The following is a 54891-nucleotide window of genomic DNA, read 5'->3' as shown; positions in this document are numbered from 1 at the left end:
ATATGTGTTTCGATTAAACTAAAAACCTAGTTATCATTTGAATGATCATCAGTTCTTCATAAATAATTGTTAGTTAACAGTAATCGACATTTATAAATGACCCGTTTTGCTTGACTCGACTCATAAGGGTCACTTAAATACATTAAAAGGCCAAGTGTGGCCCTCAGGTCACAACAATCAATGTACACAGTGGACGTTTTAAACGTGTAATGGCATTAAGATCACATGAGCAGCTTTCTGTTGTAATGTTTCTGGCATCATTGCTTTTTCTTTTGTCTGGTCGAAGTTATTTTTAGATTCATTCTTATCGTTCATGCGTGCGTTACCATTTAGAACACAGGGTAAGGGCGCCCCCTTTTGGCAACTTCTAGGTATGACAGCTATGAGAACAAGGAAGAAATAAAAAAGAAATTAAAGCGTTTACTCACAAATCACAAATAATTTCTTGGGCCAGGATTATCCAGATTACTTTCATACGTTGCTGACGTGTGTTGAACGACGTCTGTTTCACACATGTTTCCAGATGTTTATGGGTTCATGTTACCAGGAAGGAAGGTCAGAGGTCACGCTCATAAATTATAGCATGAAATAGCAGCGAAAATAAGCAAATATAATTCAACAGAGATTCAACTTTCTTGGTTTATGGTTAAATCCTGATTCAAGTTGTTTTCAACTGCTGGGTTAGACTTAGAATGACATGACACAGGTAGGAGGGGTTCATGGGTCCTGTGCAGGCTCAGAGCTGGACATGATGGATGCTTCACAGCAGTCAGAGGTCAACTGCAGTGACCCCCACTTATAAACTCTCTCATGACCCGGTGTTGTGAGACAAAACAGGAGCGGCTTGTGATGTTTGAACAAACCTCTTGAACTAAAGAAAACTTGTAGACATTCAGGAGTTGATGTCATGCGGATTATAGATTAAATATTGAGGTTGTTGCTTATAATAAAAGTTAATCTGCGAGCAAATATTTCAAGCACATGTTAAATAATTTAACATGTAGCATACAATAGATTTTTGGTATGTATATATATATTTATATAGATAACATTGTTATTAAAACTAATGTAAAAATGGCATGATGCATGAAAAATGGTAACATAAAGAAAAATATTAACGATGGGTTGCAATTATACAAATCTAATAATAATGAATACATTTTTTGTATGTTTGTTTTGCATTTCACAATAGTTTATACTTTGAGACTCACCTTGTTCCTATACATATAAATATTGGCATTTATTTTTGGGTGTATTTAAAGGTTGTTGATAATATTTAAATAGTGTGTACAAATTCTAATCATTTTTTTTACTGACAATACTGTCATTTTGTATTTATATTATCATGTATTTTAAAAAAAAATCTATTATGTTAAAATGGATATTGTTCATTAAGGAGCACTAGAGACAAATATATCTGCTCTTTAAAAAATATCGTATTTAGAAAAATATTCATAAGAAAGAAAAAATATAAATGAAACGGGAAAACAGTTTTCGAGGTATCACTGTCTCATTTAATAAGAACTTTTATTATTGGTTGTTCTAGACCGAACATGTGTTTATGTGGCCTTTGTGAGAATACATGTAGTCGAACTAACACTTATTTAAGTCTATTAATTATTTTGGATTGTACATATTATTTATTATTCGCCTTAAATATGCCTATAGGGTTTTTGATTTACTTTTTATACTCTGCCTTTGTAGGTAAGTAAGTACATTTTATGAGTATTTATTTCCCCTTAAAAATGATATGTAAATGACGTGAATGTCTAAAAAAGAAATTACAAACAATTTGCTTTTCTATTATTATTATTATTGTTATTTTTCTTTGATCTATGTTCTTTATCTTTAGACTTAGATTGTATCATCTTGTTCTTTCTCTTTGTTCTTGTTCTTATTTTTATTTTTATGAATAATTGCTGTATTGCTGTGTCTAATTAAGACCTCCTGAGGGATCAATAAAGTTCTACCTACCTATTCATCGCCCTAAATATACCTATAGAGTTTTTGTTTTACTTTCTATACTCTGCCTTTGTAAGTAAGTAAGTACATTTTATGACCATTTATGTCTCCTTATAAATAATATAAGTAAATGCTTAAAAATATATAAATAAATTGCTATTATTATTATTACTTAAATGTTTCAATAAAATACAATAAAATAATACTTTAAGGCGTATTTAGCTTGATTTTATACTTTTGGCTCCTTTTATTTCCGCTTGATGGCCCCTGTAGTAGTATTTTCTAGATGCTTTTTAAAAAATATATTTCATTTCTTACAGGACTGTTTGACAGATTGGCTGAGATGTCGTCACTGCCTGCAGCGGTGGGAAGTCGCCTCCTCCTCCTCCTCAGCGGGTGAAAGGTCCTGCGTCGTGCGTCACCTGCTACGTCGCGTCACGTGGTTTTGGAGGCCGGTCCTCCCCCCCCCCCCCGCCCCCCTCCTGCGCAGCTTCCTCCCGCTGCTGCTGCTGCTGCTCCTCTGAAGCACCGGCTCCTCATCCTGCTCCTCATCCTGCTCCTCATCCTGCTCCTCATCACCCCCCACAAGAACCATGAGTCTCTCCTCTTGACTTGCGCCCCTCTAAGCTCCCATGGAGGCCCCTGCGGTGGTGATGCGGGACCAGCGACCCCTTCCTCTGCCGACCCTCAGCCCGGCCGTGCCCCCCTACGTCACGCTGGGACTGACGGTGGTCTACACCGCCTTCTACTCGCTGCTGTTCGTGTTCGTGTACGTGCAGCTGTGGCTGGTGCTGCGGTACCGACACAAACGGCTGAGCTACCAGACGGTGTTCCTGTTCCTGTGCCTGCTGTGGTCCGCCCTGCGCACCGTGCTCTTCTCCTTCTACTTCAGGAGCTTCGTGGCGGCCAACACTCTGGGGCCCTTTCCCTTCTGGCTCCTCTACTGCTTCCCCGTGTGCCTGCAGTTCTTCACGCTCAGCCTCATGAACCTGTACCTGGCCCAGGTGAGTCTCTCTCTCGAGAAGGTTATGTAACGTCGCTTGATAGTTCCTAAAGGACAGCGCCACCTCCCGGCGGATCCCGACGTATGATTTTTTTTGACACGGATCACCTGTGCTGGCTTTTTTTTTTAGAACTTCTTCCAGGTCTGGGTTTAGTCCCGAGACCTTCTGTACACTTTCATTTATCGCTTTATTATTTTAAATTTTTGAAGTATATTTAGAATATACAGTAAGTAAGTAATTTGTATTTATATAGCGTTTTGTATATATATAGTGTGTATATTTTATTACCTCTGCCAAGGAGGTTAGTCTAATTTGCAGAATGACTTTTTAAATAATGTTGACCTTTTAAGTATATATTTTATTGTAAGTAAGTAAGTAAGTAAGTGAGTAATTTGTATTTATATAGCACTTTTCCATAAGTGTATATATTTCATTACCTCTGCCAAGGAGGTTAGTCCGTTTGCAGAACGACTTTTTAAATATATATTTTATTGTAAGTAAGTAAGTAATTTTTATTTATATAATAATAATAATAATCTCTATTTATATAGCGCCTATAGTGCTTTTCCATAAGTGTGTATATTTTATTACCTCTGCCAAGGAGGTTAGTCTAATTTGCAGAACGACTATATAAATAATCTTGACCTTTTAAGTATATATTTTATTGTAAGTAAGTAAGTAATTTGTATCCTTTAAGAAACATCTTAAGACGTTTCTATTTGTTCAGGCTTTTCTTTGATTTTCTGGAACTCCTGTTATGTTATCAGTTTTATCTTGATCTTTAAAATATATACTTACTCCCATCAGTATGTGTGAATGGCTGTCAAAAGCACTACCGAATTTCCCCTCGCGGGACTAATAAGGGATTCTAAAAAAAATAAGGGATTCTAATATTGTTTTGATTGTTTAAGCGCTTTGTGACCCTGGTCTGGAAAAGCGCTATACAAATAAAAATGACTTACTTACTTACTTACCTCTGCCAAGGAGGTTAGTCTGTTTGTAGAATGACTTTTTAAATAATCTTGACCTTTTTAAGTATATATTTTATTGTAAGTAAGTCATTTTTATTTATACAGCGCTTTTCCAGACCAGGGTCACAAAGCGCTTAAACAATCAAAACAATATTCAATAAAGTATATACTTTAAAGGTCAAGATAAAACTGAGAACACAACAGGAATTTTGAGTATTGTTTTGATTGTTTAAGCGCTTTGTGACCCTGGTCTGGAAAAGCGCTGTATAAATATTAACTTACTTACAGACGTGTAAATGCATGTTCAAGAGATATTGATTGACAAAGTAAAAGTGAATTACATTTTCGCGGTACTTAATAAGGCGGGGTGTGTCTGAAATGTAAGTAGGTGATGAGCTGCTTGGTGGAGGTCTGTGCTTTCTCGTGTACCTTTGTAGATACGCTGACATGTCGCAATCATGTCGGGGGAATTGTTTTTCTGGCAACAAAGACGGTAGATTCTTAAATCTAAAGATAAAGAACATAGATCATAGAAAAATAACAAAGAAAAAGGAAACAAAGATTAAAATAGAATAGAATCATCTTCTCACTCCGGCCCCCAAACTCAGAATTAAACAATGTAATAGCATGAGGGGTGAATGAGTCCCTGAGTCTATTATATGATTAGTTTTTATTAGTTTTAGTCTATTGGTTTTAGCTGTGTTTTTTAACGGTCGCCAAGCAACAAAAATTCATTGCCAGTTTCACTGCTGTGTTTTCTGTGCAATGACACTAAAAGAAAGTCTAAATTCTAGTGCAATGAATTCCCATGTGAGTCTGGTGATGACTCAGGACGAGAGGATACAGTTATTTTGGTGATATTTTAGTTTCAAAACAAATGAAGGTAGTTACGACAAGAGTCATGTGGTCTGTAAATTCAGCGACACCAGAGTCAAGTATTTGGACAATACTACAAATATATCCATGTTACTACAGTACTAGCAATATATCACAATATAACCATCGTTGTCCCCTGTATCGTGATACGTATCATATCGCCAGATACTTGCCAATGCACAATATATTTTTGTTTTGTTATTTGAAGTTTTTTATTTCCTGAATTTTTATATGTTAAAAAAGAAAAAAAACAAAAAACTGTTTCTCTTTCCATTCCATACTATTGTAAAAAGCGTTAAACAGTCTTCTTCTCTTGATGTTTAGCAAGATAGAAACGAGCACAGTGCCTCCTAGAGGTCTTGACTGGGTCAACTTGAGATTTTCTCGAGCGTCAACGTTTTTGCAGCAGGTTTTCGGAGGCGTTAAATCAGGGGTTCCACAGGGATGCGACTCGGGCCCGCTTTAACTACATAGTTTTTAGATATGAATCCAATCGATTGACTCTTCAACCCTTGCTAGCATGTCATGGGTCTCCACCTGGAAGCCAGGAACCCTTCGATAATCTCTAAAAGTCGAGGAGATGTTCTCTTTGAGTCTCCCTCGGATGCTGATTGAGCTTTGAAGGTCCTGGTCTGATGGAACCATCTGTAGATGGCAATGGTCTCACCTGAGCCATCATAGTTTGGTTTTCTGCTGCAACAGGACTGGTGTCACTGATGCTATATTTTGGTGCCGCTCACCAAAAGCCATTTTGATTCTAATCTTCTCATCATGTCTGCTGCTCGTCCTCCTCGAGCCGTGAATCATCCTCGACGAGCCGTTACATAATCCAGCGATGAAATAATCATTTCCTGATCGGTATTTTTAGCTTAATCCTGACGTTGATTGGAGTCGTGAGCTCGACGGTAGTTGTTCTTTTTTTTTTTTCGGAGCGCTCGCTTTAGGGCGAATCTGTCGTGCGGAATGTGAAATGAAAGTGACGTCGACTGTTTTTTTTTTTCTCCACGCAGGTTATTTTCAAGGCCAAGTCCAAATATGCACCTGAACTGTTGAGATACAGGTGAGACCTCCAGACTCTTCAGCTATTGATGAATCAATTCAGATAAATCATATTATATTATTTAATACATATCTAAATAATCCATTTAATTATATATTTATTTTTTTTATTTTTTTTCTTTGTTTTAAAGACTTTTGTTAATTATTGCATTTAATAAAATTTGAGATATTACATATTATATTTTTCTGTCAACCATAGGGTGTCCGAAAAAATTTTTTTTATAAGAATTAAAGGACATTATTATTTTTTAAATATCCAAGAAGTTAATTTGAATTTACATTTTTTATTTTTAATCAAAATGTACTGTTTTTTAATCAATAATCAATATTATATAAACTTTATTTCAACTACATTTTAAAATAAAATAAAAAACAAACGTTTTAATTAGTGTCTTAAAACCAATCAGTACTTTTAAATTTAAAAAATGTAGTCGTGTTTATAGTCGTACTGATGTTGATATATTTAATAATTGATTTATCTAAAAGTATTATTATTTTATAGTTGTTTGTTATTTTTATTTGTTATTGTCTTTGTTATTATCTTAAATACATGAACTATATTTCTAAATATATGTATGTTTAATCATTTTCTTGTGAACTGATGAAACAATAGAAATCTCCTCTATCTTGGGAAGGTGTATCAATCAATCAATCAATCAAATACTTTTCATCACGTCACAATCTGACCACTGTGCCCTATGCTGCCCCCTGCAGGCTGCCGCTCTACCTGCTCTTCCTCTTCATCAGCCTGCTCTTCCTCGTGGTCAACCTGGTGTGCGCCCTGCTGGTCCGGATGTCGTCGGCCGAGACCCACACGGTGGTTCTGGTCCGGGTGGCCATCAACGACACGCTCTTCGTGGTCTGCGCCGTCTCGCTGTCGCTGTGTCTCTACAAGATGGCCAAGATGTCGCTCGCCAACATCTACCTGGAGTCAAAGGTCAGAGCCGTCGGTTCGATTCCAGGGAATCGAGCGGTTGATGATGATTCCGGGAAGAAATTAATGTCTCACTTCCTAAAATGAAAGCTGACACGAGAGTTCTGGGAAACTTCTTCTATAATTATTACGACGCGTCGTTTCTACCAAATAAACAGGAAGTTATTTTTCATTTTTACTCAGTTTACGAGATGAATTTTTATTTTGGTACCTATTACTTGCAAAGAAAAATGTGTTATTTGAATCTTTAAATTAATACAATTATTTTAACAAAAATTAATGATCATTAAAAAAAAAAGGATATATCATATACTGTATTCATATTCAGTACTTTCTTACTGCTTATTTATTATTATATAAGCCATATTTACACACTGTCTTTTACATTATTTAATAGGTTTTTCTTTTTTTTTTTAAATCAATGTCTGTTTGTTTTTAAAGGTGCAAAAAGTATTTCAATAATAGGAATAAAAAGGTGACGCACAGTTATTAAAAAGTATTTAATTAAAAAAAAAATATATATATATATATACTGTATATATTCTGTATATATTACAACTATATTTTTCCACATTTATTTTTAATTTTAAAATATGGATTTTACACTCTGATGGTCATGACCATACAACTAAAAAAAGATACATTATTATTGTTGTATTTCCTTTTTTATGTAATGTTATTTATATCATAATCAGTATTATAATTGAAAAACAACTAGATGTTTATTTGAACTTTCTTTTGATTATTATGACTTTTGTTTTAAGGTGAATTTCAAACCATTAAAGTACATAAACATAACTATGACAACAACAATAACTAGTGTATATTCATTTATTCATATCATTATTCGTATTAGACTGAAAATACTACTTAATTATATTATTAATACTTATATAAAATAGTAATTTTTAATACCTATAATAAATTATATAAATACATTTCTTTAAGGGTTCATTTGAGGTGAAAAGACCTGATGACAAAAAACATGTGTTTGTTTCGCTTCCTCTTTTTGTGTTTGTTTTTTTCTGAAGGAGCTTCTTTCGTTTCCTTCTGACTCCTGAACCAAAAACAAACTAATATTAAAAGTTGAACCCTCTGTGTTCAGGGGACGTCGGTGTGTCAGGTGACCGTGGTGGGCGCCATCGTCATCCTGCTGTACGCGTCCAGGGCCTGCTACAACCTGGTGGTCCTGGGTCTGTCCAACAAGAGCATCAACTCCTTCGACTACGACTGGTACAACGTGTCTGACCAGGTGAGGGGGGGAGCCGCCAGGGGGCGCTGCTGCCGCGTCTATGGTTTTTTAACGTGTGATTGTTTTTCAGGCGGATCTACAGTCCACTCTGGGGGACACTGGCTACGTGGTGTTCGGGGTGATCCTGTTCGTGTGGGAGCTGCTGCCCACCTCGCTGGTGGTCTTCTTCTTCAGGGTCCGACAGCCCGTCTTAGACCGGGTGAGTCGGACCTGACTTTTCCCTCGGAACCGCTTGATGGATCCAAATCTAATATATTATCTGTGAAGACAAACGACTTGTTAAATCAACCCTGACTTTATTTTTGAATAAAATGTGAAATTAATAACAAATAATTAATAATAACATTTAATAAATTTAAAAAAATGTATTAAGTCAAAATAAAATCGTCAATTTAGAACACACAATATTTATAAATAAACTTACAATAAGAATAGAAACATACCTTTTGATATTGTTCTTATATCTTTTATTAATTATTGATATTTAGCCCTTTTTTTCACGTTATCCAACTTTATTTATTTATATGTTTGTGTATAAATATCAAACATTTATATAATATGTAAATACTAAAGAAATACAATTTGGTAATAATGTTAAAAAGCTGCATCCAATACTTTTTTTTAAAATTTCATTGGTATTTGCCTTTTTTAAATACACACACATAGTAATAAATTTCATCTTTAAGGATCAATACATTCGTTATTTTGTATTTGTTTTATAAAAATATGAAAGATAATAGCAGGCATTTTTATTTAAAAAAAAAAGAAGAGGAAAATAATCAATTTAAACAGGAGAAAATGTGCTTTTAGCAATAATATATATTATATAGTGCAACAAAATTTAAGTTTAATGTACATTTCTGTATTAAATTTACTCCAATATCCAGATTTAATTTATTCATAATCCTAATTGAAACAGTGGTTTGAATATTTATTTTTTAATTTGCAATGTCTAAAACGTAGTTTAACTTTACTGATTTTTTTTTCTTTCTGTTTAAATATAAATTTGGCGAATATTTGTCGTATTAAAATGTCTTTATCCATAATTTTATCATCCAATAATTGTAACTTTTTGAAGTCAAATGAACTTAAAGATATTTTTTTCGTGTCCCAGACCGGCTCGGGTCTGCCGGGTCACGTCTTCTCCTCGCGGGCGTACTTCTTCGACAACCCTCGACGGTACGACAGCGACGACGACCTGGCGTGGAGCGTCATGCCTCAGAACATCCAGGCCAGGTGACGACACGTCCATGTAAACGTCGCTCGGACACTGATGTGTTTTCCCTCCGCAGCCTGGTGGCCGACAGCTACGAGTGGGGGAGTCAGAGCAGCGCCGGCGGCTGCACGGGGGAGGACTGCTACCGCCTCCCGCCTCCTCCTGGAGAACTCAGCCACTACTGACTTGTATTTTTTTTGCACTTGAGAAAAAAAGAAGCACACGACCCTCGACAGGTTTGCACAGTCGGCTCCTTCGTGTTTTCCTCTGTATAGTTTCTATTAAATTCTGCATTAAACGACCATTTTGTACTACGTGCTGTTTTAAGTGTGTTAGTCACATAGAGATGAGACTTCAGCTCATTAAACGTTTCAATGACGACCGTCTCGTGCTTCTGTCCTGAACCTGATACACAAACGTTGTGTTACTTTTAAACAACTCGTGTCAGAGGTGTGAGTAACTATAGATGCACGGGTACTAGTGATGAAGCTTCATGAAGCAGTGTCATGTTGTTTAGAGGTCAGTAGGTGGCGCCATCAAATTTCATTAGAACAGTTGTTCAATGCAAAGGAAAATAGTACAGAGACCGCCATCTAGTGGACTCTGAAAATAATGACACTGCTTCATGAAGCTTCATCAGACCATCACTAACGTACATCACTGGGTTTAAAAAATATATATATTGTTTCTATGTTCAACAACACTACATACATTTATTTTTAATTCCCCCCCTAAATTAAACTTTTGTCTTTCAACTTATAGTACATAGTAGTTCATAGTACTTTCAGAGTTCATATCGCAAAATTTTATTTTTCATTTCTTTAGAATTAACATACAAATGGATGTTGAAGCTTCATGAAGCAGTGTCGTGTTGTTTAGAGGTCAGTAGGTGGCGCCATCAGTTTAAAAATGATGTGATGTTTCATCAGAACAGTTGTTCAAAACAAAGGAAAACAGTGCAGAGACCGCCATCTAGTGGACTCTGAAAATAATGACACTGCTTCATGAAGCTTCATCAGACCATCACTAACGTATATCACTGGGTTTTTTAACGATACGGTTTCTATTTTCAACAACACTGCATACATTTATTTTTAATTCCCCCAAAAATTCAACTTTTGTCTTTCACCTTATATTTCATAGTTTTATGGTTCTTATCGCAAAACGGTTTTTTTTCCCCATTTCTTTCCCATTAACATACAAATATTTAGTGATGGGCTGATGAAGCTTCATGAAACAGTGTCATGTTGTTTAGAGGTCAGTAGGTGGCGCCATCAGTTTAAAAATGATGTGATGTTTCATTAGAACGGTTGTTAAAAACAAAGGAAAACACTACAGACACCGCCATCTAGTGGACTCCGAAGATAATGACACTGCGTCATGAAGCTCCATCAAACCGTCACTACAAAACTTCACGGCATTTTGTCTCGCAATTAAATATCCGGCCACTAGATGGCAGGAATCATCACATACTACGCAGCTAAAGTAATAAAGCATAGTAATGCAGTGTTTAAGCTTCATGAAGCAGTGTCATGTTTAGAGGTCAGTAGGTGGCGCCATTTGTTTAAAAATGTTTCATGAGAACGGTTGTTCAAAACAAAGAAAAATAGTGCAGAGACCGCCATCTAGTGGACTCTGAAAATAATGACACTGCTTCATGAAGCTTCATCAGACCATCACTAACGTATATCACTGGGTTCTTTAACGATACCGTTTCTATATTCAACAACACTGCATACATTTATTTTTAATTCCCCCCCCAAAAAATCAACTTTTGTTTTTCAACTTATATTTCATAGTTTTTATGGTTCTTATCTCAAAACTTTTTTTTTTCATTTCTTTACCATTAACATACAAATATTTAGTGATGGGCTGATGAAGCTTCATGAAGCAGTGTCATGTTGTTTAGAGGTCAGTAGGTGGTGCCATCAGTTTAAAAATGATGTGACATTTCATTAGAACAGTTGTTCAAAACAAAGGGAAATGGTGCAGAGACCGCCATCTAGTGGACTCTGAAAATAATGACACTGCTTCATGAAACTGCATCAGATGATCACTACAAATCTTCACTGCATTTTGTCTCGCAATTAAACATCTGGCCACTAGATGGCAGGATCATCACATCCTACGCAGCTAAAGAAATAAAGCATAGTAATGCGGTGTTGAAGCTTCATGAAGCAGTGTCATGTTGTTTAGAGGTCAGTAGGTGGTGCCATCATTTAAAAAAAGAAAAAAACGGTTGTTCAAAACAAAAGGAAAACAGTGCAGATACAGCCATCTAGTGGACTCTGATAATAATGACACTGCGTCATGAAGCTTCATCAAACCATCACTAATAAAGCATCCCAGAGATGACTGAGGACAAGATGATACAGTCTACTCCAGCAGTTTTTAAAGCTAATGTTTGGACACATTTAAGTTTCAAAACAAATTAAATAAGTTACGACTTCACTAGGAGTCATGTGGTCTGTAAATTCTGTAACGCCAGAGTCAAGTACTCGGACAATACTACAAATATATTGTCGTTACTACAGTATCACTATATATTGTATCGCCAGATTCTATACAATACTTAGTGGAAGTTAAACTGTGGCACTAAGGAAATATTAGTGACACACAATAAAAACAAAAAACAAGGATGTGAACAACTTCCCATTTTATTGACAAAAGCTGTGTTTCAAATGCTGCATCTAAATGACTGTACACATCATGTACCCTGAAGATGTCATCGAACTCAGCAGGAAATAAATTACAAGACGGGAACATTCGGCGGATTCTCCATTAGAAACTGACGTCCAGTAGGAACTGAGGCAACTCTGGTGTTTTTTTATTCAGCTGATTATTACTCATCGAAAGGTGACAAAGCAAACCATGCCTTGAGAATTAGCTAAACGGCTAAAGCAACGCTGGTCAGTCTGACTCGAGATTGTCATGTCCTCTCTGTAGTGCTTTGGCGCCCCCTCGAGGCGGGGAGGGACACTGCAAATGGCCCAACAAAAAAAAGAAAAGGGCAACGACATCTCTTTGTTCTGTTTACACGGACAACACTGCAAAAATTACAGTTTACATTCATTTATGCCTCAAAATAACAATGAAAAACAGATGTATTGAGTTGTTTACACACGTTTTGTACTTTTTATTAAATAATGCGTTTAATTTTTGTGTGCATTTTAAATTTACTGTACTTGTAGAATTGTAAGATTTACACTTTGTGACAGTTTAAATTCCTTTAAATCATTTATGAATATCTTCTCCACAAAGTTATGAATCAAATATTTACATATAATTATCGATTTTTAATTAAAATTGATTTTGCTGTCAGCAAAAGCCCCCCCCCCCCTCCCCCGATATTTCGCTAGAATCAACAAAAATGATTCATTGTAATTCTATTAATGATCCTCCTCAAAATAAACTTGAAGAAACAAGCTTGAAGATGTGGAATTTGTCTTTCACGGTCGTGGATTTGACCAAATTGACTTTAAATCTCGGTGTGATTCGTCAAATATCCCAAAGATATTCACTCAGATCATCAGAAGAGGCAACTTTGTGGACAGAAAGGAAGATTTTTAACAGTCAGATTTGGACGAGACAGCAGTTCAACACATGTGTTGTTGCAGGTCATTACATTCTTTAGCATTTCAAAATGTCCAAAACTGTCAACAACAATAAAGCAAATGCAAATTTGTATGAAAAATCATTTGAAACTGATAATTAAATCTTATTTTATCAGCATCTTTAGCAACATTCAATCGGTTTGAACAAGTTAGAGCTGAAGAAAAAAGCCTGCAGACTAACTGGATGAAGGGAGAGGAGGATGTTGTCGTCCATGTAAACAGATCAGGACTGATGATTTAAAGTCTGCAGTAGCTGAGAACAGCCGATTCTGTGTGAAAAGCATAAAACGTCGAGCGTATGCAGAACACTGTACCTTGTTCAAGGGAATTATCTGCAAGAGATGAGTTTAATTCCGGGTCTTATTTCTCTGAAAATGTCCTCCAAGTTGTCTCAACCTTGGAAAAAAACCAAAACAATCCGATCCCTTTCAGCGCAGCGCTTGGACATTTGGATCCGCTGGTGCCGTCCGGAGCTGGCTGAAGCGAGGATCTTCCATGGACCGGAGCAGAAGTTCTCCCTCGTAGAAACGCACATGCTCTCGCACTTTAAGGCCGTTTGACTGGAGCGCCGTCGCCCCACTAGCTGGCGTCGGAGGGTTTTCCAAGTTCAACTTTTACTCCCTTCTCTCCGGCTCCTGCAGGGGGCGATGTGCAGTTTAGAAGACGAACGATCACAGACGCAGAGGTCAAAGAACCAACCTGTTAAATACTTTTCTTTAGCTCTGGCTCGTTCGTTTGCATCAAAATACCAGACGGTAATAGCGTATCTGTGGAAACAGGAGTGAAATTAAATGACTTCCGGGGCCAATATATGCAAGTGACACTGTATAGCTGTTGACCAATGAGGTCTGTGTGTTTTGGTCATGTGATGTGGGACTCAGATGGGAAACTGTGGTGTCAATAAAGTTTTTTTGATAGCAACGACTATTTTGTGAATGAATGTTGAACGTAAACACATCTTTACTGTAATAAAACATTGAAAAATTTCATAAATTACAAAATATATCGTGGCATCATAGTTTTACTCCACAAGACCAATCACTACTTAAAGCATCGCCTCAGGTATAGAGAAATACTACAGTGACTTGCAGGGGTAATACTACAGTGACTCGCAGAGTAATACTACGTTGACTTGCAGAGTTACACTATAGTGACCTGCAGAGTAATAATATGGGGGTACTATACTACCGCCACTTGCAAAGTAATACTACAGTTACTTGCAGAGTAATACTACCGTTACTTGAAAAGTAATACTACCGTTACTTGCAAAGTAATACTATGGTAACTTGCAGAGTAACACTACAATGACTTGCAGAGTAATCCTACGAGGACTTGCAAAGTAATACTATGATGAATTACAAAGTAATACTACAATGACTTGCAAAGTAATACTTCGATGACTTGCAGAGTAATACTTCAATGACCTGCAGAGGAATACTACAGTGAACTGCAGAGTAATACTACGATGACTTGCAGAGTAATACTATGGTGACTTGCAAAGTAATACTACGGTGACTTGCAGAGTAATACTATGGTGACTTGCAGAGTAATACTATGGTGACTTGCAGAGTAATACTACGATGACTCGCAGAGTAATACTACGATGACTCACAGAGTAATACTACGTTGACTTGCAGAGTTACACTATAGTGACCTGCAGAGTAATAATATGGGGGCTGGCAGAGTATTACTACGATGACTTGCAGAGCAAAACTACAGTTACTCGCAAAGCAATACTATGGTAACTTGCAGAGCAAAACTACAGTTACTCGCAAAGCAATACTATGGTAACTTGCACAGTAATACTACCGTTACTTGCAGAGTAATACTATCGTTACTTGCAAAGTAATACTACCGCTACTTGCAAAGTAATACTACAGTTACTTGCAAAGTCATACTACAGTTACTTGCAAAGTAATACTACAGTTACTTGCAGAGTAATACTACAGTTACTTGCAGAGTAATACTACAGTTACTTGCAGAGTAATACTACCATTACTTGCAGAGTAATACTACCATTACTTGAAAAGTAATACTACCATTACTTGAAAAGTAATACTACCGTTACTTGCAAAGTAATACTACAGTTACTTGCAAAGTAATACTATGGTAACTTGCAGAGTAAAACTACAGTTACTTGCAAAGCAATACTATGGTAACTTGCAAAGCAATACTATGGTAACTTGCAAAGCAATACTATGGTAACTTGCACAGTAATACTACCGTTACTTGCAGAGTAATACTACAGTTACTTGCAAAGCAATACTATGGTAACTTGCAAAGCAATACTATGGTAACTTGCACAGTAATACTACCGTTACTTGCAGAGTAATACTATCGTTACTTGCAAAGTAATACTACCGCTACTTGCAAAGTAATACTACAGTTACTTGCAGAGTAATACTACCATTACTTGAAAAGTAATACTACCGTTACTTGCAAAGTAATACTACAGTTACTTGCAAAGTAATACTATGGTAACTTGCAGAGTAATACTACGATGACTTGCAGAGTAATACTTCAATGACCTGCAGAGGAATACTACAGTGAACTGCAGAGTAATACTACGATGACTTGCAGAGTAATACTACTGTGACCTGCAGAGTTATACTACGATGACTTGCAGAGTAACACTTCGATGACTTGCAGAGTAATACTTCAATGACTTGCAGAGTAATACTTCAATGACCTGCAGAGGACTACTACTGTGACCTGCAGAGTAATAATATGGGGACTGGCAGAGTATTACTATAGTGACCTGCAGAGTAATACTTCGATGACTTGCAGAGTAATACTACGGTAACTTGCAAAGTAATACTATGGTGACTTGCAAAGTAATACTACGGTGACTTGCAGAGTAATACTATGGTGACTTGCAGAGTAATACTAGGATGACTTGCAGAGTAATACTATGGTGACTTGCAGAGTAATACTACGATGACTTGCAGAGTAATACTACGATGACTTGCAGAGTAATAATATGGTGACTTGCAGAGTAATACTACGATGACTTGCAGAGTAATACTACGATGACTTGCACAGTAATACTATGATGACTTGCAGAGTAATACTAAGATGACTTGCAGAGTAATAATGTGGTGACTTGCAGAGTTATACTACGATGACTTGCAGAGTAATAATGTGGTAACTTGCAAAGTAATACTATGGTGACTTGCAAAGTAATACTACGGTGACTTGCAGAGTAATACTATGGTGACTTGCAGAGTAATACTTCAATGACCTGCAGAGGACTACTACTGTGACCTGCAGAGTAATAATATGGGGACTGGCAGAGTATTACTATAGTGACCTGCAGAGTTATACTTCGATGACTTGCAGAGTAATACTACGGTAACTTGCAAAGTAATACTATGGTGACTTGCAAAGTAATACTACGGTGACTTGCAGAGTAATACTATGGTGACTTGCAGAGTAATACTAGGATGACTTGCCGAGTAATACTAGGATGACTTGCAGAGTAATACTATGGTGACTTGCAGAGTAATACTACGATGACTTGCAGCAGAGTAATAATATGGTGACTTGCAGAGTAATACTACGATGACTTGCAGAGTAATACTACGATGACTTGCACAGTAATACTACGATGACTTGCAGAGTAATACTAAGATGACTTGCAGAGTAATAATGTGGTGACTTGCAGAGTAATACTACGATGACTTGCAGAGTAATAATGTGGTGACTTGCAGAGTAATACTGTGGTGACTTGCAGAGTAATAATATGGTGACTTGCAGAGTAATACTACGATGACTTGCAGAGTAATAATGTGGTGACTTGCAGAGTAATACTGTGGTGACTTGCAGAGTAATAATATGGTGACTTGCAGAGTAATACTAAGATGACTTGCAGAGTAATAATGTGGTGACTTGCAGAGTAATACTACGATGACTTGCAGAGTAATACTACGATGACTTGCAGAGTAATACTACGATGACTTGCAGAGTAATACTATGGTGACTTGCAGAGTAATACTATGGTGACTTGCAGAGTAATAATATGGTGACTTGCAGAGTAATACTACGATGACTTGCAGAGTAATACTATGGTGACATGCAGAGTAATAATATGGTGACTTGCAGAGTAATATTAGGATGACTTGCAGAGTAATACTATGGTGACTTGCAGAGTAATACTATGGTGATTTGCAAAGTTATACTATGGTGACCTGCAGAGTAATACTATGGTGATTTGCAGAGTAATACTAGGATGACTTGCAGAGTAATACTAAGATGACTTGCAGAGTAATAATGTGGTGACTTGCAGAGTAATACTATGGTGACTTGCAGAGTAATACTATGGTGACATGCAGAGTAATACTACGATGACTTGCAGAGTAATAATGTGGTGACTTGCAGAGTAATACTACGATGACTTGCAGAGTAATACTACAATGACTTGCAGAGTAATACTAAGATGACTTGCAGAGTAATAATGTGGTGACTTGCAGAGTAATACTATGGTGACTTGCAGAGTAATAATATGGTGACTTGCAGAGTAATACTATGGTGACTTGCAGAGTAATAATATGGTGACTTGCAGAGTAATATTACGATGACTTGCACAGTAATACTACGATGACTTGCACAGTAATACTAAGATGACTTGCAGAGTAATAATGTGGTGAATTGCAGAGTAATACTACGATGACTTGCAGAGTAATACTACGATGACTTGCAGAGTAATACTATGGTGACTTGCAGAGTAATAATGTGGTGACTTGCAGAGTAATACTGTGGTGACTTGCAGAGTAATACTACGATGACTTGCAGAGTAATACTACGATGACTTGAAGAGTAATACTACGATGACTTGAAGAGTAATACTACGATGACTTGCAGAGTAATACTATGGTGACTTGCAGAGTAATACTACGATGACTTGAAGAGTAATACTACGATGACTTGAAGAGTAATACTACGATGACTTGCAGAGTAATACTATGGTGACTTGCAGAGTAATACTACGATGACTTGCAGAGTAATACTATGGTGACTTGCAGAGTAATACTATGGTGACTTGCAGAGTAATAATATGGTGACTTGCAGAGTAATATTAGGATGACTTGCAGAGTAATACTATGGTGACTTGCAGAGTAATACTATGGTGATTTGCAGAGTAATACTAGGATGACTTGCAGAGTAATACTATGGTGACTTGCAGAGTAATACTATGGTGATTTGCAGAGTAATACTAGGATGACTTGCAGAGTAATACTATGGTGACTTGCAGAGTAATACTAGGATAACTTGCAGAGTAATACTAGGATAACTTGCAGAGTAATACTATGGTGACTTGCAGAGTAATACTATGGTGACTTGCAGAGTAATACTATGGTGACTTGCAGAGTAATACCACAGGGACCACAGTTTTAAAATGGTGAGAACTACTGGAGAACTACTAAGATTCTTGCTATAATGTGATTAGGAGCTGCTTGAATAGTCACAGAACTGTCAACATTAAATCTAAAATCATTTGTATTGAGAATCTATCCATAAAAAGTATATATTTGAGACCTTGGCCCCTGCAAGGGTTTGAATGATGTCAGTGGTTTCACGTCTGATGTTTAAAAAATAAAAACTGTCCAATTCCAGACCATGTACTGTCAGCATTATGGGGTTTTAGGTAAAGTTAATTTTTTTGTTGTAAAGATGACAGAAAATGGAAGATTTGTACTCTATCTACAGCGACATGGAAACATTTAATTCACAACTATTTTTGTTTTATTCTGACACATTTTTATGAACTGGAAAAGAAAGGTTTGAGATTAAACCAGTCGTGTAATTTGTGCATCAGACAACTTGTGGAGGCCCTGGGTCGGACCCAGGATAACATGCAGAAGGATATATTCCTCCATAAAAAGCTGCTCAGGGGTAAAGAACGGACGGATGAACAAGGATGACATCTTGCAGCAGGTTTACCTGGTGGCGTAGGCGGGCTGCACCTCGTGCGGGTTCCTTCTGTCCGACCAGAACAGCAGCAATCGGTCAAAAATAGGTTCTATGTCGGCAAACGGTCCCTTTTCCGGGCAAATTCGGAGGAGGCCGCCGTGTTCCTGCGAAGAAGAGGAAGAGTTGTGTTTACGGACTCGGCGACAGCAGGAAGGTCGTGGCGTAGGAAGCAAACACTTGAACCTCCCGCATCCATCACCTTCTCACTCCCTAGCATTTTATGGGCCCAACGTTTTTGACACAACAATGGTCGCCGTATATCACTCATTAAGATCCTCTCTCGTAGGTGGGACTGGCTTAAATTATGGGGCCACGCTGCGAGGGGAAAGGGCCGTCCTCGGAAGAAAAAGCTCAGGATAGGAAGCGGCAGAGGGGGGGGGGGCTTTCCTGTGGAGGGATAGGAAGAATAACCCACAGGAAAACTGCAGCGGCTGGATAAAGGACCTGGAGAGTGAAAAAGCAGATTGCGTGGCGACTCACAATCTCGCACGACTGATATGATAGGCCTCTCTCTTCACACGCAAACCTGCGCCGCCAACAAAGGTTCTGTTATGACCTTTTCCTCGTCGGGGGTCCCAGCTAAATGAGGGGGAATGCCGGGGAGTGACAACGATGAATGGAGCACAATGGAGACGCGAGTGGCAGGAGACGCCTTTTTACCAGATTATTAATGCAGATTCGAGCGACCGCACGATAAGACATCCACGTGGACGGCTGTGGTTCTGATACATATGTCATGTTGGCACCAGAGACGCCAGGAGACGCGAAAACACGACGTCAAAAGAAAACATCTTAATAAATCATAGACTTATATTGAATTAGTCTCAAGTTATCCAGAATTTTTAAACAATCTTTCTGTCCCTCCAAAATTTTCTGTGACAAAGTGAGACTCACTCACTCATGGCTCTGGGGCCAAATTGGCCCCGCCATGACATTCAATGGAGCCCGACGACAAGTTGTAGCAAAACTAAAACTGATGTTGATGGAAGAGTATTTGATGAAGACCAAACAAAGAGATAAGCAACTCCAGACTGCTTGATAAATAGTTATTTTGGAGCGGAACTGAGTGCGAGGAACCATCAGTAGATTCTGATCCACAGACCTCAGAGCCTGAGCTGGGGTGTAAGGCTGGATCAGATCACTGATGTAATGAAGAGTCTGACCATGAATAGATCTGAAAGTAAGAACCAGTATATAAAAATTGATCCTGAAAGAAACTGGCAGCCAGTGAAGAGTTTTAGGGATCGGAGAAATGTGAGTTCTTCTACTAGAGCGGGTCAGAATTCTCGATGCAGAGTTCAGTATCAACAGCATTTAAGCCAGCAAAACAAATTGAGGAATATGGATAAGAAGATATCTTGGTAGTATTTTATAACAATTTAATCTTTGGAGCTAACATTTTCATTTCATTTCTGTAAAAAAATATATATATATAATAATTAAAACTGTTGCCAGGATGGTGGATTTATAGGATTTATACTTTTTATAAATTGAAAGGAAAATGAAAAAAGTCACACCTTTAATTTAATTTATTCAAACACCTCTTTCTAAAACATCTTTCCTGGATCCGAGTGGTGAATTTCACAACAGTTCCAGTATACGGTATAATGTGGTCGTGCGGGAATCAAACTCTCGTCGGCGAGTCTCTCAACTCCCGTACATCCAAAGACGAATTCACACGCTTGTACCGGCTGATCCCGACACTATTCGCAGAACAGCAGACGTGTGAACACCTGCCACTTCCACACTTGCCGAGTCTAAAAACGACGGGTTGAGTCACTGCTGCGCAACCATCGGCAGAGACGTTTCCACGAAGACGAGCTGAAGAGCCGACCCGCCCCTCGACTCTCTTACAATTCTTGTGTATAAGTGAGTCACCGGGGTGTGACAGTATAAACTTTATGACACGATATCGCCCTTGAGCAAGACACGATCCGTCACGTTTGAGTTTATAAAGCAGCTTTTTGAACACGACTACCTTAACTGAAATGATCCTTATCATCACGTACACACACACATAGATGCACACGTACACTCAAACGTAGACAACACACCTAGGCACACAAGTAGATGCACACGTAGACAACCCACACACATCCAAAGGTCCACTGCACTAAAGCTATTGACTGAATCTAGTTAGCAAGTAAGTCAGTAAAGCTTATAATTATATATTAAGGTAAGTTTGGAGCTTATAATCCATGCTTTTGTTTCTTCTCGTTTGGACTATTCTAACAGTTTATTTTTGTGTCTTAACAAGTAGGAGCTGTCTCGCCTCCAGTTAAGACAAAACTCTGCAGCGAGAATTCTGACATGCTCTAGTAGGAGAACTCACATCTCCCCAATCCTTAAAACTCCTCACTGGCTGCCAGTTTCTTTCAGGATCAACTTTAAAATTCTAACTTTCAGATCTATTCATGGTCAGGCTCCTCCTTACATCAGTGATCTATTGATGGTTCCTGAACACGGTTCAGGACCAGAGGAGAGAAATCCTTCCAGGCTGTTGCTCCTAAGCTTTGGAACGATCTTCTCTCTGTGTTGATGATCTACTGACTCCTTCAAGAAACATCTTAAGACATTTTTATTTGTTCAGGCTTTTCCCTGATTTTGTGGAACTCCTGTGTTTGTCTCCATGTTATCTTGGCCTTTTAAAGCATGTATTTTAACTGTGTATTGTTTTGATTATTAAAGCACGTTCTGACCCCGGTCTAGAAAGGCACTTTACAAATAACATTTACTTACATGTGTACAAAGACAAACATGCACACATTAAAGAACTAATGAGCACGTGAAGGTTGAAGGCAAGTAGGAGTACAGGGTTAAATCCAATGAAGTCTATAAACAAATGTGGATTTGTCGGTGTGTGGGTTTGTGTGCTGCAATGTTTGACTACAAGAGTGTGTGTTAGGTTTGCTTATGTGCATCTGTGTCAGAACGAGTGTGGCAATGTGCTCACGTTGGTGTGTTAAGAGTCTGTGGGTTCAACTTTGTACGCACAGATTTGTGTGCGGCCATGTGTGTAGTATGGGCGTCTGCATGCGATTTCTTAGTGCGTGTGTCGACAGTACACCAATGTCGGAAAAAAAAGGTAGTTCAATTTACTTTTATTGCCAAGTAGTTTTACACAGGGCACTCTACTTTAGGTATTTTTATTGGTTTGTGATGCGAGTTGACAAGATAACGCAACAGCGACAATAAAAAGCAACAACGATGTTAAGGACAATTTACCTTTTTTTTCTTCACAATCACAAGTAAAGTTCCAGGCGCTAAATGGCAGCAGTCATTTCCTTTTTCTCAGCTAAAGGAACAATTAATTTACCAGATCCAGGATAGCTGAGTACGAGAGGATGCACTCAACTCCAGCAGCTCTTAAAGCTGGTGTTTTTTTTAGTTTCAAATCAAATGAAAGCAGTTACAACTTCGTCAAGTGGTCTGTAAATTCTACAACACCAGAGTCAAGTTCTTTGGCTACACTACAAATGTATCCTTGTTACAGTATCGCATAATAAGGCAATGTATTCTACGTTGCCCGTGCATTGTGATACGTTTGGTATCGTCATTCATTTTTGGGACATTCTTTTTGCAATGATTGGGGTAATGTAGTTGTATTAATATGCAGTTATATCACCTAGTTTGGTCTGAATGTCGATGCTTCAACTAAACATGACGGCCAACTATTTTGTAGACGTACAAAAAATGTTGAAAATCAGTTTTTATTTAATAATCCACACGATGACGCACATGAACGACGATATTATAAAACCTTGGTAGATTGAATTTCCCCCCTTGCTGGCCAATCATTGTTACGCAACGATAGCGATACACCTTCAAATATGTGCGACGTGTCCAAGTGAACACAACAACATTGAAATCAGCCGCACATTCCATTATTGACACAAAAAAAACAAAAACGGTACAATCCAGAGCTGCAACAAATAAACCTTGACGCTCGTGGAGCCCCAGTATCCTGGCAACCACATTCTACAAAAGGCCGCTCATCAGGCGCCAAACGAAAAACCACCAATCAGAACGCAGATAGCGCCCGAATCGCACACCCTACCAGATTCTCAGATCATGGTTGGTTTACATAATTCGCCCGAGTACCAAGACGTGGACGTCAAGGTTGTGTAGCGGTCGACTAGAGGTGCTGGTTCTACACTTGGCAACGACGCAGCTTCTCTGGGAATGCGTTGGATGTACAGGCGAGCCGCTCCGCCGAAAGTGGGTCATTGAATCACATGAATGGCGAGTGCAGAGGAGGTACAGCTTTTTTTTTTTATATAACTTCCCGGAGCGGCTTAAATAGCAGGCGCTCCGAACGGCTCAGGTCGGAGATGATAAGAGGCTTCAAACGCACCGCCCGGGTCAGAGATAAGGTCACATGATTCGAGGGGGTGCGATGACATCAGCGCGAGCTGCGTCGCCGCCGTGTTTAAAAGGACTATCAACACCACGGCGGAGGATGAGTTTGAGGAGTGAAAGGAACCAGGCTAAACTAATTATCACGAGGACAAAGGGAACAATGGGAGCGGAGCCGAATATTGGGTGTGAACCGTGATTATTGAGCTGCACCGAGAAGAAACCAGAGCGTCTCCTGAGTTTGGAGGTTTCGTTGGATGAGTTTGTTAACGCCTGGTAAGTGATGATGAGACAAGACTCATCGAGCTAGACCCGGGGATGAAGATCAAGGTGGGACGCATTCATTTAAAGAGCTCATCACATTGTGGACAGTCCACTTCCTGCTCAGGTCAGCAAGGAAGGGCAATAAAATGTCACTAAATCCCACATCGTATTCTTTTTTACTGAAGTGAAAGACGGTCAATAAAGTGAAAAAAAAAGCTGTAATGTGATTAAATAACTTTAAAATAAAAAAATATTCCAAAATATATAAGAAAGAAACAAGCTTAAGTTGTAATTGACAAAATATATTTTTAGATTTATGTTATTTAAATATACTTAATCAAGAAACATCTTAAGACATTTTTATTCAGGCTTTTCCTTGATTTTCTGAGACTCCTGTGTTGTTCTCGGTGTTATCTTGATCTTTTAAGTATATACTTTATTGAGTTTTGTTTTGATTGTTTAAGTACTTTGTGACCCTGGTCTGGAAAAGCACTCTTCAAATATAATTTACTTACTTACCTAAAATATACCATCAAAACTGTGGACAAAATATATAAGTAACTTCTATTCAAAATAATGGTCATTTACTTAGATCTATATTTGAAACAAACACAGTCACGTTCCACCTCGTCAAGGATTTAATTCCTGGATACAAGTTCCACATGGTTTATATTATTAAACATTCGTTTTAATTAAATGTAGCCGTTATGTTTATTTCTTTGTGGTTTTCATATAATATAGATTATGCTTGGAGTGATAAATGTTTAATAAAAAAATGTGACCGAACCTTATCAATGCGATTCTTAATCGTTTACGGCGGCCATGAGGCAAAACATGATTTAAAAAAAAAAAACGAGTTGCTTCAAGAAAATCAACAAGAACAAGAACATAAAAATGTTGCCACACTGGAGTCCGGCTCAACCTAGAAGCGTAGATCGAGACGTGGCTTTTCAATTTGTTTTGAGAATTTTAGCTTTGAAATCGGATGGTAAGGTTTTCTTTCAGGTATCATTCACATACCTTGACATTCCAATCTTCATTAAGATAATATATGCATGTCACACACCGTCCATCGCCGTTGGGGTTATCCACGTGGCGCACATAGCCTGTCCCGTTTCCAGGGTAACAGGCAACCATTGCCTAAAGACAGGAAGATGAAGAGAACAAGATTAGTGTATATGATCGGACGCACACATGTAAGCAATATAAAAACTTGTGGGGGAATTTTTTTACGCACTTCTGGAGAGTTAAATTTGGATTATGGTCACAAGGTTCTAACCACAATGAATTGCAACACAGCAATGTTTGTTAGGGTTACACCAGCAACCCACGCCAGGTTAGCCTGGTCAGTGTGCAGAATGTTTTTGGAAAAACATCAACAAGATTATAGCTTATCAAGTTTATTGCGTCTTTTGAACACTAGAAAACGTTGGTTCGATTTAGGAAAATGATGTCACAACACGATCTGGAGCTTATAATCCATGCGTTTGTATCTTCTCGTTTAGACTATTGTAACAGTTTATTTTTGTGTCTAAACAAGAAGGAGCTGCCTCGCCTGCAGTTAATACAAAACTCTGAAGCGAGAATTCTGACCAGCTCTAATAGAAGAACTCCCATTTCCCAGATTCTTCAAACTCTTCACTGGCTTCCCGTTTCTATCAGGATCAATTTTAAAATCTGGAACGATCTTCCTCTCTCTGTGTTTGATGGGGTCCACTGACTTTTTCAAGAAACATCTTAAGACATTTTTATTTGTGCAGGCTTTTTCCTGATTAATTTAAAGTATATATTTTAACTGTGTATGGTTTATGATTGTTAAAACGCTTTGTCACCCTGGTCTAGAAAGACACTTTACAAATAACCTTAACTTTACTTACTTGGTTCACTTAAGATTCTTCAGAAGTGTAACAAAGTATTGCAATATTTCTACCCAGATTTTAATGAGATTTAATACTTTTTTTTCAACAGTGCTATATTTAACTTGCTTTTGTTTACATTACAAATGCAAAAACTAAAAAAATAATAACTTTAAAAAAATACATGCAGAGAGGTATGGCATGTTCAGATGAATGTCATACGCATAGATTAATAGTGAATATAATTAAAATAAGGCAGCCAATCAGCATCCAATCATGGGTTATTATCTACATTTCTTGGAAGTTGTATGGGGTTACAAATGGCAGGTTGATACCCTATTTTCAGTTAAATAGAGATTTAGAAGATTGTAAAACAGAAAAAAAAAAAGAGTAAAAATAGAACCACTGCTAGTTGAGATGAGGTTTAGGATTTTGTCAAGATTCTAACTGGATGCCTTCCTAGTGTTCTGGACGTGTCCAGAGAAAAGCCAAACCCAACAGTAAGTTTCTGTGAGAACTCTGTACTTTATATTGGTTATTGACATTGACATGTGAAAGCAAATATATGGACGGTTGCTTGCAAAAAGTTATCCACTAAAATGTTGCCATTTTGTTTCAATTAAGCCTGTGGAAACATAAAGGTTCGCAATAAAATACAAACATAGATAGCATCCAATGACATTTAAAGTATTTTTTAGACAATAATAAGCTGTGATTTCATGAAAATAATAATTTTGTAACATGCATTTCCCTTTTCAGTAAATGAAAAACGTGACGATGGTTCAGTTGGTTTACATTTCATGTGGTTTGTCCAAACAATTGTAGACACAAGATGTTTTTCACCACGACAACGATCGCAAGTTGTCTGATAGCGAGAGAAAAATGAAAGACAAATGAGTTTAAATTACAACCTTATCTTTAATATCTTGACTTTTATTATCATATCCATGGCATCTTGAGAAGTCAAACAAAAAAAAAACGATCAAGGGTCCGATAATAAGCTCATTAAACCCAGATAATGAGTCCTTTGTTTTGCCATTGTTGGCCCCTCATGTGGCGCTACAACAAATGGCTTTGGCACGACCAGATCTCATTGTCTCCAGCGCACTTGCCTCCGGACTGACATGACCAGGGGAGAGCACAACACAGCTGCCTCATCACAAACTTGAAACCAGAAAGAAAATAAACCGGAGATATCGTGCCGCAAGTCAACTTCCCCTCTCTTCTTCCTGCTCTACTTAGACTCGTATGATCTGCTCGGGAGTTGGCAAAGGATCCGTCCTACGGGCTCTTGTAAACCTCTCAGGAGAAGCAACGAGAAAACAGACCTTGAGAATACAACAAGATATTAAATCAATATATCCATGTGTTGTTTTTTTTAGAATGCACAATACAGGTCACATGACTTACCCCTGGGGAGCATGTTGAGCATATAGTGGAATTATTTTAAAGACAGACATTCTGTGACTTATCGTTTTGCTAAAAGAATAGTCACATATTTTTGTGTCTAATGATGCCCCAGTTAGAAGACCATAGTAACCGAAGAGATGACTTCAACTTTAACAAGTACTCCGTGTTCAAATCAATGCTAAAGTCTTACTTAAGGAACGTGTCACAAAACACATTTTGGTTTACAGCTATGCAGCCTTGACTATATCCGATCGAGTGGTTGCTCCGACACCTTCCTATCAGTGACCAGTGTAAAACAACTTGGCAAATAGAGCTTCGACTTGCTGGTCTGTTGGTCACGAACACAAGTGTTAGTCCTCGATCGTAGAGTGCATGACTGAGCTCGAGGTGCTTATGACACGCCATTTGTCCGTCCCTTATTTTGCCTATCGCCCACCTGGACGGGCACCAGAGTGTCGGTTAGTGGGTCACACACAGACAGAGACCTTTTGTGACCCTTTCAGTTATGTTGGCGCCATATTTATGTTTTTGTCTGCAGCTTATATTGGGGCCCAAATATCACTTTGGTAAATACTAGTGATGGTCGGATTACACTTCATGAAGCAGTGTCATGTTGTTTAGAGGCCAGTAGGTGGCGATATCAGTTTAAAAAGTATGCGATCTTCCATCAAAACAGTTGTTCAAAACGAGGTAAAAATAGTGCAGGGACCGCCACCTAGTGGACTCTGAAAATAATAGGTCATCAGACCATCACTAGTAAATACTGGTCAATTTGAAAACCTCATGCCGTCTTGCAAAATTGCAGATTTTTCTTTGGCAATATAACTTTTTATATTGTAGTAAACTGCAGTCAGGAAGGGCCACGCTCTTGTCATGGTTTACAGTGTAACAAGTTATTAACAGAAGATACACTTCGACACAACCAAAGATCTTGGAGGCACCAATTAATGCTTCCGAAATTACAGTGCCAATAAGTGACTGTTCTCTATTCAGTGATATCAGATTGGTCGCTACAATACTGTGTCAATTCTATGTCTATCTGGCCATGTCAACCGTGATCCACAGCTGTTATTAGTAGGCTGGGCGGCAAAGCAATATGGGAGCTATTCCGTTCACATGCAGTGTTCAGTTTGTCAGTTTCAATAAATGTTGTTAAATATTGTTAATTTAAAACACACAAAAGAAAAGTGTTACCTCCTTACAGATTTCGTTAAATGCAGGAGTATTTTTTTTTATTAAACCACTGCAATAAACAAGGGATGTAATGGAACTTTTATTTAAATTTGTGTCATCTTCTAAAATAATCTAATCTTCCAATATAATCTAGGTTACCATGCTCCACTATTGGACCAAAAAAAAAAAAAGGATTACAAGGAAACCTAGGTGAGGGAGCAGACGTGCACCTACACAGAAACAGATTCTGCCCTCATGCGCAGGCTAAGCCTTGATATGACAAACAAAAGGGGAAGGTCGTCCGCATTTTTTCTCGCAGTCTTGAATCAACAAAAGCTATGGCAACATTATTATAAACACTTTTACCCTGAATAATCTATTACCACCGCCAGGCGGAACGGAGTCGGTTTCTGGTTCCTTTCAACGAAGCACGAAAGTTTATACAAGTGTGTATTGAAGTTGGCAGAGTGGAAGGTTCGCATTTGAACTATAATGATCATTTATTTAAATATTAACTTTGAAAGAGAGCAAACCCACGAAGAAAGATGAAATATAGCTAAAATAAAAGATCAGTGAATAAATCAACGTGATAACAGGATACAGTTAAGCTTTTGAATGTATCATAAAACTAAAAAAAAATACTTCCTGCAGCTATTTTAAGACCATGCTTAAGCGTTTTATCAGATTTACCTGGTGATCATAAACACTAGTCACCGCTTCTCAGGACAGAGTTCGCACTATTCCCATATCAGGGAGCGAGGAGAATGCAGGTTTTACGAGTCTCGGCGTACGTGTGGACGAGTCGTCCTGCGATCGTTTCCTACGGTTGTGCACGTCACCACATCAATCAACCTCGTGCTCGGCGAGTCGGTTGAATGCAGGTTGCCGCTGGAATGCACGGGATCAGGGCCCGCAGAGCCCAGAACAACAACGACGACACAAAGATGGTGCAGGAAGTACCGCCGCAGAAATACACTCATGCATTTGTTGATTTTCGAAAAAAAAAAGCGAATGGAGAACCTCTGGACAGAAATGTTGACACTGATTGACAAAAGCTTTCCTGCCCGGAAGATGGAACACGCGTGTACGTGTCAGGAGCTCGGAGAGAATTTTGGGAGTGGGGGGGTAGGGGGAGGGTCTGCTGCTGCCGTAGTCGACTGAACTGCTGTAAACTTTGACTTCTGGCCCGACTCCAGAGGGAGCAGTGTTTTAATGGTTGTGCTACGTGCAGATCGTGAGGAAGGTTGGCTGATCCTCCGCTATGTCACTTCCCCCCTCCCTTTCTCTGCTTAACTCGCACGGCGAGGCGGAAGATGGTGAACAGCCGCCGCCTGCAAAGTGTCTGCGAGGGTTCAAATGGACGTGGGCAGGAGGGGTTAACATAACAACAATGACTTGGCAGGATTCGGCAGATGCCGGAAACGCAGCATAGATCTGTCGTGAGAGGTAAAACCCGAGGTTCAAATGACTGATTTATTTGACCATTACAACCATTACTTTTGCTTCTCATTTCCTTGAACTAGGTTACAGGGAGGTGCATCTTTTTTTAGCTGCTTGGGCAGGACTTAGTGACATCCCTGACCACCACAACATCAACTGCAAGATCACAATGAGAATGAAAACAGGCCAGAAGGTTTAATTAAGTACAATATGCATTCCCTTGAAGTCCACATGGTATCAGTGATGTGTATTGTCAAGTATTTGGTAACACAATAATATCACAATACAGAGGCAACAACACAATATATTACAATACTGTACGATACATTATATTTTTTAGTATTGCCCAAGTACTTGACGTTACAGAATCTGCAGACCGCACCGTTTTTGAGTGGTAACTGAATCGACTGTATCCTCTCATCCCCAGTTATCCCTGGATTTCATGGTTCCTTTAAACGCAACAACTAAAAGAACTGGAAGTTTAATTCCAAATATATATATATATATATAAACAATTTCTCGAAGGAGACCTTCAATGATATTGGGGTATTTAAGTTTATGGATATGTCAATACAACCCTTGCTATTATGCACTTGAAATGCAGAAAAAGGTGTCACAAGTTGTATAGTCACATGTTTTATGGTCAACTACAGGCAACTAAAGAGGAAGAGTGATGGTTTTAACAAAGAAAATTGCCTCATCAGTTCAAAATCTGTCTTTTAAATTTCTCTCAGTCAGACTTGGACATCCAAATAATCCACTTATCAGATTGTTGTAGCATTGCTACAACTAATAGCTTGATCTCCACCTGCAAAGCTACTGTGTCCCAGATTAAATACATGTGTTAAGAAACTCAAAAGGGAGGTCAAGTATGGTACTCTGGTGTTTGTAGTTAAAAAAAACAAACAAATCCAACATGTCAAAAATTGTGACAATGTCACTATGTTGAAGTCACTCTGTTTAAGTTGGTTCCCAAAATGCATTGGTTTGCAGAAATATATTAACACTGACAACAATCTGAATATGTTCCCAGAGGATAGATTTATAAAAACGCTAATGAGAGCCACAATGCTATCAACTAACCACCTTTACAAAAGGTTTGCAATACAATTGAGTCACTCCACAAAACAAAGTAATAACAAGATGCCAGAGGGTTTTTTGTTAACACCTCAGTAGAGCAGCTCCTTATGTTCAGATCAGCGCGTCACTGTCGGCTGTGACCTTTATCACTTCCTCTTCCGCATTCTCCGGTCGTCCTCATTAGGAGCTTGACCTTGTTCGCCATTTGTTTACATTCCACAGCCTAGGCTTCTCAGGCCAACTGGCATTCGTGGGCAGGGCCGACGAAACAGAAGCATCCGACTGGTTTGTAGGAGTGTTTTTTTGACCGGACGGCTCATGCTCATCCAGGCCCACTGACGCGAGGAGTTGGACCGAAGCGCCGATCTGCCACCAGGAAGTTATTAATCAGCAATGTTTGCAGAAAAAGGTTCGATATCTCTTATCCAATTAACACGGACCTTTCTATCGGTCCACGTTGTGCACCGATCTAAGATTGCAGGGTGGATTCGCGTGCACACGAGAGCGCTGCACAAGTCGCGAGGAATTGTTTATTTTGGTTTTTCCAATCTCATTATCCAGAAACTTCAAATAAACAAAGATCACGAGGGATGACAAGCCCAAGCGGAGCTTCCTTGTCATGTTGACACTTGAAAATCATTAATAAACCTTACGAAAAGCGATATCGTTTATTTTTTATTTTTTAACAAACTGTTTTGACTTTTGTGTCAAACTCAAACAACCAATGATGTTACATTAGATGAAAAGTTACTAATTTTGGAAAGTGTGGCAGATTAGTAAATAAAGTATAAAATACGACCACTTTTTTTCTAAATAAAACGCATAAAGCTGGAGCCCTGTGCATAGATAAAAAAGTTTATCTATCCATCTATATTTCTCTGTGCCAGGACGGCTCCATCCAGTGTTTTTCTTGAACAGATTTTCACCAGTTTATAGTGTTTTTCCTTTAAAAACAAGCCTACAATTTGACTAAAACAAGCATATTGACGAGTCCAGGCACAGGCTAATGTTACATTGGCACAAATTGGGTAATTTTGCATTACAAAAACGTATTTCTATGATTTTAAATATATTCTACACAATCGAAAGAAGAAATGCTTTACAGTATGAATTGCATCAGTACAACTCACTGACCCGTACTTGACCGGTGGTTAGGGACCGTTGCTATAGATAACAAGAGACACAATCACATTATTAAAATTAGATTTCCAATCAAATAATTAGAAAGTAGGAACAACAATTTATTTTTCAGCAAAACAATGCCACCAACTAGTCTCGCATGTCGACGTGAGCCGACATCCAGCCGACTCTTAGCTGACGCTTTGTACAAGCGGTGAGAGTCGACTACCGGGATCTTCATTACGTGTGCACTGCTCTACATATTAATATTCAAGCAGCGTCCTCCGTGATCATACACACTCCATTTACCCGGCCGATCCTCAATTTGCCTAAGCCTCGGCACAGTTTAGTGCTACTTTGGTGGAGATTTGATTAAACATTGCATTTCCAATCATTTATGCTAGGATTCTAATGGAACATACAATTTCATACATTTGTTTTGGCTTTTACCAAAATAAAGCAACAACACAAAATCATTGCGAAAGGGTAAAATGCATCTTAACATAAGCAGTACTTTTGTACGATTGCGATGTGTATCGTTGAATACACCAGGCATGTCCTCTGTCAGACCCAGGGGCCACTTGCCATATTCCATTATCCTCAACAACCATGAAAATACACTCCTGGTATTTATTTCCGACACTGACATCTACCTTGTTTAAAAATGTTTGAAATCCCAGCAGTATTGGGACGGAGTATGATTAAAAATTAAATTAAATTACAGATTTACAGGTGAGTATTACTCAGTAAATCAGATGCTGTGATAGGTTAGGTAGAACTTTATTGATCCCTCAGGACGTCTGATGATGGACCCGATAATAAAAATGGGAGTTTGGAAAAGGAACTGAATCCACATTACAGATGATTGATGATGAAAATAGCTCGGCTTTAAGTAAAAAAAATAAAATTAACGGCACCTTAAGAAAACAGTGAGGTCACTCCAAGCCTGTGGGGTAGAAAAGTGAATCGGTGCATTTTACTCCTGTAGACCAATATTGGCAAAACAATCTGAACAAATATTTATCACAAAGTGTTATTACAATAATGACTTTTAAAGTGAACAATACATTTTTTTTGTTTATATTATATGTATACATTTTATTCGGGCTAGTCACTTTTGCATATAATTTATATGGGAAGCAGCGAGACCAGGATACCATTTATCTATAATTAGCATCTTATCAATTGTGTGTCGTGTTGGTTGTGCATCTAATCCAACACACAATTTCCGCTCTTCCTGGTTCCACTACTCAACACCATTTATCATCCAACACAGGAAACCTAATGGGTTTGGATTTAAGTTGATGAAGGGAGTGGAAAAAGAAACTTTCTTCTGAGCAAACTTTTTATTAAACCTTGGCTTACACTCCGTTTCCATTCTGGTATGAGAGCCAAGCGAGCTGATTTCTGTAATTGGATCAGTCACTGATACTTTTTCATTGGCAAACTAACAGTACCGCGCTCTGAGGAAAAGAAAACGGCATCGCCAGAGAATTTAGGCGATAGTTTTGGTGAACAAATGTTTTCACTTTGAAACAACAGGTGAGGGGGAAAAAAGGCCAATAATGTTCAAGAAAGAAGGAACAAGCTTCTATGCTAAAACTTCCAATTGGCTTTAAAGCTTGGAGACCACTAGCACATGACTTCCTCTCGTCTGCTTAAGATTTAGGTCAACGGCCAACTTCCTCATTCTAGTGGTAGACCGTCACTGTATGATGTTGGTTGGGCATCCAGCTAGCCTACATGTGATGTTTCAATAGGTAATTTGATGCTGCTAATGTTTTATAATGCCAACAGTAACAGTGCACAATGTATCCGTCATTAAAAACTATAGTAGATTTTAAAAAATTGGCTTTGCTGCATAAGAAAACTGTCGAGTTTAACATTCCTATTAGTGCACAGTACAAAGAAACTTTCCATAAATTTTGGTTCCATTTCGCAATGCACAACTTTGGTCTTCAACATTTTTAGCTCTGAATTTTAATGTTTAAAATTCATCGATTCATTTTCCGTGCTGCTTATTCCTTTATGGATTGTGGGGCGGCTGGAGCCTATCCCAGCTTTTTCGGGCGAAAAGGCGGGGCACACCCAGGGCACACAAAGACACACAATCCTTAACACACACACACACACAAACACTCATACCTACAATAAAACTATTATACATTTCACAAATGCTGCACCACACAACCAAGTTGACATTAAATGCACCATCATGCTAATTTTTTCCATTTTTTGGCGAGCACCTACCTTAAACTAGACAGTACCTGAAACTGTCAAACCCAATAACACAGGACAGCAGAATCTTTCAGCACATCAAGTAACGGGCCAAACTAAATGTTCATTTACCAAAGTGTCTTAAACAGGATTTTCATTCTCACACCATATTTATCTTAATCGTTACCGTGTTTGCCCTCCTTCACCAAACATCTCATATCCCTTTCCTTTAAAAGGGCAACTAATGTGTTGATTTATGAGTCTTCGAAATTGATCTTAAACCTTTATTGTACTGTGTATAAGCCTCACCCACTAAAAAAGCTCAGTTTTTCTGGAGATATAATCTTGCCTACCATAACTACACCCACTCTGCTCTTGCTGGTCAAGCACTGAGGTCATCAATCCTGGAAGTCTCCACCTCCAAGTGACTCATTGTATAAACAAAGTGGGGCAGGATTCCAATCTCTACTAGTACAGATTGGAATCCTGCTACTGAACTTGGATCTTAATTTTGATATGTAAATCAGACACATTTCCATACGACCATTATGAGTTAGTGACTCGATATGCTCAACCGTTTCTTCCAGTAAGTGACTCGGCATAAAAGAGCCAATTTCCCCCTCCCAAGCCAGTTCCAAAGTTGATGTCAAAGCAACAGCATAAAGTAGTTTCATCAAGTGATGGCGGCGGATGAGCAGCAGCAGAATTCTACAGATTGCTTGAAGAACGATCAGCATCCTTGGGCAGAGAAAGAAGGAAAGCTACTGCATCACACAAGAAAGATATGACAAAGCTCTACAAGCATTACAACTAGACAAGTGGGAGAAGTGCAAAGATGGGAGAAAATTTAAGTTCCGAGTAACCCAGCACTTCAAGCTCCAAGAAAATTCTCTACTGCAAGAAGACTTCATGTCCCCAAGGACGATATATTTGACACAATAAAATGGCGAGTGGATATTGTGTTTAATTACATTTCACTCCGTACAGGTATAGAAGTGAAAAGCATTGGTGTAGCCGTTTTCAATATTTCACTCCTACACTACTTGAGAATAACTATAGAATTTCAGACTCCAAGTCTGTATGTGTAGATTCCGAATATAATCTTGGTCGATAAGAATATTGTCGTTTACTTTACATTAACACCATACCATGGAAATAGATTTGAGTTTATCCTAGGACAGATTGCGATTGACGGTATTTAAGTTGCGAAATGTCCTATGACAAATTTTGATTCCAATCTATGGCACAATCCACAATGGTCCAAATGAATAAGGTCTATGACCTGGACCTGTCCCCATGGTTACAATGTGTATTGACAGAAGTGTTATCAGATGTATAAAATATGAAGTAATAAACCAAGAATAGTAATGGTGAATGTAGGCTTACCTATGCTGAATTGCTCCTATTAGAATTGAAGATTGTCCTGGTAGAATTCCCATTTGTCCTAGGACAGATTGGAATTCCAATATTCAGATCCCAATACAGAAGTAGGATTCCAATCTCTACTAGGAGAGATTGGAATTTACTTGTAGAATCTAGAATCCTTCTAGGACAGATTGGAATTCCAATATTCAGATCCCAATACAGAAGTAGGATTCCAATCTCTCCTAGTAGAGATTGGAATTTACTTGTAGAATCTAGAATCCTCCTAGGACAGATTGGAATTCTAATATTCAGATCCCAATACAGGAGTAGGATTCCAATCTCTCATAGTAGAGATTGGAATTTACTAGTAAAATCTAGAATCCTCCTAGGACAGATTGGAATTCCAATATTCAGATCCCAGTAGGATCCTACTGTACTAGTACAGCTTAGAATGTAGGATTCCAGATCCTACTGGATTCCAATCTGCACTGTGGCATATATATATATATATATATATATATATATATATATATATATATATATGCGCCGACGAAAAGCTGCTGCTGCTAACAACAACGCTAACCGCTGCAGTGTTGCTGCTTGCAGATGTTTGGAGGAGAAATCCCTATATGAGGAGATCGAAGAAACAAGAAATACTAAACAAAATGAAGCAGTTACCTTTGCTGTTCTTTAAAGACGAGAGAAACTTTCAGACGCCTTAAAGTCAACAACAACTTTTCTTGTTAGTGTTAATGTTGACTTAATCATTGGAATCTGCCTCAATCCTTTAAATAGAGTTTGTGTTTGATAACTGGTTGAATTAAGGCCGACAGCGCAGAGTTCCATGTGTGTGACGTCCACTCGCTAAATTTGTATTTCACAAACTTCAGGACGATCGATGATGACACAAAAATACATTTAACAAGTTTAATTAAGTCATATTCATTTAATTTTTAATTTTTTTACAAAAACATAAGTAAAATTACTTTGAATCAAAGTAAAATGTTATTTCAAAAGTTAAATATATACTTAACCTCAGATTTTAAAGCTGATGTTTGGACTCATTTTGGCTTTAAAACAGAGTTTAGAGTTAAAAAAGGAAACAGACAGATACTGGATATTTCATGTTGCTCCACTAATTGTTAATTCACTTTATTTTTTATGCTGCCGTTATTACTGTTCATAGATGACAGTATAATGTAATGCGAGTGTAAAATTATACATATTTTCTATTCAGAATATGTTTCACATGCTACCAAAATGTTATTCCCTCATGTGAGCCCAGAACAAATCTTTGATTATGTAATTATGATTTGCATTTTTTCTTTATAGCATAACGATTTATATCATAAGATAGCATGTTAAGTCACATATACAGTAGATAGAACATATTCAGAGGGAAATTCAGGTTCTCAGAAAAATTGCCGCTTATCAATAAATTAACATTAAATTCATGAATTGCATCCCTAATCTAAACACATCAAACTGGAAGCTTATTATTTTTATTAAAGAGCAGACACATGCTAATGCTAGTATAAGTTTGATCCCATTAATGATCCCAAAATGATTGAAGACTAGTCGATTGTGAATTTAACCATCCGAGGTTACCCAGAAGAGAGTGATGATCTGCACAGATAAACAAAGATGCCACACAAATGGCTTAAATGGAAAGTTTCACAAGCAAAGTGGTCTGGAATGACTTGGTTGAAGCGGCTACTTTGGCGAGCTGGAAAGTAACACTTACATCCCGACCGTCGGACGAGAGTCGGCATCGTTCAAGTTGGCAACAACAACTGATTTTATGTTTTTAATTGATTTCCATCCATCCACGGGAATGAATAACATCGCCCCGCCGCAAACGCTCCCACTAGACTTACTCGTGTTCATGGTACAACATAACTCAGACAACTAATGATATAGTTTTTCGACAGCTCCGTGAACGCTAATGGACTCTCCTGACCCCGGACAGCAAATGCTGCTATACTAACAGCCACCGGAGAGAAGCCACGCCGTCACATGCCCACACTGTTATAATGGCCATAACATGCCCGGGCTGCCGAGAAACAAACATGTCCGGCTTTAGACTTTGTTATCAAGCAGCAATAGAAACCACCACATGCAATAAAGCTCTCTCTCAGAAATAAAACTCTTTCTAAATGTGAATTCTGCTTACATTGTTCCGTTCCTCTTTGAGCCATTGATACTGGACGGCCTTGATTTGTGCAAGTCATGCTAACGTTTCCTGATCACAGTCCACGTCGGTGTTTGCCCACGCAAGTAGGGCAGTAGGTAAAGAAGTCAAGCATCCGCACACGCCTCCGCTTTCCACAAACCGTTTACAAAAAAAGAAACATTTCATGGTTTCCAAGAATGCTAGAGAGACGGCGACGACCAACCTCGGTACAGACTAAAACGTTAAATTTGTTCACTGTAGAATCTTTAAAAGTTTCCATTTCTACCAAACAACAAACTATGCTAATTTGCAATACATGCAAATGAATAATGTTAATAAGCTTTTTGAACGAAAAGTATTATGAGGAGAAGAAAACTTTAATATGGTCACTAGGATCCAAATATGAACTAGGCTTTTAATGCAACAAGTAACACACACACTCAATCAAATCAGTAAAAAAAAAAGTTGGTAAAACAAAAACTGGGACCACCGTGTCAAAGTACTTCTAAATGCATTCCTGTTTTTGCACTGGTGACACTTGCAGAGACGGGATCACCTGACAAACTACTGTCCATCATGGATGATGACAGTCATCCTCTGAACACTGTCATCAGTGAGCAGAGAAGCAGATGGAGTGCACTCCTCCCATGATGCAACTCTAATAGACTCAGGGACTCATTCCTTCCTCGTGCTATTAGACTGTTTAATTCCGAGTTTGGGGGCAGGAGTGGAGTGAAAAGGTGTTATTCCATGTTAATCTTTGTTTCCTTTGTCTTTGGAATTTTTCTTTAATCCATGTTCTTTATCTTTATATTTAATTGTGTGATCTTGCACTTATTTTATTGATCTTTGTTCTTGTTTTATGAATCATCGTCTGTGTTGCTCTATGCTGGAAAACAATTTCCTGAAGAGCTCTTCAGAGGGATCAATAAAGTTTATCTATCTACAGGGTTCGAATTTAACCACGGCAACCACGTAACCGCCCTCCACACTTGCCGTAATGCCCGTTTTTATGGCAACAACTTGCCGTGACTGCCTTTGGCTTTTAATTTGTTCATAAATACTGGTAGCGTAACGGTTTCTTCGAATTAACCTAGTAAAATCGTCCCGACTTGACTGTTATTTATAATTTTGAATTGTTCAATATACAACATTTTGGAAGCTTGTGTCAAAGGTTAACTGACGACGGAAACAGCCGAGCACTTTGTGATACACTCGTTACATCAGCGTCTCGAAGGGACATAAGGTGTCCCATGAATTTTGGTCAGGCGGTGAACTTTAAAAATGCCGAGCAAGGAAAGGGTGAAAAAGGGAACGATGAGGAATTGTTGGAAAAACTGTGGGAAAAACTGTAGCAAAATACACAACTTTATTAGGCAAGTTTATTTCATTGTTTAAATGCAGTGCTACAAGTATTTAGTGGTTTGTTTGCCTTCGAAACTCACCAGTTCCTAAACCTGTCAATGTTGTTTATGTGTGTGTTTATTTTGATTCGTGGGGGTCAGCGACCAAGTGTGTAATATGCGTGGATTTGTATACTTTCTGTAAACATTGAATACAAGCCGCTAATGAAAATGATAATATTAATGGAACGATACATGGCATATATTAGTTCATAATTTCCTCTAGAATATATATATACGGATAGATATATTGAGGGAAAGGGGCCTTTTATTTAAGTTTGTGAATATTGGTTATAATAAATATTGGTTATTAATGAATAATCACTAGCAGTAGAAGCACAATATGTTAATGCATAGCTGATATTTTAAAATGACATGTCAAACCCCAGTGTATTATTTAAAAATGTTTTTGCATTATTTGTGTTAAGGGTTGGGTGGTTCCTGATCGTAAACCATCCATAGTTGTGAGTTGTTGTCTATTTACATGTATAGAGAATAGAGGGTAATTTATTTTATAATATTTAGGTAATATTTAATTCACAATTCATTCTTCAGAAGCAGAATCAAGATTCATAAATAAAACCCATTCTACAAAAAGTATAGCCAGTGAATCGATGGCAAATAGAAAAGAAAATTGGAACATCATAGTAAAGTGTGCGAAAAATTCTACTTAACCAATTAACTTTGAAAATTATTCAGGTAAAAAGCAAACAAGCAGCGGGTACTCGCTGTTCAAACTCACTTCTCGAATCAACTACTTTTAAAAAGGTAGGGAAACAGATACGTTTAAAAATACTACACCGTCCACATTTAGGCTTTCATAACACCGATTAAGAATTTGCTGGAAGAAAAATATCGAGACGCTACTCAACAGTCGAATGTGATAAAGTTTTTAACAGGAAAAAGTGAGTGTTTTGTCTCTTTCGGGTTGTATTTATCAGACAAAACCTGGCACGGGTTGGAACTTCATCTGTAACATTTTCCTATCAAGCGTCTCCAAAGTTGAAACATTAGAACGCTATCTCGAGCTGCGAGCTGGCGCTGGCACGCATGAAGCCGGATTTATCACCGGAGCAAAGTGGTCTGCTCTTTTTCCACAGGGTCAACTATGATTCAGCTGTTCCACCTCATACGCTCATGTCCTGGCATTTATTAACATTGATCAAATAGACTGCCGCCATCAGCTGCAGGGAAACGACCGCAACCTCACGGTGCACCGGTGACAGTAATTCTGCGGCACCGATGATATGAACCTGTGAAAATGCTTTCAATGGAGAGATGATTTTTTTTTTTTACTATAAACGGGTTCACAGCCTCACTTATCAACTGCACTTCATCTCACTAAGAACCTCCGTGACCTTCCTCTTATCCAGAGACTTGACAGATTCATCCTAATGGTCGGACCCATCCCACTTCCTGAGCCCGTCCGATCCCAAATCAATCATGCGATCAACTCCTGATTCGATGAGTTTCCTGTCCCGTTTGATTCACGTGCTTCACTTTTGAACGTTATAATCCACAGTAACTTCCCGTCTTCCTGCATCAGTAACTGCTTCACAAAAACCAACGTATTATATAAAAAGACTTGAACTCAAATCTTAAGAGTAAATTATTAAGTGGACCCCGACTGAAGCCGCTGCTGCAATCTTCTGGTGATGTATTATTAAATGTACGCCTTGGTCCTGCTTTCAAGTGACATTGAAAAGCTGGTATCAATCGTCGCGCCGACAAAGAGCAGCATGTCGGCCCAGAATCATAGATCTTTAAAAGACATGTGAGAACATTGAACACTTTCTCTTTCACGGAGATGCCACAAACTTGTCAAATAAATCAACCTAATGAAGAAAGTGTATTATTTATAGTATAATATATGTAATATTTGCTCAATCATAAAGCCAGTTGTAGCAAACATTAATGGTTTCACAAAGAAAGCTGTTGTTGTTGTAGGCGCAAAAAACAATTACAAAGAAACATTTTTTGAATAAAATAAATGAGTGCTAAATGGGAACATACACGGCAAGAATAGGATTCGAGTCAAGCAGCATCCTTGTGATTGGATAAGAGATTACACAATCTGTGGTATAAGATGTCGTTAAACAAATTGATGAATAGTAATACAAAACGTTAATATTTAAACTATAATGCATTGTTTAATAGCATATGTGCAGATAAAAATGCGATCAATAACCAGTGTTTTGTTTTTCATTTAATAATTAACTTTGCCTTGATTCACAAATTAGATCAGTTGATACTAGAGATGCAAACAATGGTCGATAAGAGATAACTCGATGCAATTAATTGCAATTAATTGCGTTTTGAATCAGTAATTCCTGGCGAATCTAACACGCACACAGGAACACAAGCGAAGCAGAGATCTGACGACAACAAGGCAAACGAGAAACGTTACACTGGACAGGATGAAGAGGGCAAGGCGTAGTAGTGTAGTTTGGAGTCACTATAAGTTGGTTTATGATGACAAAGACGCCAAAATCACAACATGTGGAAGTATTTTAAAGTAAGAAGATCAGTAGATCCATCAAGTGCAGAGGGAGAGTAATATCGTTCCAAAGCTTAGGAGCAACAGCCTAGAAGGGTTACAATCAAATCTGCAGCTAGAATTCTGACCTGGTCTAGTAGAAGAACTTACATTTCTTGGAATTTCCTTAAAACTCCTCACTAGCTGCCAGTTTCTTTCATGATCAACTTTAAAATTCTGGTCATTACTTTCAGATCTATTCATGGTCAGGCTCCTCCTTACATCATTGATCTGATCCAGCCTTACACCCCAGTTCGGGCTCTGAGGTCTGTGGATCAGAATCTATTGACGGTTCCTCGCACACACTACCGGTCCAACAACTCCAAAACTTTCTGAATATAAATAATTTATTTTCATGTTAAAGTAGTAAATATAGTATACTTATGGTCAGGAATGCATTTTTTATGCTGCCGCTTTTAATGTTTCCAATGTCGCAGATGAGTGTAATATTTAGATATATTTTCTATTAAGAATATGTTTAATTTGCTACCAAAATGTAATTCCCTGCCCTCAAGTGAGCCCAGAATAAAAATTTGATTATGGAATTATGATTTGCATTTTTTTTTCTTTAAAGCATAAGGATTTATATCACAAGATAGCATTTTATGATACATATACAGTAGATAAAACTTGTTCAGAGGGAAATTCAGGTTCTCAGAAAAGTTTCCGCTTATCAATTAATCGATGACCGATTGATAAAACAACTTTTGTTTTATGAATTACTAGATAATTTGCATCCCTAGTTTATACTATACTCCTCAACCCAAGGTACTTTTTAAAAATGTTTTCCCGTCATATTTAAACATAACTTATGTCAATTCTTGCTATATACAGTGTGTATAAGTGTGTGGCTCTTTCATGCCAATTTTATAGCATTCATTGACCTCATTATACAGTTTTTGATGTGAACAGAAAAGCACTGAGACTCTGCATACCTCCACCAAGGAGCAAAAATCGTATAAAGGAACAGCATACAAGAATATTAACCGAAAAATAAACCTTATGATTCAAGCATTAGTTCACTATAAAAAAAAATAGCTTCCAGGATCAAGGGGTAAAAGAAGTATTATATATATAAGTCCTAAGGGATCAATAAAGTTTATCTATCCATCCATCCATCTATCAAGTTTGTACGTCATCTTGAATATGGAGTTTTATATTGCAGTAATTCAAAAATAAATTACATATAAATGACTACAGAGAACATATTAGAACAACAATTTTTCTCCCCTTATTTATATAAAAAATAAAGATATTTTTTGTTGTCGACATATTTAGGTACTAGTGCAGACCTGGGCTAAAGTGCGGCCCGGGGGCCCCATTCAGCCTTTTGACTGTATTTATGCGGCCCTCGTAATGATATGATCATGTATAAATAGTTCTAATGCATTAACAAATGTATTATTTGTTTACTATTCATTTACATTTCAACATAAAACTCATTTACCTTTGTGTGTGTAATTCTTCGAGTATATATTAATCCCTTAAAACTTTTTTTATAAGTTAGTTGCAGACTTAAAACTCATATCAGGAATACAATTGCAGCTTATTTAGCTTTATAAAAGTCACATCCTAGTGACGAATGTCACTTTTTTTTTTTCGTCTTCCTCTTTGGCTTGACGGCCCCTAACAACTTTCACATAATTGAATGTGGCCCTTGAACAATTATAGACTCTGGTCTAGTGTGATCAGAGTAGAATCGATTAATAATCCTTGACCACAGAAGATGTCACCAGGAGATGCTTTTACACCTCAAATCGGTCCTGAAACTTCTTCAACTTTTCACAAACTCACGGTCACCTCTCGAGAATAACTTACTTTCGTTCTGCCGTTGATCTTGTAGTTGCCCAGGTTGCCGTTACAGTGTCTGATCAGGTCGTCCATGCGGTTCATCAGAAAGCGGATGTTCTCACAGCCGGGCTCCTTCCCCTCCACCCACGTGATCTTGTCCCCCCTGATGTCCCGGGTGGAGTCGCTCTTCTGACTCACCACCTGGCCGTCCGTGAACTGGCCGCTGTTGTGCAGCGCGCGGACGTTCTCCAGGATGCCCAGCCCCATGTCCAGCCCCAGAAAGTTGTCCACCACGCAGTGGCCGCTCTTGTCCATGCTGGGCACGATCAGCTCCAGGGCCAGCTTGTGGGGCGGCGCGGGACCACCACCCGCCTGTTGTCCGTTAGGTGTGGCGGAACTGTCGGACTCCGACGACTTGTCCTCGTCGTCGTCGTCGCTGGTCGTCGTCTTCGAGCGGTCTGGACTCTTCTTCTGCGTGAGTTTGTCCGGCGTCTTCTCCCGGTGCGTCTTCTTCTCCGGCTTCTTCTGGTCCTTCTGGACCCGGTGGTCCGCCTCCTTACAGATGAGCCTGTGCTTCTTCCAGTGCTGCCTCTGGTGCTCCTTGCTGCAGTAAGAGGAGTTCCGACAGCGAGCGCACTTCAGGAGGTTCTCCATTTTCCCGCAAAGTTCGCAGTACTGTCGCTCCAGGTCGCTGTCCTGCTGCTTCTCCATGTTTTTTTTTGGCGGTTGCTGCGCCTTTAAGGGGATCAACCGCCCGCTGCTAACCGACAAGTTGTCGAGCAGCGAACCGCCGCCTGTGCCACGCTACACGGCCGAGCCGAACGGGAAAGTAGCTTCGAAAGCGGACAATTTCATCACCGTTACTCCCTCTTCACATTGTCTAGCAGAGAAATAAGTTGTTGCGGTTGTGTTTCCCCGGGCGGGTTTTCCGGGTCGTTCAGGCAGCATTGGTGCCCCGGGAGTGATGCATGGCGACGGCTCGGTGTGAGTGTGTGCTGCTCTCGCTCTGACTGTGGAGCGCCGTCCCGCTCTGACGTCAACGCGGAAGTCCTGCCCGCCTTTACGTGCGCGTTCAAGGGTGTCGGGAAAAAAGGAGCTTTCCGTGAACACGTGGAAGCGTTGATGCGTGTCGACGTTAGATTTAATTAATTATTTTGAATCTGTACAAGTAAAGATACACAAATGATGGAGGATGACACTCAAATATAGATTGTTCAATATTTATTTTTTATATTTTTCCCCCAGGCAGATTAACCAAAATATAATAATATATAATATAATATAAAAGTTAAATGTTCCAATTCCTTTTTATTTCCCCAGGGCTCCACCTCCAGAGCTGCTGCTGATCCAGGATCTTCACCACGTCATCAGATCCCGAGTTCTCTCCAGCACCTCCATGGACTCTCCTACTCTCTCACTATAAGGCGCTATATAAATAGAGATTATTATTATTATTATTATATCCTCCCTCACTCGTCTCCTTATCCATCTGTCTACCCCCCGCCATCCTTCCTCCCAGCCGGTCAAAGCAGGAGGCCGTCAACAATGAGTCAGGTTCTGCTCGAGGTTTCTGCCTTCTAAAAGGAATGTTTTTCCTCACCATAGTTCACTGTACAGTGTTTCGCTTATCACTCATTGTTGAATTGCTGGGATCTCTTTTTTCCTTAATCAACTATATTCTTACTTCAACTGTAAAGTGTCTTGAGATAACTTTGTTATGATAAGACACTTTAAATAAAATTGAATTGAATTGAATTCAAGTTTTTTGTTTATATTCTGTTTATTAGTTGTTGTTATGATTATTTCTTTTTGTTGATTATTTCTTTCTTTTTGTAGGTTATTTATTATTATTTATTATTTAATGTCTTAACCAATGTCTGTTTAAGTCTTTAATTGTTTTAAGTATTTAATGTATGTTGTTAAGTCCTTTCAACCGTATTCATGTTTTTCATGTGTTGCATCGTGGGTCATAGAGGACCACAATTTCATTTATGCTGTATGTCTTAATACATGCATATTTGACAATAAAAGGAACTTGATCTTGAACTTTATTTCTTTGTTTATATTATGTTTATTAGTTGTTATGATTATTTCTTTTTGTTGATTATTTCTTTCTTTTTGTAGGTTATTTATTATTATTTATTATTTAATGTCTTAACCAATGTCTGTTTAAGTCTTTAATTGTTTTAAGTATTTAATGTATGTTGTTAAGTCCTTTCAACCGTATTCATGTTCTTCATGTGTTGCATCGTGGGTCAGAGAGGACCACAATTTCATTTATGCTGTATGTCTTAATATCAAATCAAAGTTGAGTGAGTCACCGTGTGACAGACACGAGGAAAAAACATCCTCTTAGGAGGCAGAAACCTCGAGCAGAACCTGACTCGGCGTTGACGGCTTCCTGCTGCGAGTGAGGGAGGATACAGGAAGAAGTTCAGAGACTTTATACTCAAGTATAAAGCTCGTACTTTCAACAAAATGGCTTACATCTTAATCTTTTTTTAGTGTAGTCTTATTGTGGGACGTTATGGGACGTTTTGGACATGGTACAATTGTCTTTGGCAAAATGGCTTAAAAATGTAGGATTTATGATTAAAATTACACTGAAACATGATTTATGTATCGACACTGAAGACCGGTTTAGTTATTGGTTTTCCAAATTTTCCATCCGAATGCAGCAAAAGGTGGACAATTATTGTTTTTGCGTGGGAGGAAACCAGTGTAGTATGAAACCTCGTTTGTCTGGCTCCAAACAGTACTTCGTTTTTAAACTTCAAACGATTAACAACGGGCTGTCAGTTTTAAAAAAATGGTATTTTGAATTCACGAGCAGTACCTGAACGCATCATCAGCCAACGTCATCTTCAGCGTTCGTCCTCATTCCTGACTCGCGTTCGTGAAATTCTTTGTGGCACAACAATGTATATTTAAATCAAGTACAAATAAAAACTTCAAAATTTGTAATTCAACACAACTTTGATCACTGTATGGTGACTTGTAGGGATAATCATAACAATAATGTGATTTTATATATTCTAATTGTTTAATTCAATTTAATTCGTTTTTATATATACATTAATAAGAAATGTGTTGATAAATAAATTAAATAATTGAGTATGGAAACACTGCGAATCCATTTGTGTATTAGATTCATTACCTTTTAAAAGGCCAAATATGTTAGTGGATTCAAGTTTTTAAACTGATCCATTCAAAGTCATGTCACTCTCTCGGTAAAACCTGAATTATACCATATAATGGTAACACAAGTTTGAAGTTGTGAGTACTAAAGTCTCAGATAGTTAATTACAGTTTGAGGCAACTCTACTGCATTAGATTCCTCCAAAAATACAGAGGGTTAATTGAGTGAATTATGATTTATTGTTTTTTGTTGTTGTAAATAATATATATTTTTTTAAAAAAAAATGATACTGTTACTATTAACACATTAAAAATACAATATATATAACAATCAAATAAAACCATAATAATAATAATAAATAACCGAGCTATATTTACAAGACTACATTTCCCAGAATGCCCCACGCGGTTATTTTGTCCACGTGAATGCCTGCATGAATATTATAAAATAACGTGTATAACTCCCTAATTGACCCTTGCTTAACTTCACTGTTGAATAATTCTATTTCTTCCAAAAATAATCTTGCTTTGAGTCAAAACTAGACGGTTCAATTTTTACGGGACAGTTTTTTTCTTCAGGTAGTTGTTTTCGATGCTATCCACTCCTGCAGGCAACGTGCAGTTCGCATCTTTACTTGAGAAATAGAAATCTTGACTTCGTTCGACATTTTATCAAAAATAAAAAGACGAGATAACGGCAAGATATGAGTAAACGTGAAGGTAGGTTCATGGTTTTGTGCTTAAAATGATACAGTAGAGGAGCTGCCGTGCGACTGTTTTGTTGTTAGCATCTCTTAGCTTCATGCTGCTGACAGCAGTTGCATTTACCTTGTTATTATTGTATATACCATAGTTCTTATTGGTCTCTTACTGTCATGTCGAATTTGCTTCGGTCATTACACCTGGTTGGTGTTTGTCTTTGGGAAGTTCTGTCAACGTAATCCCTCATTTGTCACGTATTCATCATATACGAATCAGCATAACGCTTTTTAACTTGTTTATTGTTGCAAGATTTAAAAAACAAATGTATAAACCATGGTGTTATGCTAACCTGCTTCATGATTTTAAAGCTACTTTTGTTTGCATTGTGCAGTGGTCAGTACCTAGTAGTTGTAAGGGGGGAAAGGCTTTATAATCAAAATAATTATGGCAGTTTCTTCCAAGTTTGCTCAGCATGTTCAACTTGTCAATATCTTATTTGCTGTTTAGAAATGTTTTAATGTAGCAAACTTTATTCATAAAACCATAGTATTAATTAACAACGTCTGGACACCCGGCTAAATTATTCACGTTTAAGTATCCTGTGGTTAGATTCTGACTTTCTGTGTGTCTTGTTAGCCGAGGGATGTCCACGGAAAAATGCTGATGCTTCAAGTGGTCAGGATTCGAATGCCAGCTCGTCCATCAGCGCGTCCTTCAAAGGTATAGATCAGCAGATATATCCTCCAAGTTTGTGTGGTCAGATAATCTAATATACTTCCTTTTTAAGTTTTCCAGCAGGAGCTCGAAACCAAACACGACAAACATGAGCGTCTCGTCAAGATCAGCCGTGACATCACCATAGAAAGCAAGAGGACCATCTTTCTCCTCCATAGAGTGACCAGGTGATGAATGACACTAATACTGAAGCAATATCAAAGTTCTACTTCTAATGAGTTTCGTTTTTGGTAACTGGTAGCGTCCCTAACGTGGAAGACATCCTGAAGGAGGCAGATCTGAAGCTGGATGGAGTCAGACAGAAGATTGGTCAGATAGCAGAGGAGCTAACAGGAGAAGACCTCCATCAGTTTCATAGAGCTTTCACTCCAGGTGAGCCGTGCACAGGTCATGCACATGACACCCACAAATAGCTGCCTGTGAAATTAGCACCTTCTGTTCAGACCATTCTGTTCAGGATTATAGTTACAAGATCCTTTGAAATGATTGCTTCAGGTTAAACGAGAAGTTGTTTTGACCAGTTATATTGTGTTTAGCTTGGTGAGCAAACATTGTTAGACATGACTGATTAAAGATGTTAGATTATGGTAAAGATGGACTTTCTGGATAAAGTGAGATACGTGTTGATCAGTGAGAGTTTTGGAGTAGAACTGCTGTACTTTTGTAAAGAGAAAGGACAGAAAGCCTCTCTAAGGTGTTCTGGGAAACTGGGAGGAGGCCCCGGGGCAGATCTAGAACACACTAAAGATACCTTCCAGTTGACTTGGAGATCTCTTACCTGAGCTGCTGCCACTGTCACCCAACGTTGGCTAAGTAAAGTCAAAGATAATAAATTACAACTAAAAAGTTGATGCAAAGAGCTGCAGTTGACGTTACATCTTTAGTGCCATCACAGATTTAGTGAACAACAATTTCATTGTGACTTTAAGTAAGTAAGTATGTAATAGTTATTTGCAAAGCGCCTTTCTAGACCTGGGTCACACAGTTAAAATACATACAAATTAAAAAACTCTTAAAGGTCAAGACAACATAGGACAAACACAAGAGTTCCAGAAAATTAAGAAAAAACCTGAACAAATAAAGGTGTCTTAAGATGTTTCTTGAAGGAGTCAGTAGATCATCAAACACAGAGAGAGAGGAAGATGGTTCCAAAGCTTAGGAGCAACAGTCTGGAAGGATTTCTCTCCTCTGGTCCTGAACCGTGTTCAGGAACCATCAGTAGATTCTGATCCACAGACCTCAGAGGTGGGGTGTAAGTCTGGATCAGATCAGTGATATAAGAAGGAGCCTGACAATGAATAGCTCAGAATGTAAGAACCAGATGTGAGTTCTTCTACTAGAGCATGTCAGAATTCTCGCTGCATTTTTTATAGTAACAGCAGGCGAGTGTTAAATGCATGTTTTTAACAATTGAAGTCATAACAATGATTTATTAATCAGATCTAATTTAGTTTCCATGAATGTTATCTCAACAGTCAAGGACATAAACCCATATTTCAGAATACAGCTCTACCTCCTGAACATTGTTTGGCAATTGTTTAATCTGCCATGGAGGTCATCATCTGTCTTTAGGTAAAAAAACTAAGTATTTCAGTAAAAATGTTCAGGTCTTTTTAGCGATGTTCCGTTTCATAATCCGGATCAAGCATTTGGTTGAATCTTTACAGAAGCGTGAGCTTCCTATTCTTGCTCAGTCATACTGTGTGTGTCATGCAAGGGAGTTCCTGCAGTCCCATTGATCTGATTGTTATCAACAACATTTCAATAGATAAAAAAGTTATATATATCTCGAGTAAATGACCTGCTTGGCAGAGGTATGCACTCTCTGGGTTTATTTGAGTTAATTAAAAGCACTAAACGTGCACGAGTACAAGACTTCCGCACTTAAACCTCGGTGTGAACCTCGGATCACTTTCTCATTCTGGCTCCGGGTTGATGGCAAGTTTAATTTCACTAAAAGGGTCGAGAGAGTGATAAGGCAGAGGTCGGCGGGACTTAAAGATCAGATAAATGAAGATAAAAGCAGGATGACGCTGCCAAAATAAAAGCATTATTTAAAAAAATTGAAAAAATACTAGAAGCGTTTAGATTTTAATTCCCTTTGACACTTGTGCTATACTAAGTTAAAATACAGTCTAATGTGTTTACTCTTGATCATCTAATGTTTAATTATCGATGCAGGCCACGTAACGACGACACACCCTCTGATAACAATGTTTTCCCACTTGCATCAATATCGTTGTTTTTTTTTGTTTTTGTTGCCAACATGTCTGGAGAAAAGCATTTCAGGGCGTTTGGGCTCGCTGTTATCTAGCAGCCAGGAAAGTCCATTTCAGATTACTGTCACTCTGGAACCGCCGCTGCTTTCTCTGCGACGTGACCAACGGCAGTTCCCACCAATTAGACCAGTCCCTTCGTTTTTTCTGTTCATTTTTTATCGTCTTCATTCGATTACGCCGCGGCACACGGGTCCTCCAGCTAATCTCCACTGGACACCAAGTCTCCGGGCATGTTTAATGGCTCCGCTCCTTTTCCTCCCACTGAGTCCTATTAAAGGTTTGAAGGCTAAATGTGGACCTAATGACTTGATAAGGTGACGCTTTGACCTCGCAGCAGCAACACGTTTGTCAAGAGTCCAACAGTTTATGGTCAATTATTGAACCAAATGATTCAGATGAAGTTGATCTGAAATTGTTTTCATCAAAACAAGACATAACAATGTCACAAAAATGTAGTGACGTTGGTTTCTCTAGGGACTCTGATTTCCTCTCATAATGTGCAATTGTATTTTAGAAATATTCTGCGGTTTGTGGTTTTATTTAATGTGTTCAAAGTCTTTCATGTGTTTTAGGGGTACGGTGGCCAGGAAGTTCAAAACAAAATAACAAACTTTGTATAACTCTGGGAATTGTTTTAGATATTGTGAAATAGATTTACAAACTTTGACACATATCTGTTTGAAAAAAACACTTTTTAGACATTTTTTCATTTGTGTTTTTTATTTGTTTTAACAATTTGGCTGGAAAGCATAAACTAATTCTACAAACTATGAACCAATTTAAAAAGTTAATAAAGATTCTTCAGTTTGTAAATGTTTTTTTAATTACTACAAAATGTAATGTTTAAGTAGCAAGGTGGCCAGGAAGTATACAGAAGTACAAACTGTGAATAAAATAACCCTTGAAACAATTAAAAAAATATATACAAACACATTTAAAACTTAAAAAAATCTGCATACATTTTTTTTTGTTTTTTTTTGTGAACAAATCTCATTGATAATGCAACAGTTGAATTACAACACAGTCTTATAAAGTTTTACATGGGTTAAAAACATTATTTCTGAACAATTATACAAACTATGAACCAAACCCAGAAGAAAAAATATTTCATTTGTGAATTTGCACGTTTCTTTTAGTAGTAAAATGTCTTCGAAATACAATAGAATGAACAAACTATGAAAACATTTAAGGGACGAAAAGTTTCTGTAGTTTTTGAGTTTTTAAGAGTAAATTTCTCAATTAGTGTCAGTAGTACAACTTGGATGTACATAACATTACAAAAATCTGAAAAAGAATCTTCAAAAAGTTAGTGAACTTGTTTTGCGCTGCCAAACTGCCATTGTGTTTTCCACCTCTTGCCCCATGTAGCTGGGAAAGGTTAGGGTTCCTATACTAAAATTAATAAACACATTAATTTTAAACATACAAAGAAGTTGTTCTCCATTTTATTTTGCCCATGAGGCTCAAAAGTACTGGAAATCATGACTAGCCTAACAAATTATTGATAAACAGCCTCGTTTATTGACGGTTCATTTGAAGACCATCTCTGCACTCGTGAGGTGATTTTAAACCTTTTGAATTTTTCATGCTCATGAGTAAAATGTCATGAGCTGCTCTTGCCAGCGAATGTCAGCGAGATAAACCTTCCAAGCCTGCCCTGAAAGTCAGAGTGACCTTTTGTGGTCACATCCTGTTGGATTGTCTTTTAAATGCCGCCGCTGTTCAACCATGTGTTTGCAAAGTATCCTGACGTTTAGATTAACATGGAATATCATCTTTTCACTCTTATCCTCTAAAACTGAACTAAACTAAACTAAACAGTCTAATAGCACGAGGAATGAATGAGTCCCTGAGACTATTAGTGTTGCATCATGGGAAGGAGCATTCATGCACTCAGTCTGCTTCTCTGAATGAAAATTTCAATTTGAAGCCACTTCAAAATGGTCCATTCTTATATATTTTCAAATACATTTCTGTTGATGTAAATGTATACATTTTATTATTTTTGTTTAAATAATTATTAATATTATATATTTGTTTGCTTTTTTTTTCCTGCTTCAGATTAATAATAAAGAATAAAATTATCGATGATTAATGATTTCAGAAATGGATATAAACGCACAAATAATGGTCGCACACATGTTTAAATGATTATGCTTTAGACCTTTGCTAAAGTGATCCTGCTGAGAATAAAGGTCCATTTTTAAATTATAACCTCACAATTTGTTTTCTTTTTATAATAGAAACGCTTTTACTTTTCTCTGCTTTCTTTATCCGACAAATAATAAGTCTCACTTCATGACTATTTAATTATTATAATTAGGTTTGGCTTGGTCTGAATTTTGATAAAACCTGTCTTTACTTTTGATTATTTATAAACAACATTGCATTAAAGCGTTAAACCATTTTATAAACTGATGGATCACAAAGTAAATATTAAATTACCGGCTGCAGATTTTCCATGAAAGACAGTCTGCAGAAAAAAAAATGAAACTTCCTTGCTGGCAGGTACAGAACAAACCTGTCGCATGGACCAGTAAAAGTGGTCGGGGTCCAGTGGAGATGTTGTGCAGTGGTCAGCAGCAGAGAGGGAGAGATAGCGGGCGTCCCTTTTGAAGTTCAATTGCCGTTCCCAAAGTAAACCTCAGACACAAAGTCTTCCGTCCTGTGATTATTTGATTGTTGTTTACTCAGGGCGGGAAAACAAACGAGGGGTCATCTCGGCCCGCGGCAGAAAACACAACACCGCTGCCTGAATCAAAAGATCTGGACAGGAAACGTGTTTTATTTTCGATCTCTATCTTGCCGGTGTGATCTAGTTTGTGGAAGATAACAAGTTGATGGCCTGACTCTACAGCGTCATTAGCGCTTTCTGATCCACGGCACAGTGTGTTTTACTCCTGATTTGTCTCGCTCAGGGATCCAGGAGTACGTGGAGGCCGTCTCCTTCCAGCACTACATACGACACCGGACGCTCATCAGCCTCGAGGAGATCAACGCTCGCCTCGTCTACTTGAAGTCGGAGCAGCCTGAAGCCAAGGTACACTTGTTACTACCCCTGCCAAGGAGATTAGGCTCTCGTTAGAAGAATCACTTGAGAAGCTCTGATCGTATTCAAGTGAACGTTTCATGATGTGATGATGATGATGGGATGGATGATGGGATTCAAGTGGTGTTCAAAGGTTTATTCTAAATTTTAACTTCTCAAGAATTTAAAAGCCATAAAAGAGGACCATTTTGTGATAAGAACTAGCGAAGAAAAACAATCTAATCGTTCAATTTAATCAACTTTCAGATGATTTTCTTGTCCTCCTGAGATAGAGGAATACTTAAGACATCACCTGTAGTCTATTGATTTTGCCGTTAGCCAACACAGGTCTTGGTATGTTTTTTTGTTTCAATTTTATTCTGTGTTTTAAAATGAGTACCTTGGCAGAGGTATGGTCTTTCACAGTGCTTTTCACAAATGCATATTTGTGATGTAAATGGGAGATTAATTAATAAATTAGGGAGTGTGAATAAAATATTTAAGATGGTTAACTGTTGCTGTTTCAAACTCAAAGTCCCGCAGTATTTGTTGTTTACTGCTGCCATTTGTAATATCTCATTTTAATTGCAATTATTTATTATATAAAATTTATTATTTTTCTTCTGGAAGCACAAACAACATGTGACTTAATTTTCTATTCTTTTTTCTACCAAATTCCCATTTATCTTCTGCAGTTACCATGTTTTTAAAAGTTACTAAATCGATATATAAACTGTTGGATGTCGGCAACTAAACACCGTCATCTTCTTTTAACCCACACACATAGTCGAGGCCCGGGGGCCAAATCTTGCCCGCCAAGTCATTTTGTAGTGGCCCACCGTACGGTTAGCTCAAATCAAAATTGATGAATGTTCATGTTAATATCTAGACCTATAAAGATTCTAGTGTTTAAGATAGTTATGGATGTCAACAGTTATATAGAGGTAGAGGTAGAACTTTATTCTATTTTATTATTATTTATTATTTTATTTCATAGAGCCTTCAAGTAAGAGTCAAAGTTTTTGTCTGAGACAGTTTGAGAAAAGTGTAATGTTGTAAGATGTTGTCGACTTGCGTGATTGAGTAAGTAGCTGATCTAACACAAGCTAATTAAGTTTGCAAATTTAATTGCCAACCAACAATTTAAAAACTTTTGTGGACCACAAAGAATGACCCGGTGAGTCAAATGTGTCTCCCTGGAATAAAAAGATTTTCCTTCTTGCGCCAGGACATGGACGAGTCCCTCGCTCAGGGAGCCCAAGTGCTCACCTTCCACGTGACGCCGGCCGACTACCTGCTGGGCGTGGCCGACCTGACGGGGGAGCTGATGCGCATGTGCATCAGCAGCGTGGGCAACGGCGACATCGACACCCCTTTCCAGCTGAGCCAGTTCCTGCGGCAGATCCACGACGGCTTCTCCCTCATCGGCAACACGGGACCCTACGAGGTCTCCAAGAAGCTGCACACGCTCCGGCAGAGTCTGGGGAAGGTGGAGGACGCCTGCTACGCTCTGAAGGTCCGCGGCTCGGAGATCCCCAAACACATGCTCGCCGACGTGTTCTCCAGCCGGAGCGCGCTCATCGACCAGGAGGAAGGCGTGGTCTAGAGTCGCTGCGGTTCAATTTGGTGTAGTTGTTGTTCTGATGTTTGCACTCGCTGAAATGTTTATGTTTGGAAAATACAACTGTTGAGTTTTTATTACAATAAAATAATTTGGCACAGTTGACTGTCGTCGTTTGACTTCTGTGGTGCAAAAGTTCTCAGCTTTAGATCAGAAATCCATGTCTGCATTTATAGATAAAATAAGGAATTTTATGTCGACTTTTGAACCTCATTTTTTCCCCATTTTGTATTCAATTAATTGCCAGCGTTGTAAAGACAACACAGGATTTGTTTGTGGTGCCAACATTCCCCATAGCTACACAACTTTTGTGTTGAAAATGTAAGTTAAATTATGTTTTAGTCATG

At 38.2% G+C, this 54891-nt stretch overlaps 3 protein-coding genes across 4 annotated transcripts; 2 read left to right on the top strand and 1 right to left on the bottom strand.

The window, feature by feature from the left end:
- Positions 1–2458: 2458 nt before the first annotated feature.
- On the top strand, positions 2459–9653 carry gpr137ba (G protein-coupled receptor 137Ba). The gene is made up of 7 exons (XM_087803065.1): positions 2459–2966; positions 5824–5873; positions 6587–6809; positions 7912–8058; positions 8129–8257; positions 9173–9294; positions 9351–9653. Exons 1-7 carry the CDS (start codon positions 2595–2597, stop codon positions 9457–9459), a joined length of 1152 nt encoding a protein of 383 aa, XP_087659191.1. The 5' UTR covers positions 2459–2594; the 3' UTR covers positions 9460–9653.
- Positions 9654–11915: 2262 nt separating this feature from the next.
- Positions 11916–44055, bottom strand: egln1a (egl-9 family hypoxia-inducible factor 1a). Of its 2 annotated transcripts, XM_087802825.1 has the most exons (5): positions 43069–44053; positions 24499–24618; positions 18829–18962; positions 13588–13655; positions 11916–13523 (listed from the first exon to the last, which is right to left on the bottom strand). In XM_087802825.1, exons 1-5 carry the CDS (start codon positions 43750–43752, stop codon positions 13468–13470), a joined length of 1062 nt encoding a protein of 353 aa, XP_087658951.1. In that variant the 5' UTR covers positions 43753–44053; the 3' UTR covers positions 11916–13467. The 2 variants fall into 2 exon arrangements, with proteins under 2 accessions (XP_087658951.1, XP_087658952.1); XM_087802826.1 differs by lacking the exon at positions 24499–24618 and having other exon boundaries at positions 43069–44055.
- A 2581-nt stretch (positions 44056–46636) lies between these two features.
- On the top strand, positions 46637–54647 carry tsnax (translin-associated factor X). Its single transcript, XM_087802560.1, has 6 exons — positions 46637–46899; positions 47518–47601; positions 47669–47783; positions 47858–47988; positions 52814–52935; positions 54152–54647. Exons 1-6 carry the CDS (start codon positions 46884–46886, stop codon positions 54527–54529), a joined length of 846 nt encoding a protein of 281 aa, XP_087658686.1. The 5' UTR covers positions 46637–46883; the 3' UTR covers positions 54530–54647.
- The last annotated feature ends 244 nt before the right edge of the window (positions 54648–54891 follow it).

Source organism: Callionymus lyra, chromosome 11 (genome assembly GCF_982586985.1).
Source record: "Callionymus lyra chromosome 11, fCalLyr1.hap1.1, whole genome shotgun sequence".
NCBI classification, from domain to species: Eukaryota; Metazoa; Chordata; class Actinopteri; order Syngnathiformes; family Callionymidae; genus Callionymus; species Callionymus lyra.
This window is presented reverse-complemented; position numbering and strand designations above follow the sequence as displayed.

Bases quoted from the DNA above. Each gene is read 5' to 3' on its own strand.
- gpr137ba (XM_087803065.1), top strand. From the start codon at position 2,595: ATGGAGGCCCCTGCGGTGGTGATGCGGGACCAGCGACCCCTTCCTCTG. The intron at 5,874-6,586 runs GTGAGACCTCCA...TGCCCCCTGCAG, and splicing joins CCTGAACTGTTGAGATACAG to GCTGCCGCTCTACCTGCTCT. The intron at 8,258-9,172 runs GTGAGTCGGACC...TTCGTGTCCCAG, and splicing joins GACAGCCCGTCTTAGACCGG to ACCGGCTCGGGTCTGCCGGG.
- egln1a (XM_087802825.1), bottom strand. From the start codon at position 43,752: ATGGAGAAGCAGCAGGACAGCGACCTGGAGCGACAGTACTGCGAACTT. The intron at 24,619-43,068 runs GTAAGTTATTCT...TCCTGTCTTTAG, and splicing joins AGATCAACGGCAGAACGAAA to GCAATGGTTGCCTGTTACCC. The intron at 18,963-24,498 runs GTATGTGAATGA...TCTTCTTCGCAG, and splicing joins ATGAAGATTGGAATGTCAAG to GAACACGGCGGCCTCCTCCG.
- tsnax (XM_087802560.1), top strand. The intron at 47,784-47,857 runs GTGATGAATGAC...GGTAACTGGTAG, and splicing joins CTCCTCCATAGAGTGACCAG to CGTCCCTAACGTGGAAGACA. The intron at 47,989-52,813 runs GTGAGCCGTGCA...TGTCTCGCTCAG, and splicing joins TCATAGAGCTTTCACTCCAG to GGATCCAGGAGTACGTGGAG.